The sequence below is a fragment of the Ceratotherium simum genome, chromosome 11 (genome assembly GCF_057802395.1).
Source record: "Ceratotherium simum simum isolate JZ-2026a chromosome 11, ASM5780239v1, whole genome shotgun sequence".
In the NCBI taxonomy this organism is placed as follows: Eukaryota; Metazoa; Chordata; class Mammalia; order Perissodactyla; family Rhinocerotidae; genus Ceratotherium; species Ceratotherium simum.
Genome location: NC_141910.1, coordinates 12,955,646 through 13,027,092, shown reverse-complemented (window position 1 = coordinate 13,027,092; position 71,447 = coordinate 12,955,646). Strand labels below are relative to the sequence as shown.

General features: G+C 43.4%; 3 protein-coding genes and 1 pseudogene across 9 annotated transcripts; 1 reads left to right on the top strand and 3 right to left on the bottom strand.

Moving 5' to 3' along the window:
- Positions 1 to 12,772: 12,772 nt before the first annotated feature.
- Positions 12,773 to 20,797, bottom strand: LOC101402376 (N-acetyltransferase 8B-like). Its single transcript, XM_087436565.1, is given in 3 exon segments — positions 12,773 to 14,246; positions 14,249 to 14,779; positions 15,220 to 20,797. Coding segments are annotated over 2 exon segments (702 nt in total). The 5' UTR covers positions 14,706 to 14,779; positions 15,220 to 20,797; the 3' UTR covers positions 12,773 to 14,001.
- A 142-nt stretch (positions 20,798 to 20,939) lies between these two features.
- TPRKB (TP53RK binding protein) lies at positions 20,940 to 27,216 on the bottom strand. 6 transcript variants are annotated; one of them, XM_087436567.1, is made up of 6 exons: positions 27,088 to 27,141; positions 26,798 to 26,883; positions 24,597 to 24,756; positions 23,547 to 23,669; positions 21,978 to 22,154; positions 20,940 to 21,161 (listed from the first exon to the last, which is right to left on the bottom strand). In XM_087436567.1, the coding sequence occupies exons 3-6, from the start codon at positions 24,735 to 24,737 to the stop codon at positions 21,075 to 21,077; spliced, it is 528 nt and encodes a 175-aa protein (XP_087292693.1). In that variant the 5' UTR covers positions 24,738 to 24,756; positions 26,798 to 26,883; positions 27,088 to 27,141; the 3' UTR covers positions 20,940 to 21,074. The 6 variants fall into 6 exon arrangements, with proteins under 6 accessions (XP_087292693.1, XP_087292696.1, XP_014646905.2 ...); XM_087436570.1 differs by having other exon boundaries at positions 24,597 to 24,696; positions 27,088 to 27,138; XM_014791419.2 differs by lacking the exon at positions 26,798 to 26,883 and having other exon boundaries at positions 27,088 to 27,216.
- Positions 27,217 to 37,380: 10,164 nt separating this feature from the next.
- DUSP11 (dual specificity phosphatase 11) lies at positions 37,381 to 54,424 on the bottom strand. 2 transcript variants are annotated; one of them, XM_004435524.3, is made up of 9 exons: positions 54,210 to 54,424; positions 52,622 to 52,697; positions 49,653 to 49,784; positions 45,868 to 45,991; positions 42,491 to 42,551; positions 40,658 to 40,704; positions 40,300 to 40,375; positions 39,873 to 40,058; positions 37,381 to 38,049 (listed from the first exon to the last, which is right to left on the bottom strand). In XM_004435524.3, exons 1-9 carry the CDS (start codon positions 54,308 to 54,310, stop codon positions 37,854 to 37,856), a joined length of 999 nt encoding a protein of 332 aa, XP_004435581.1. In that variant the 5' UTR covers positions 54,311 to 54,424; the 3' UTR covers positions 37,381 to 37,853. The 2 variants fall into 2 exon arrangements, with proteins under 2 accessions (XP_004435581.1, XP_087292690.1); XM_087436564.1 differs by lacking the exon at positions 39,873 to 40,058.
- A 4,637-nt stretch (positions 54,425 to 59,061) lies between these two features.
- On the top strand, positions 59,062 to 65,481 carry LOC147915927 (uncharacterized protein C2orf78 pseudogene; annotated as a pseudogene).
- The last annotated feature ends 5,966 nt before the right edge of the window (positions 65,482 to 71,447 follow it).

Genomic DNA, 71,447 nt, shown 5'->3' with positions numbered 1-71,447 from the left:
TAGTTTGAGAAGGATGGGTATTAAATCTTCTTTGAATGTTTGGTAAAATTCACTGGAGAAGCCATCTGGTCCCGGACTTTTATTTTTTGGGAGGTTTTTGATTACTGTTTCAATCTCTTTACTTGTTATTGGTCTATTCAGATTCTCCATTTCTTCTTGGTTCAATTTTGGGAGGTTGTATAAGTCTCAGAATTTATCCATTTCTTCTAGATTGTCCAATTTGTTGGCATATAATTTCTCATAGTATTCTCTTGTAATCCTCTGTATTTCCATGGTATCCGTTGTAATTTCTCCTCTTTCATTTCTAATTTTATTTACTTGAGCCTTTTCTCTTTTTTTCTTAGTAAGCCTGGCTAAGAGTTTGTCGATTTTGTTTATCTTCTCAAAGAACCAACTTTTTGTTTCATTAATCCTTTCTACTGTTTTTTTGGTCTCAATTTCATTTATTTCTGCTCTGATTTTTATTATTTCTCTCCTTCTTCTGGCTTTGGGCTTTGTTTGTTCTTCTTTTTCTAGTTCTGTTAGGTGTAATTTAAGGTTGCCTATTAGGGCTTTCTCTTGTTTGTTAAGGTGGGCTTGTATCGCTATGAGTTTCCCTCTCAGGACCGCTTTTGCTGCATCCCATATGGTGTGATATGGCATGTTATCATTTTCGTTTGTTTCCAGATAGTTTTTGATTTCTCCTTTAATTTCATCAATGATCCATTGGTTGTTCAGTAGCATGTTGTTTAATCTCCACCTTTTTGTCACTTTCCCAGTTTTTTTTCATGGTTCATTTCCAGTTTCATAGCATTATGGTCTGAAAAGATGCTTGTTATGATTTCAATCTTCTTAAATTTATTGAGGCTTGCTTTGTTTCCCAACATATGGTCTATCCTAGAGAATGTTCCATGCGCGCTTGAGAAGAATGTGTAGTCAGCTGTTTTTGGATGGAGTGCTCTGTATATGTCTACTAGGTCCATCTCGTCCAGTTTTTCATTTAAGTCTAATATTTCTTTATTAACTTTTTGTCTGGATGATCTATCCATTGCTGTAAGTGGGGTGTTAAGATCCCCTACTATTATTGTGTTGTTGTTGATTTCTCCTTTTAGGTTTGTTAATAGTTGCTTTATGTACATTGGTGCTCCTATGTTGGGTGCATATATATTTATAAGTGATACGTCTTCTTGATGTAGTGTCCCTTTTATCATTATATATTTCCCTTCTTTGTCTTTCTTAACCTGTTTTATCTTGAAGTCTACTTTGTCTGATATGAGTATGGCAACACCTGCTATCTTTTGTTTGCCATTAGCTTGGAGTATTGTCTTCCATGCTTTCACTCTGAGCCTGTGCTTGTCTTTAGTGCTGAGATGTGTTTCCTGAAGGCAGCATATTGTTGGGTCTTGCTTTTTAATCCATCCTGCCACTCTGTATCTTTTGATTGGAGAGTTCAATCCATTTACATTTAGGGTAATTATTGATATATAAGGGCTTAATGTTGCTGTTTTGTCACTTATTTTCTGGTTCTTTTGCATTTCCTTTGTTTCTTGTCCCATTTGTTTTGGACTGCCAATTCAGTTTGGTTGTTCTGTCTTATGATTCTTCTAGTTTTCTCTTTGTTTATCATATGCGGTTTTGCTTTGATTATTTGCTTAGTGGTTACCTTGAGGTTTGGGCAAAAAATCTTGTGTATGAGATAGTCCATTATCTGATAGCCTCCTATTTCCTTATACTAAGTCAATTCAGTCACTTTCCTCTTCCCCTTCTAAGTTGTTCTTGTTATACCTTGTTCTATCTTGTGTTGTGGCTGTGTGTTTACAGTGATGAGGTTAAATTTATTCTTGGTGAATTTCTTCCTTTGATCTTTGAGTTTAGTATTTAAGTGGTTGCTAACCTATTCCAGTAAAGATCTACTATTTCTCTGATTTTGTCTATCTACTTTTCTCCTTCCTCCAAGCTTTGTGTTCCCTTTCTCTTCTTTTTTTCAGGCCTGAGGGCCTTCTTGAGTATTTCTTGTAGTGGGGGTCTCGTGGCCATGAACTCCCTTAGCTTTTGTTTATCTGGGAGAGTTACTATTTCTCCATCATATTTGAAGGATATTTTTGCTGGATAGAGTATTCTTGGCTGAAAGTTTTTGTCTTTCAGTATTTTGAATATATCATTCCAGTCTCTTCTAGCCTGAAAAGTTTCTGTTGAGAAATCCGCTGAGAGCCTGATGGGAGTTCCTTTGTACGTTATTTTTTGTTTTTGTCTAGCTGCCCTTAATATTGTTTCTTTGTCGTTGACCCTGGCTAGCCTTACCACTAGGTGTCGTGGTGAAGGCCTTTGTCTGTTAATATATATAGGTGTCCTGTTGGCTTCGCTTACTGGTATTTCCTGCTCCTTCCCCAGATTTGGGAAATTCTCAGCTATTATTTCCTTGAATAGGCTCTCTGTTCCTCTTTCCCTCTCCTCTCCCTCAGGAATACCTATAATTCTTATGTTACATTTTCTAATAGAGTCAGATATTTCTCGGAGTCTTTCTTCATTTCTTTTTAGTCTTAGTTCTCTCTCCTCTTCCATCTGGAGTATATCTGTATTCCTATCCTCTAAAGTACTAATTCTTTCCTCCATATTGTCAGCTCTGTTCTTTAAAGATTCCAGATTCTCCTTTATCTCCTCTATTGTGTTCTTCATCTCCATCAGCACTGATTGGTTTTTCTTTACGATTTCAATCTCTTTTGTGAAGAAACTCCTAATCTCATTGAATTGTTTGTCTGTGTTGTCTCGTATTTCGTTCAGTGTTTTTATGATAGCTATTTTGAAATCTCTGTCATTTAGTTTATGGATTTCTGTGTCTTCCGGGTTGATTTCTGGGTGCTTGTCATTTTGTTTCTGGTCTGGTGATTTCATATATTTTTGCATTGTGGTTCCTGTGTTGGTTTTGTTTTTCCTCATCCTGGGAGTCTCTGGTTGCAATTTCCACCTGCCGCCACTGTCTGGTGGTAAAGGGCTGTGTAGTCTAAGCCCCCTGTGCTCTGCCCCGGTTTTTCTGCTGCGATCCGCAGTTTTGTTTTTTTTCCCGCTGCGATCCACGGGTCTAGTCGTTTGATCAGGTCTGCCTCGGATCACTAGGTCTGGTCTGGTCGGTTGAGCTGCAGAGTCCGGGTTGCGGGGAGGGGGGAGCTCTCTCTTTTGCCCTCTGGGTCCCTGATGTGGGAGGCTTCTCGTTTGCCCCTCTTTATCCGCTCTCTGGGGTGCTCAGATGTTGATGGTAGCCCTGTGGCTCCTCTGAGTCCTCTGTGCGGGAGTTTCCCACTGGCTGAGAGAGTCCGAAGAGCCGGGGTTTCCCCGCCGAGGGCCGCCCCTCCCCCCTCTCTGGGAGCCGCGCGGACCGGGATCGCTGATCTGATGGGGAGGGAGAGGAGTTCTCCTTACCTCTCCCCACTTCCTCCAGGGGCCCAGCACGTTCTGCTCTCAGATGTGTGGCAGTGTGGATCCCTCTGCTCTAGGTTTTCACTGTCTGGGATTCCGTTGTTGGTCTGTGACTGTTGCTTTTGTTGTATCTTGTTGGGGGGAAGAGTTCACGGGAAAGCTCACTCCGCCATGATGCTGACGTCACTCTCTAAAGTTTTCTTTTTTTTTTTATTGTGAAATTTTTGTTGTACATTGTTTGTCAGTCACCATATAAATGCATCCCTCCACCCCTTGTGTCCACCCCCCACTCTCCTTGCCCTTGGTAACCACCAAAGAGTTCTATCTGTCATGTGTTGGTATATCTCCCACATATGAGTGAGATCATGCGGTGTTTGTCTTTCTCTTTCTGGCTTATTTCACTTAACATAATACCCTCCAGGTCCATCCATGTTGTTGCAAATGGCATGATTTTGTCTTTTTTTATGGCTGAGTAGTATTCCATGGTGTATATATACACCTCTTCTTTATCCAGTCATCAGTCAAGGGACACTTGGGTTACTTCCATGTCTTGGCTATAGTGAATAATGCTGCGATGAACATAGGGGTGCATAAGCCTCTTTGGATTGTTGATTTCAGGTTCATTGGGTAGATGCCCAGTAGTGGGATAGCTGGATCATAAGATATTCCTATTTTTAATTTTTTGAGAACTCTCCATATTGTTTTCCATAGAGGCTGCACCAGTTTGCACTCCCACCAGCAGTGGATTGGGGTTTCCATTTCTCCACAGCCTCTCCAGCATTTGTTGTTTTTTGTCTTGGTGATTATAGCCATTCTAATGGGTGTAAGATGATATCTTAGTGTGGTTTTGATTTGCATTTCTCTGATGATTAGTGATGTTGAGCATCTTTTCATGTGCCTGTTGGCCATCTGTATATCTTCTTTGGACAAGTGTCTGTTCATTTCCTCTGCCCATTTTTGGGTTGTTTGTTCTTTATATATTATGGAGATTAATCCCTTGTTGGATATATGGTTTGCAAATACTTTTTCCCAGCTGGCAGGTTGCCTGTTCATTTTTTTTTTTTTTGTGAGGAAGATCAGCCCTGAGCTAAAATCTATTGCCAATCCTCCTCCTTTTTTTTTCCCCAAAGCCCCAGTAGATAGTTGTATGTCACAGTTGCACATCCTTCTAGTTGCTGCATGTGGGACGCGGCCTCAGCATGGCCGGAGAAGCAGTGTGTCGGTGCACACCCGGATCCGAACCCAGGCCGCCAGCAGCGGAGCTCGCACACTTAACCGCTAAGCCACGGGGCCAGCCCCTGCCTGTTCATTTTGACCCTGGTTTCATTTGCCTTATAGAAGCTCTTTAATCTGATGAAGTCCCACTTGTTTGCTGTGCTTTCTGTTAATCTCTCATAGCTGTCTCCTCCCCCACCCCCAACATCCTCCTTTGTCTTTTTCTAAATCTATGTAAGGTGAAAACCTCTGCCATTTGTTGATAAACTCAGTTTCCCTGGTATGTCCCATGTACACGTTATTAAACTTTGTTTGATTTTCTCCTGCTATTCAGTCTCATGTCAATTTAATTTATAGCCCAGCCAGAAAGGACCCAGATTGTGTAGAGGATACTCTTCCTCCCCCTTCAGGGGATATATCCCAGGTTTGTAACTGCTTCCTAATCTAGGTGTACTATCTGGAAGAGGAGGGTGAAGGGTCTTTGGTTGTTGGAGAGTCCAATTCCCTGTACAGGAAGACAGTAAAGGATTTGGTCCTGTTACAGCCTCTGGAGGTCTCCCACCAGCTGGTCTAATGGTGGGGCCCAAGCTGGAGTATGTGTGTGAGATGGACTCTGAGGTGGGCTTTCCTTAGTCCCATGTTTCCTGATTTGGAGGAGCAGGTCCTCTTCATCAGAAAGATCTTGTAATATGGGAAGTATTTTTGAAGTCTTAGATTCAACCTTTAATCCTTCATTTAGACATAGTACCATGAAGCACTGGACACAAGGGATTTCTTCCATTTCTTGGTTCTTTTGCAAAATAGATCCAATTGTAGTATGGTGTTAACACTTAGGGTCCCATTTTCTGGCCAATCTTCCCCATCTTCCAGTGAATATCACAGCCAGGCTGTGTTACATAAAAAGATCATCTGCTCTCGGGTCAATGGGGAATACCTGAAGGCCTTCCAATTCTGGAGAATGCAGCCCATTGGGCTCTCCTCCATCTTGCTCCCCCCATATTCTAAGGTCTTTTCTTATGGCCTGTTTCCAACCTCCCAAGAGCAACTTGCATTGATTAGTGGTGACACAGATGCCACAAGGTTTTGCCCAGAGGTTTAGCACCTAGGCTAGTAGGTGCTAAACCTCTGGGCAAAACTAGGCTCAGGCCAAACTAAATCCTTAAAGGGAAAATAAAACTGGTGGACACTGGGTTTCACCCAGGGACCACTGATAGGGAGGGCAAGGAAATAAAAAGGAGACCTAGGAGTGCAAAAAGCCAGACTGTGGAAAAACAAGATTAATGTCAAGCATCCTCGACAAAAAGAAACAAACAAAAACAGACTCAGCAACTCCAGAGGGGGTTTAACTCCATCTAAGGGGATGGCTCCTCTGATCACAGGCACAACACAAAGACAGACTCAGTGACTTCACGGGGGGCCTTGAACCCCCACCTCATCACTCCAGAGGAGACTCAATCTCCAGATGGGACTCGAACCCTGTTAATGACTAGTCAACAGGGATTGCTCCCGTTTACCAGAACCGAGCATCGGTCCTTCTGGAGTGGCCGGGTCATGCAATCCTTCAAACAGAGGGGACTCTCACTCCCCTGAGCCAGGCTACCTCCAAACGGGGACTCGAACCCCAAAGCCAGGCTCCAACAGGCAAACTTCGTGAGAAACTTAAAGAAATAACTTTTTTTTTATTTTTTAAAGATTTTATTTATTTATTTATTTTTCCCCCAAAGCCCCAGTAGATAGTTGCATGTCATAGCTGCACATCCTTCTAGTTGCTGTATGTGGGATGCCGCCTCAGCATGGCCGGAGAAGCGGTGCGTCGGTGCGGGGCATCTGAACCCGGGCGGCCAGCAGCGGAGCGCGCGCACTTAACCGCCAAGCCACGGGGCCGGCCCAAGAAATAACTCTTATAGCCGTGCCATGGGGTTGTCACCACTCTCCTCCATTGAAAGATCCTCCGAGCAAAGCACTCAGTGCGGCCACTGGATCTCCAAATAGCGCAGCAACATCAAGCCAGCAGCACAAGCACCACCAAGGGGTAGGTCACTTTGTGGTCACCAGATTTGTTACCAAAACCAAAGTGGGTTCGTCTCCTGGTGAGTTAAATCAGACTCTCCACCAGAAATAGCTGTCACACAAAGTAAGATATATTTGCAGCAAATAGGAGACCACGCAGAATCATTTCCAAAGTCATGGCTTTCCTTGAACAAAGGGAAGCAGACACCTTTTATTTTGGATGGAGAAGGAATATTCAAAAGGGAGAGGTGCAGGCTCAGTTAGAAAACATGTTTCCACATAACACTGCAGGTTATGGTAATAAGGCCTAAATTCCTCCTGGAGAGATCTTAGCATTCAAAATAAGGCAAAGGTCATGGATGTAGCTCTTGTGTTGAGGCTTGGTCTGGTTCAAGGCGTTTGGTTATTGCATCTCCTTTACATAACAAAAGGAAAAAAAACAATTTGGAAAAACAGTAAAATCCTTCCAAAACATGCTGGAGTTCTGGGAATTAGTTGGTGACATCCTCACAGGCTGATGTGGCTTTCTCAAAACCCAGTGGCCTCACTTAACATTCAGGCTTTTTATCTTTCCTCATAGCCATGAACAATGATGTTGAGGATTTATTGTAATGAAAAAAAAAGGTCAAAATACAGCACCAAGCAATAAAAGATTATAAAATGGTATATTTTAATTCACTTTTGCAAAAATGTACCTTACAAATAATGTATATGTACAGCAGGCAGAGAGAAACGTCTGAGTGATTTCACCAAATGTTGGCAGCAGTCGTCTCTGGAGAGGGGACTTACGCGTGATTCTCCGTGTGAGAGAGGAAGGCTCGACGTCCCGGCACACTTTTAGAGGATGAACCTGAGTCCTGAGAATCTACCTGTCTCTGCCTCAGCCAATTCTGAGAGGTGAAGGGACCCCACTGAGACTGTGGACGCCTAAAGGGAAGGTGGGGTATTAGTTCATCCTACGAGTTTATTTTTTAATTAACCATATTATTTTATTTATTTATTTATTTGGTGAGAAGATTGGCGCTGAGCTAACATCTGTGCCCATATTCATCTGTTTTGTATATGGGATGCCACCACAGCATGGCTTGATGAGCGGTGTGTCAGTCCGCACCTGGGATTCAAACAAGCGAACCCCAGGCCTTTGTAGCAGAGCACGAAACTTAACCCCTAGATCACCAGGCCGGCCCCTAATTAACCATCTTAATGTGTACAATTCAGTGGCATTTAGTGCCTGAACAATGTGATGTAACCCCCACCTCTATCAGGTTGCAAACCCCTTCCCCATTAAGCAGTCCCTCCTTTTTTCCTCCTCTCCCAGCCCCTGGCCATCAGTAATCTGCTTTCTGTCTCTGTGGACTTACCTATTCTGGATATTTCATTGAAATGGAATCATGCAATCTGTGAAGTTTTATGTTCAGCTTCTTTTACTTTATGTTTCAAAGGTTCACTCATGTTGAAAAAGCGACAGTACTTCATTGTTTTTGATTCATTATTTTCAGTGCTGCTCAGTCGATTCAGACCCCTAGTGGCCCTGTGACAGCAGAGAGGAACCCTCCCCTGTCTTTTTGCACCATCCTCTCAACTTCCAGTGCCACATCAGGCATGGCTCTGCTGCTAATCACAGGATTTTCATGGCCAATTATTTGGGAAGTGAGTGGCCAGGTCCTTCTTCCTAGTCTGTCTAAGTCTGGAAGCTCCGCTGAAACCTGTCCACTATGGGTGACCTTGCTGGGATTGGGAATACTATGGCAGGCATAGGCTTCAGCATCACAGCATCACGCAGCCACCACAGTAGGAAACCGACAGACCGGTAGGGTGGTTGCCTGACTGGGAAACAAACCTGGGCTGTGGTGGGGAGAGCACCAGATTGTACCCATTAGACTACCAGGGCTGGCATTCTATGGCTGAATAATATTCCGTTGTATGGAGAGACTGCAATTGTTTATTCATTCATCCACTGGTGGACATTTGGTTTGTTTCCACCTTCTGGCTGTTGTGACAAGGGCTGCTGGGAACACTCCTCCACAAGTAGTTGTGTGAACACCTGTTTTCAATTCTTTGCCCATAAACCCAGGAGAGAAATTGCTGGGTCATGCTGTAATTCTGTGTTTGACATTATCAGAAACTGCCCAACTGTCGTCAAAGTGGCTGCACTGTTTTACTATCTACCTCAGCACATCTGCCTGGCACGTAAAGGGAGAGAGACAGCTGCTATTCACTGAGGAATTAGCAGCCTGGCACCGTGAGAAAGCTGTTTTCCTGCGCTGTACTATTTGATATTCACGACAGCCTAAGACTAAGGTTGATATTAAGGTTTCCATTGTACAGCTGGGAAACCGAGGCCAGAAAGCTGAGCTGTCTGGCCCGAGCCTCCACAGAAGGTGGCAGGGTGGAACTCAAGCCTGGGCAGCTCTGACCCCAGGCCTGCTCGCTGTGCTGTTTCAGAAGCACATGCTGACCCCACAGGCAGGTTCTGACAAGTGTGTGGTGGATTATGAATCAGTGTCAAGTACCGTAGGTGAGGAGAACCAGCTCTGTCTGGTGGGTGTGAGATTCTCCCCCGAACCCCATCATGTCCATCTATCACCAGTGGTTGGGCTGTACTTGACCCAATTCCAGTACGTCACTAAGGCTCTGTTCTTTCTTCAAGATCCAGTTTAGTGCTGCCTTCTCCATCAAGACTTCTGACCTCTCGCAGCCAGACAGACTTGTATCTGCTCCTCCTTTGATATCTCTGCACTTCTCATTAAGTCTTTATATTGCTGTTAATTTGTTACTTGCTTAACAAGTAACTGTAAACCTATGACAGTTCATTAGATGCAACATCAACAGTTATAAGTCCCCTGATAAATTATTTTATTCATTTTCTATTACCCATAGGGGCTTGATTATAATAGGTGATTTTATTTTTGGAACCACTGTTATTCCACGAGCTGTGGGGTTTGAGAGGAGCATGTCAATGGAATCCCACACTTGCATCTATGAAGAACATTCCCCTCCTGGACCAGCCCAGCCCAGAAATGGAGCAGTGAGAAGGCAGGTAGACAATCAAGCGGCAGTCCTTTTTGGAAGTCTCAGGAAGAAGAAAAAAGCCAACCCAGGTTCATTTAACTGAAGCTCCTGTAAAGAACACTGTCTCCTCTGACCTCTCACCAGGGCTCTCATACCCCAGCCTCAGGTCAGTGCCCCGGACTTCCACTGAGAACTCATGATGGACAGGAGATGAGTGAGAGAAAAGAACAGCAAATCACTTCAAGGGGAAAGAGGGTAGAGAGACAGGAAGATGTTCAGAAATCCTAGGACAAGGATTCCAGCACTGTAGAAATATTCTCTAACCTAACATATTAACTAATTCTTTGAGAAAGGGAGATGGTATCTGGGCCCTACACTCATACTAGGATAACTCAAGCAGATTTAATAGATATGGATTATCAAAGGGATTAATTAAGAAGGTGTGGGTGGACAGAGGCGACAAGGGATGCTACAAGAACCAGGCGTATTACTGCCCAGAGGCCTGAACTGAGGCGGAAGCGAAAGGCACCAGGAACCCGACACTCCTGAGGAGGAGCTGAGGAGAGCAGGCTACTGTGAGAGGTCTGGGACAGAGCCAGCCCAGGGGACCTCGCGGGGAGGGGGCCTCACTCTCTTCCTCCCTCCAGTCTCCTGCCAGCCTCCTCCCTCCACACACGCTGGTGAAACCCAAGCAGAAGCCAGGGGGAAGGAGGGACCTCTTGCTGGTACATAAAACCTCAGCCTCAGATTGAACAAATTGCTTATTAGCTGAAGAAAACTGAAGGCAAGTTTAGAGTCAGTCTTCTAGGTTTTCTTATGTGGGTCTAACTCTCTGACCTCTAAAATTATCTTGACCTCATCCTCCTTTCTTCCTACATTCTAGAAACTATCAGTTCAGACACCTGCCCAAGAGGTCCCTGTACAAATCACAAATCTGCATTTTGCTGTTCCCTGAAGCCACTGCCTCCCCTCTGCCTGCATTCCCACAGGCCTGCAGGACCCACTGCCCACAGCCCCAGGCAGCAAAACCACTTTCTCCCCTGCCCTCCCCTCCCATTCTCTCTCTCTAACACACACACACACACACACACACAGATACACACAGACACAGCAACACCCTATGTCTGCCAAGGTTCCAGGACCACAGGCACTGACTATGACTTTTCGATCCCTCAGGAGTCAGTTTGTCTCTTGCTCCGCAGCAGAAGGGGACAAAGGTGTCCTCAAGGCGTCTCCTATCAGGGGCTTGGGGTTAAAGGTGGCACCTCCCTCCCCCAGTCTGTGTGGTGACAGCTGACTCATGGCCTGGCAGCAACTCTCCCAATAATATCCGCTCATCATCTTTGCTCTCTCCAACATTTTCTAAGCTCCGTTAGGAATTAGAGCCATCTCAACTCTTCCTTTTTTTTTACTAATTTTTGTAAACATGAATTTCACATAACACAAAATTAGTGCAAAGTGTACAATTCAGTGGCATTTAGTACTTTCACAACGTTGTACAACTACCACCTATATCAAGTCTCAACACATTTTCTTCACCCCAAAAGAAAACCTGCACTCATGAAGCCATCGCTCCCCATTTCACCTCCCTGAAACCCCGGCAACCCCCTAAACTGTCTTGATAACCTCCTTTGGAATTTCAACATCTAGGCCTCAGGTCTCATGGTAACATTCCATAATGATCAAATCTGTTGCCTGGGTCTGAAGCACCAGTTTAACTTCCTGTTCCCTGTAGCCCACTCTCTTCACCCAATACCCTCCTCCAATTCACAAACACAGGCACATTCACTTCTCCAGCTGGGGGCCCCTTACTTGAATCCTTCTGGAAAGACCTGCTTAAAACTCCTTTGGCAGTGAGTGTGGATTTGGTCTGGGAAGATGAGCCGAGGAGTCACCAGCCAGGGCACAACTGGCCTCTGTCCCCAACTGTTAGAGCTCATCAACACCTTGTAAGGGACGACCAGACAAGAGGGAGCACCGACCAGCAGAGGGGACCCCTGACTTCCTCTGCCTGAGGAAAAGCGAGAGGCGCATGGGAGGCTGGCTGCCATGTTACATTTAGAACAAACTGTCCAGGATTAATATTAATGTGATATAATTAATCGTGTGGTGTAAAAGCTTCATATTCACACTTCTTAATATTCTTCCAGGCAATGTCCTGCTGCTGGTCTGGGGACCACCCTTGAGTAGCAAGGGAGTAAATAGGAATAACGGCCAGAATAAAAGTAGCATGAACTGCTTCCTCCCTGTCCAACCACTTATCTCTGCCACTCAGCTGAAAAGGGAGGGAGCTGTACAAGGAAAGATGGGTCAGGGAGATGGAGGAAGCACATTCCAGGTAGAGGGAACTGCATGCAAAAGGCATCAAGCAGAAAGAGAGCTTCCGTTTTGAAAGAACCAGAAGCAGCTCAGCGTGGTTGGGCAGTGAGTGCAGGGATCTGAGCAGCGGATGGACAAGTTCCATTCCTCGTCGTGAAATTTCAGGAGCAGAAGCCCTGTCCCCTCTGGGGAGCCGTCTACCAACGAGCAGGTTGGGTGCCCTTTAGATGTCTTACTTCGGTGCCCGCAACTTTCCAATCTCCACACTTATGACAATGTATTTACATTTGACCTTCCGTGGTCTCTCAGCCCCCTCTGCCCTGTAAAACCCTGGAGGACATGCTCCAGGTCTGATGGGATTAGTAAAATCATTTCATTGTTATTTAAGAAACCTATCCAACCATCAGGACCTCTGTAGGCCTCTGATCTACAGCATCAGCTTGTACTCACTTCGAAACTCCTCCAGAGCGGCCGCCTCCCTGGGCCGGGAGAGCTGGTGGGAGCAGCAGAGGCTGCTGCCTGTGTCTTCCTGGTCCCCTCAGAGATCCCGGGCCTGAGGCCCCACCATTCAATACACGCTGGGACCACAACTAGGGAGGCAACAGAAGCTTGATTGAAACAGAAGCAGGGGCGCACCTGAACAGGTCATTTGGATGGAGGAGTTTTCTGAGAAGCCTGAGGGGAAGGTGCAGAGGCAGCAGGCCTGGAGGACGTATATGGCCTGGCAGAGGGGACTGTGGGGGACCCCCAAGGCCAAGGAGAAAGAAAGCAAAATGGAGAGGACAGAGTTGAGGCCCGTGGTCTTGGGCAACAAAACACGAATGTTTGGAGCCACCTCATGACTTGGTGACAGGTCCCCATTCAGGTGAAATGTGCCCAGAACAGTGCCAGTTGGCAGGATTGGGCTGGCTTGTGGCCTGGCTGACCCTTCAGAGGATATAAGCTATGAGCAGGGGACACTGCCAGGAGAGAGAGGGCCCCAAATACTGCTGTGTGTCACACAAAACCACACTGAAAGGGCACCTGGACTTCCTGGGTCATCAGGGGACTCACCAGATCCTGGGACTCAGCCTCTGGGTTGGAGGACCTGGTGAGAGGCTCTAGACCACATTGGGGCTCACCAGGTGCTGGTGACACCCCAGCTGGGAAGGGTGCACGGTGCTGCTTAATCAGCACACTTGGCCACTGTGTCAGAGGCTTCTGGGCCCAGAGGTCAGGCCTGAGGCACCTGGGGCAATCTGGAGTCTCTGAGCATTTGGGGACAGAGGTGGGGTCCCACGTGTGGCAAATCTGAGAAACTTGCCAATCCCATTTACTCTCCCTGGACACGCACCTTCCCGGCCTCCCTTCAAGCATGTTGGGGCCGCGAGACTGGGGTCTGGCCAGTGGGATATGGGTTGTGCCTCTTCTCGGTCTAGCCCCTGTCAACATCCCACACTCTGTCCCCAGACGCCTTCTTCCCCTTCAGCAGCAGAGACCTTGGGGTCATAGCAGATTGATGGCATCCTTCTCCTCCACACCCCTCTGCCACGTGGCTTTCAGCTTCTCTCATAAAGCGGTGGGTCCATTTCTGTCCCCTGACTCTGGGATGTCAGCAGAGGTGACACCTGCAGAAGGTGCAAACAGCACTGGTTTGTTTCTGGTTTGCTTTTTCCCCTCTGCCCTTGCCTTAAGACCACATCTAGGTGCGCCTGCTGGAAAGCAGAGTCCAGTCACCCTGTCACATCAGCCAACCCAGGACACATGAACAAGGCTATCTGAGACCAAAAGAGCTGCCCAGCCAAAATGCTGACCCACAGACTCATGAGCTAAAGACATGTTTATTATTATACCATGCGTTTTTTTTTTTTTTGACAACATTTTCATGGCAGTAGATAAATGAAACACTAGACCCCAAAAAGACTGAATGGAGCAGAGCCACCTGACCCCCAACCACACTGGGTTCCAACGTGAATGAGCAATAAGTGATTCTGTGCTGTCACAGTGAGATTTCAGATTTGGCCTGTTCCTGCAGCAGAGCTGATCTTCCCGACTAGTCCACCAGAAGACAGATCAGAGGCCCCGTCTCTGCCCCAGTGCCTGAGAGACCTGAGCAGAGGGTAGGTGGTAGAGGAAATGAATTAAAGGGACAGCCATTAGCCTGCAGCACATGGAGAAGAACGTCTGGTGGGTCTTCTGGAAGCCCATGCTCTGGTAGAGGGCCAGGGCAGAAGACTGCATGATGGTGGTGTTGAGGATGACTTCACTGTAGCCCTGCTCCCTCGCAAACTGGAGGACAGTCCTGACCAGGGCTTTGCTATCCCCTGACCACGGTGCTCCAAGGCCACACTGAGGTGAAGCAGCTCCAACTGCCCCTTCCCCAGGGTGGGCTCCTTAATGCGCAGAGCTCCCACCATGCCCACCACCTGCCCTTTGGCCTCAACCATCCAGAAGCAGGAGCCACGCTCACTGAAGTAGGATTTGGTGATGTCAGACAAGTCTGTCTGCAAAGACTTGACTAGAAACTGGGTCCAGGAGTATTTGGCCAGAAGCCACAGGGCAGCGAGGAGGGTGACGCTGGCCATGAGGGCCAGGAACCAGGAGCCAGAGACCAGGAAAAGCGCGACGGGCCCTCCAAGCAAGAGCACCAGGGTTCGGGGCAGCTTGAGGGTGTGGAGGAAGGTGGTGGGGACGTGCTCGGCCAGCCCCTGGGAGAACAAGGCCAGGACTGGTTTGCGGTCGCTCTCCTGGTATTTGCGGATGTGATAAGGAGCCATGGGAGCCTTCTTGTCGGAGTCTCCAAAGCGACCAGAGAGAGAGCTTGGTGTCCCTGCACGCCCTCCCGGCAGCCCTGGGGAGACACAGGAAGCCATGTAAGTACTGCCATATGAGTGCCGCCATCTTTCCACCTCCCTGGTACAGGGGAGACCCTTCTCTATGGCGTGTCTTTCCACTTTTGCCTGAGAGGAAGTAGGCCAGAGCCACTGGGAGAAGATGTAGGGTCAGAAAGACCTGCAATTCAGCCTGGCTGCATCCCTTTCAAGCAGTGTGACCTTGGGCATGTCACTTAACCTATCCTAGCTCTGTGTCTTCATCTGTAGAACAGGGTAAAATAAAAACCTGCATTCTGGAATTCTTTTGAGATTTTAATGAAATAACATATACAGAACCCCCCATCCACCCTCCTTCCCCTTTTACTAGCTCTCAGCTTCTTGGTACACTGGGGTGGACATCCTTGCAGCAGTGAAACCACATGACCCCACCCTTTGGTCCCTCTCCCAGGGATCACACCTTGAAGGAATCTCCTGTGTCCAAGCACATGTTTCAGCAAAGGTTCCTTCCCCTTTGATTGCAAATCTTTAGCCTGCTGTGGTAGCAAAGAGCATAACACCAAAAATGGTCCAGCCCTGAGAGCCAGTGGAGGGTCTGTGGCTCCAGGCCACAGTCAGAGCACTGTCCTTCCACCCATGTCCTCTCACCTGCTCCCACAAGAGTCTTGAGTGACCAAGGTGTCCTCAGCTCGGCCACTGCCCTCAGCCTCCTACCAGCGTCCAGGAGAGACTGTCCAGGGCCTGCTCCACCTCTGGGGAAGAGGTCCTACCTAGATGGCTGCCTCATTGGCTGGCTCCTGGATGTTTGTTAATCATCAACCCAGGATCAAGGAGCTGGGCTTTGTAGGGCAGAGAGCCCATCCTCCATTCACCTGTGTGTCCATCAGGGAATTAGCCTGAGGGGAGAAGCAAAGTCTGGAACTGCTCACGGGTCCTCACTGTAGTGGACAACCTAGATCCTTCCTCCCATGGTGGTTCAGGCCTTGAGCTGCACCCACCTGGCCCCTCGGTGCTCTCTGATGTGCACCCTCAGCCCCTCCACTCAGCTGCGAGGAGCCTGGGGAATGCACCCCACTCCCTGTGCTCTGAGGCCAGAGTCCAGGTTCCTTGGCTGGGCACACTGGGTCCTTCACAGGTGGACTTCTCCCTGCCTGGTCTTCACCTGCTCCAAAAACATTGATCCTTGGCAGTTCCCGGCACTTACCTCACCAGGCTCCACCTCCCTTCATTTGCTCATTCATTCGTTCAACGTATTATTCTATATGCTTTATCTGCCATGTGCCAGGTGTCCTTTTCAGCTCCGACAATGGTGACACAGAGCTGACGGGCACCGGTATAATGTGCAGGTGGTGTGTGTTCTGCTTGTTGCTCAGAGCCTGTAAGATAACTGTTGTTAGTTTGCACTGAGATGTAGCAGTAACTGAGACAGGCAAAAATAAAACAAAACAGGAAAATCCCTTCTCCATGCAACTTTGATGTTCTCATGGGGGGGGGGATGCTTTCCTTCCACAAATTAGCTTGCATCTCTCTCCACATGCCCTCACCTCACAGACCAATTGAGTCCCTAGCTTTATATTCTCATGGCTTCCTGAAGCCACAGTCACCATTACAATCAGGCATTTGTTCTATATCCCATGCTTATTTGAGGCCATGGACCCTGTGGGCAGTTGGATTAAGCAGAGAGCTTGGCAGGTGCACGTCCCTCCCTCCAAGAAGCTCCTCAGAAGCTTTGGGTGATTGGGTGACATGTGGCCCCCTCTCCCACTTGGGGCAAGGGGTGGGCAGGAGATGTACCAGTTGCCCTGAGAGAGTACAATGGGGGCTTCCAGGGAGGACACTGAGCAGAGATGGGAAGGAGGGGTAGGCCTCAGCAGGCCGAGTGAATGGGAGCATTGCAGGCTGAGGGAACAGAGGCATGAAAACCATGAGGTAGGACAAAGTCAAGCATTTCAGGGAAAGGTGGCGACATGGCCACAGACAGAGGGTGAGGGTAAGAGCAGCAGGGGCCTGGCCATGAGGGCCTATGGTCCAGATAAAGGAATTTGACTCTATTCCAAGAGCACTTGGAGGCCATTATATGCTATTAGCTTGGGAGTGACACATCCACGGATGTGTGTGTATGTGTGTGTGACTCTGTCTACATATGGAGAAGGGATGGGAAGAGGCCAGAACAGGAGGAGATATCCCTCCACACTCCCCCGACGCTAGTGCAGCTGTCCAGACAAGAGGGCCCCAGGTACAGATATGCAGGTTACTTACCGTACAGGAGCTTCTGGCCAAGGAGGGCAAGTGGGAACTGAAATCAAGCCTTACTACTCGCACTAAGCTGTGAGCCTGGACACAGAGCTGAATCTGGCTAAAGGAAAAGGAACCTTTTTCTTATTTGCTCAAAGGCATCGCTGCCCACTGAACTGTGCATCCAATGGGCTGTGTCTCTGTGAAGGCGATGACGGTTCTATGTTCACAATTGAGCCATCTGGGCTAGCTGGAGCCCTCAAAAGAAAGTGGTGGCTTGGACCACAGTGGGGTGATGGGGATGGTGAGAACTGGCCCAACTGGAGGTGCGTTCTGGAGGCAGAAATGGCAGAAGTTAGTAATGATCTGAAATGGAATGAGGAGGAAGGGGTCAGAGGTGACAGCCAGGTTTCTGGCAATAGCATCTATGAGGATGTTGGGGAAAGACTACACTTGGAGAGAAAGATTATGATGGCCCTAAAGGTGTCGTCCTGCAGCTTTCCTAATGGGAAATCAGAAGCTGGCAGCTGGAATCCTGGCCTGTGGATGGAAACCGCTGAGTTTCTGGATCGTGGGCCCCAAAAAGGCCAGAGTAGAGTTGAACTAACATGAAGTCTGGGTGGTGAGTCAGGGGCATGTCTTACCTAGTTTTCAGTATATTTCAATATTACTGAAACATTTCAATGTTAAGCAAAATTTGAACTAGGAGTCAAAAGGGGAGAACAGAGGGTTCCAAAGTACAGCTGAATATTCCTAATGAGTCTGTGGAATATTAACCAGTCAGAAACCTCACAGTGCAGCCAAGGGGCCAGAGGTCTGTGATCTGTCCCCCCTCGCTCTCCCTGTGTCCTCAGGGGCTTCTGTGGCTTCCTCAAAACCCAGTGGCCTCAGTTAACATCAGGCTTTTCATCCTTCCTCACAGCCATGAACAATGATGTTGAGGATTTACTGCCTTGAAAAACAACTCTCAAAGTACAGCAACAAGCAATAAAAGGGTATAAAACAATGTTTTAAATCATTTTTGGTAAAATGTACCTTAAAAATAACATATACGCACAAGCAGGCAGAGAGAAAGTCTGAGTGATTTCACCAAATGTTGGCAGCCGTCGTCCCTGGAGAGGGGACTCACGAGTGACTCTCCGTGTGAGAAACGGAGGCTGGATGTCCTGGCACATTTTCAGATAAACTGAGGGTTGGGAATCTACCTGTCTCTCCCTCAGCCAACTCTGAGAGGTGAAGGGGCCCCGCTGAGACTGTGGACGCCTAAAGGGAAGGCAGCGGGTTAGTTCATCCTGAGTTTAACCACATTAATGTGAACAATTCAGTGGCTTTAGTACCTTCACCATGTGATGCAACCCCCACCTCTATCAGGTTGCAAAGCATTTTCATCACCCAAAGGAAACCCCTTCCCCATTAAGCAGGCCCTCCCTTTTCCCTCTTCTCCCAGTCCTTGGCCACCACTAATCTGCTTTCTGTCTCTGTGGACTTATGTATTCTGGATGTTTCCTGAAATGGAATCACGCAATCTGTGAACTTTTATGTTCAACCTCTTTCTCTTTACGTTTCAGGGTTCACTCATGTTCTAGCACATGTCAATACTCCATTATTTTTAGTGCTGCCAAGTCATTTCCAACTCCTGGTGACCCTGAGTACAGCAGAGCAGAACCCTGCCCTGTCCGTTTGCACCATCCTCTCACCTCCTGGTGCTTTATCAGACAACGCTTCAGTGCTATTCATAGGGTTTTCATGGCTAACTTTTTCGCAAGTGGGTGGCCAGGTCCTTTTTCCTAGTTTGTCTTAGTCTGGAAGCTTCACTGAAACCTGTCCACCATAGGTGACCCTGCTGGGATACCAGTGGCATAGCTTTCAGCATCACAGCAGCACGCAGCAGGCACAGCAAGACAGAAGGGTGGTGTGGTTTCCTGACTGAGAAATCAACCTGGGCTGCAGTGGTGAGACTATGAAATCTTAACCACTAGAGATTTTCTGCTTGAATAGATTCCCCTGTACAGAGAGACTGCATCTGTTCATCCAGTCGTCCATTTTGGACATTTGGGTTATTTCCACTTTCTGGCTCTTGTGAATAACACTGCTAGGAACATTCCTGTAGAAGTTGTCTGTGAACACGTTTTCAATTCTCTCACTATATACCTAGTGGTGGAATTGCTGAGTCATGTGGGAATTCTACATTCCATGTTTTGAGGACCTGGAACCAAGACTGAGTTACCACAGTGTAAGGGTCTTTAATCCCCCATGTGCTCCCCACCACACTCAAAGCTACTAGAATTGCTCATAAGCTTGGGGCCTATTTTTCAGGTTAATGGCTTGCAGGCTGTTTCAGGTCTCCTGCTGCCATCCTCATTCTGCTTTTCCCCTTGATGACCTAATTCCACAAGACCTTGTCTGCAAACCCCAGGAGTCAGATCCTTTGCTCTGGGATCTGTTCTGGGATGGCATGCACTCCTCTACTCCTGGCTGTTTTGCTGACTGCAGCGCCATCTGCACTAACGTCAGAAATCCAGTAAAGCATAACTTTCTAGTTTAGTTGGATTCAGAATAAGCAAAGTTGGTATTCATCAAATTTGCTTCTTCTTCATATTTTCATAATCCTTTGTGCCAGTTATCTCCCACTTTTTCCTCCAGATCACGCTTCACCCATCCCCACTTTTATCTCTGTCCTGGGAGGCCAATCTATATATACAGCAAGAGGCCACCCCATCCTCTTGGCTTCTGCTTGGGTTTCACCAGTGTATGTGGAACAGGGAGGCCCAGGTATTTCCTCTTCTGGCCCTCTCCCTCCCAGGTCCCCTTGGCTGGCTCTGTCCCTAGACATCTGAGGGCAGCTTGCTCTCCTCAGCTCCTGGTACCTCTCCCTCCCACCTCACTTCAGGCACCATGGGCAGTAACACTCCTGGTTCCTATAGTATCCCTTGTCCCCTCTGCCCACCCACACCTTCTTAATGAGTCCCTTTGATGAGCCCTATCTATAAAATCTGCTTGAGTTATCCTAATCTGAGTGTTGGGACCTGATACTGTCTCTTTCTCAGAGAATTAGTTAAGAGACTATTTCTATGGTGCTGGAACCCTTGTCCTAGGATTTCTGAACATCTTACCTGTTTACCTTCTTTCCCCTTTAAGTGATTTGCTGTTATTTTCCCTCACTCATCTCCTGTCAGTCTTGAGTTCTCAGCGGAAGTCCAGGGCGCTGACCTGAGGCTGGGTTATGGGAGCCCTGATAAGAGGTCAGGGGAGATGGTGTTCCTTCCAGGAGCTTAAGTTAAATGAATCTGAGTTGGCTTGGTTTACACTAGCTGTATGATTTTGGGCAAGTTATTTATTATTTCTATGATCTTTTAGTTGCCGTGTGTATAAGATGGGGGAAATAACAGTATCTACCTCATAAGGTGTTGTGAGAATTAATTAATTACATGAATTTTTGCATATAAAACACTTTTAGAACCAGGAGGCTTGGAAGGGGAACGTTGGAGTAGCCAGAAGTCAAGGCAGGAATATGAGCTGATGGATATAAAAACTACTAAGGCAAGCACCTAGTACACTGTAGGCGTCTAATAAATGTTTGCAATTATTATCCCTATTATATAAAAATAAAATATATTTGAATAGAAAACTAGAATAACAAATAATAGTAACAGCGTTTATCTTTTAAAATATTAAGAGGTAGGACTAGGAATTTCTTTTTTTCAAGGAAGATTGGCCCTGAGCTAACATCTGCTGCCAATCTTCCTCATTTTTTTTCTTTTTTCTCCCTAAAGCCTCCAGCACATAGCTGTATATCCTAATTATAAGTCTTCCACTTCTTCTATGTGGGATGCCGCCTCAGCATGGCTTGATGAGCTGAGTAGGTCCGCGCCCAGGATCCGAATCGGCGAACCCCAGGCCGCCGAAGTGGAACATGCGAACTTAACCACTGCACCACTAGGCCAGCCCCGGAATGTTTTTTTTAATACCATTCTGTGTTTTAAAATTTTCTACAATGAACATATATTAATTTTATAATCAGGAAAGGAAAATCAATGTTTTGTATAAATGGTGAAAATTTTTGTTAGTATTTCTGTCATTTCACAAAACATCTTTTGTTGACATTCTACAAATGATACCATCCAATAATGTCCTGATACTTTCTTCTTGTGAAGGCAGTTTATATATCTGTAAAAATAAAAGACAAATTATGACATACTGGTATATTCATGCACTACTTATTTTCATCATTCAAACATGTATAAGTAAAATTATTTACCATTCAATTATTGGGTTAATGGTATGAAATCACAAATCACAAATGCAATTAAAATATGCAAAGTAGATGACAATTCATCACTTATGTCAAAAGTTCCCTTTAAACTGCAATTATTGTGATAACTCTCTGAACCTACAAACCAAATGTATACCAATGTTAAAAGCATACATCTAGACGTTAACTTCACACTTCATTTATTTTACATTTGAAATGTACTATGTGAGCCTGATATTTCAAGTTATCTATTCTTTCTTAAAGTGGAGAATGCTTTTGTCAACTAAGTCTCTAATTATATTTTACATAAATCTGCATCTTTCAACTCTTTGCATCTATAACCATTTTTCAAGTAATTTTTAATTATATTAACCTTTCTTTTTTTTAAAATTTTTTGTTTACTGCAGTGACATTGGTTTATAACACTGTATAAATTTCAGGTGTACATCATTATACTTCTATTTTTGCATAGTTTACATCATGTTCACCACCCAAATACTAATTACAACCCATCACCACACACATGTGCCGAATTATCCCTTTCACCCTCCTCCCTCCCCCCTTCCCCTCTGGTAACCACCAATCCAATCTCTGTCTCTATGTGTTTGTTTGTTGTTGTTATTATATTAACCTTTCTTAAAAGCTCAAAAAACATAAGTATCGGTGATCAATAAGCAAACAGCATTATAATCCTCATTTATTACACTTTCTAAAAATATGGATTTACAAACCTTTTTGACTTCTGTAATATTTGTTATTTCAGGAAGGTTTTTCAGAGAAACCTGATGACCTTCTACCTGAGATATTAGGTATTCTTGATTTATTTGTTTTTCTCCCTCTTCAATGTAAACAATTAGAATTGAAGTGTCATTTGCTGAGACACCAAATTTTTTCAAAGCCTCTGAAATCTAAGAGGGAAAAAAACGACAATAAAACCAACAGTTTCTAAATCTGAAACATTTCCCCATCTGCCCTCTTCCCTGGTCAGATTCTTATTTTTCATACCCTAATGATCCTCTCTGCCTACAGTTTTCCTCTTCAACAGTCCCTTTCTAACATCTACCAGTTATGCCTTTAGAGTACTCCCTGCTCAAAGCTGCACCCTATTCCTATGGAATCAAGCCCAGACTTCTTGGCAGGGCACACGAACACTCCCTCTCTCTGGCCCTAATTGACCCTCTTGCCATGCCCTCCTGGCCTTCTAGCCAGTCTGGACTGTTTGGGGATCCTGTCATATTTCATATTTTTTTTGCCTGTGCTCACACTCTGTCCTCCACCTGGAGTGCCCTCATCCTTCAAGGTCCAGTTCAAATGTCACTTCCCACTGTACCCTCCTCCCTACACAATGAGTAGCTTCTTTGGTGTTCCCACAGACATGAATTATCATTCTCATTATACCATTTATCTTAGAGCACTTGAATTTCTGTCTTATCTGCCTTCCTCAGGCATATTTGCTGAGAAAGAAGAAACAAATATGTAACTGTAGAACTGTTACTGGAACAAAGACAAGCTCAAAAGATGTTTACTGAATTGAATAGTCTCTTGAATTACTTCAAATGATCTCAAAGAAACAATAATTATCTGGTAAATTTTCTTCCACATACTAAGGAGTTCTATTACCATGCTAACTGCAGTTTATAAACTTTTCAAAATCTTTATTTTAAATCATGCCACAGGTTTCCTAATTTTTCTCTTGATGACAATATTTGGTTGTGTTATAGTAGTAATGTAAAACTTCATCAGCAAAATTGCAGTTGTTTTTTTTTTTATGTGCCACAGATTGGATGTCTTTAGCTCAGTAACTGATTACTATCAGCATCTCAAACCACACACTCTTCCTGTGCACTGGGTGTGTGAGTGAGCATGTATAAAGGCTGTTCTAGGTACCAGGCAGTACCTTCTGGTATATAGAAAAGACATGGATTCTATCCTCAAGTTTACAGGGAAAGTGAAAGATGTACATGATATCACACAAATATCCATGTCTAATGTTTTACCATTTAGATTTAGATATCATTTAGTGAGATCTTCCTGACCCTATATGGTAAGGACAGATAAAACTATCCTCATTTAATTTAGCTGAACTTTTGTTTATGCCTATGTGAAGTGAGTCAAAAGCTTATCTGTCTAGCAACAGGCAGTGCTAACCCCCAACTCTCTGTCCAGAGCTCTCTTCACCATTACTTTGGTTTGTAACTAACAAAAGGCTTACAGGAATTTAGCCTCCAACCCAGCATTGGGAAACACACATGCTATCATGACAAGCTCAACAGAAATAAAGTAAGTTCCATACTAATTACATTGTTATTTGGGGAAAGGTTGAAAATAATTTCAGTAGAAAGAGTTCTTGTCTTCATTTTCCCCAATTTGTAGAGGTGAACTGCTTTGTTTGCTGCCACAAGTATCTGAAACGGATCGACAATCTACCAAAGAGAATAGAAAAAATTACACACAGAGAACCCAGAGCACTCTGAAGATGCGTGCCCTATCTCATGGTAACTCCAGTGTCAGGCTATTTTACTTCATCACAATTCCTACGGACTATATTTTTAAAATTACTATCTCGAGAGCCTGGGTGTTCAGAAACTCACAGAATGTTAAAGGGGCAAGTAACTTAGACAAATAGCAAAAATTTTTAAAATAACACTTACTGAAGGCTAATATTATGGGGAAGACCATATTCTAAATATTTTTACCAGTATTACTTTAATTCTCAAAACTACCCTATGAAATCCATATTACTGTTCATGTGCAATAGATGAGGAAACTGAGGCAAAGAATGTCTAGATTTGAATCCCAGCTCTGTCACTTACCACCAGGGGAACTTCAGCAAACTCCTTAGCGTTTTATCTGTTAGATGCAGATAATCATATACTTACCTCATAGGGTTGTTGTGAAGATTAAGTGAGTTAGTATATGTAAAGCACTCAGAACAATGCCAGGAACAGAGTAAGCACTATATAGAGGTTGGCTACCACTTGCTCAAAGTCATAATAAATGGCAGAGCTGGGATTAAGTCCTGGTAACGTGATTCCACAGTGTGTGCTCTTAACCACTATGCGATGCCTCCTTTGCAGAGATTTTCTAGTTCAGATGAGAAGATGGAGATCCAGGCATCTGCCATTACATCAGAGCCAGGACACAACCTTCCACATTTCCTAGGGCAGGGCCTGGCACTTTGGCTTCTATTCATTGTTAAATTCAAAGTTGGCTAAATATGACTCCATTCCACAGGTTGGACAAGAATTTTTTAACTGAAGATGACAATTCTAGGCTAACCTATAACATCATGAAAAATGAACATATTCTTAAACACCCCATAGAACTTACTCATTCTCACTTGTACTTACCACTGCAGGGTTTATTAATGAACCATCAATAGCACCTTCCATGGCCTTTTTTCTCAAGTCTCCAGCATTTTTTACATCTTTAAATAACAGAAGGGTCACCCTGCATTCGGGAAATAGGTCCAGCTGATGTGTTAACTGCATTTCATAGATAAGCAGGATTCTATTAACCAAAAAACCAAAAGACTTCTTTTGTTTAAAAGTTAACATTATGATTCATTAACAAATAAATATCCTTGCTAACAATTAAATAAATTAAAATAACTTTAATAATAAGATGATAGAACTGTTAAACTAGAAAAATCCATCCCCAAAGCACATCCGGCATCCTCATGAGATGTCTTCCTAACCATGCTAAGCTGTTTCTAGCTTCCGTTATCATTCCCAGCAAAGGATCAAGGTTGCTGCCTGGTCCCCTGGTTGTACAGATGAGGCAGGCTCTGATGCATGGCTGAGGGGCAGCTTCCCCAACAGACAACTAGGAGCAGAATACCAGGAATGTTTAGACCACAGGTTACTTACGGTATTAATGAACCTCACTCCGACTCAGCCTTTTTAGCTTTCTGATCTCACAATTTTATTTACATTTTAGCAGAACATAAACACAAATATTAAGAAAATAATTTTATAGAAGTATGACATGACTCAAAGATATTCATTTCACACATGGAATTTAAGCAGAGAGGATAAAATTATTAAATAATCAATAATATTGACCCTTTCTTAGACATAAGTTTAACAAGGAAAGGACAGGACATATACAGACATAAAAAAAGCATAAAGGACAAACTGAATAACTAGAAAGACATAACCATATCCTTGAATGGAAAAACGAAGTATTGCAAAAATTTGATCTTTAAAACAATTTCAATCAAAATCTTAATGAGATATTTAGGTGAGGCAATTTGATAGGTTCATTTTATCCTTTTACCTGGTAGGCTACCTTTCTAGGACTCTTTCTCCAGGATAAATTGGAAATCTGAGGATTTATGTACTAACATGGCCCTCTCATCATCCTAACAGTAATGAGTTGAAAACAACCTATCTAGCTAATAACAGGAGATTGGCTGTGACTAGAAAACCATTAAAAACTGCTGTCTTTGAGAGTAGTTAAGGATGTGTGAAAACAGCAATAAATAACATTAAGTAAAAACATCCGATTGGAAAACAAAACATAAAACGTCGCATAAATTGTGGGGTTTTTAAAAAGGTGCACAAAAAGAAAAAACATTGGAAGGAAAATACACCAGAAGTTATCTCTGACTTGGTGGAATTACATATGACTTTTTCTGTTACAACAAGGAAAAAAAAATTTTGTAATGCCCTGGCATACAGCAGTTCAATCTTTATTGTCATGATAATGTCCACTGGAAAAAAAAAAAGACACATAAAAATATAACAAATATATTCCCAATTATAAAAAAAGATACAGAAAACAAAAACATGAAGGAAACGCACCAAAATATGGGCATCTTGGGTAGTAGGACTACAGGCAATTCCTACTGCCCCCTATAAAAGGTATTTTTGTGTGTATGTTCTGAATTTCCTACAGTGAACACACAAAATAGAATAAGTACACATAATCAGGGAAGAAAAAAAATTTTTGTGTTTTTTGTTTTTACACTAGGGGAAAAAGGACCCCTAGCAAACGTCAAAATAGTTTTTACACGTAATTCACTCACTTAGGCCAGAAACTTGCAATCATCGTTGGACACCTACCTCTCACTCAAGTCCCATATATAATCCATAAAGGCTTGTCAATTTTACCTTTTAAATATTATTTTGACCCGTCCACTTCTTTCCCACACCCAATTGCCACCACCCCAGGCCACCACCTCTCATCCACAGCTGTGGCCTCCTAGGAGAGATCGCCTCACAATTCCGGCCCTTCTACCACCCAGTCTCCACCAGGCAGAGTGATCCTTTCAAAATGTAAGCGGGCTCTCGTCCTTCCGCTGCTCTTTGGATAAAGCCCCAACTTGACGGCACGGCGCTGCAGACGCTAAGCTCCGGGCCTTTCCGCCCTCTCCTGCGCCCGAGCGCGCTCTCCGCCCCGCCGCCCACGGCCCTCAGCTTCCGGTGGCCTAGCTCGCCCGCACGCTGCCGCCTCGCACAGGCAGTTCCCTGACCCGTTCCTCCCCCCTCCAACTCGCCGTGAAGAGTCCCTTCACCAGGGCGCCCAGAGCCCGGGACCAGGTCCCTACCACACGCGCTTCTTCTTAGGCCTGGGCACAACTTCAGGGACTCCGGCGCTCGTCAGTTGTCTGTCTCCCCACGAGACTGTGCACCCCTAGAAGGGAGACCGAGCCTACCATTGCCGCGCTGCATAACCAGGGCCCGGCCTCCGGAGACGCTTGATAAAGGGCGGTGGGAACCACAGGCGTCGTCTCGAAAATACACGGTCACAGCCGCCCGCGGCCGACCTTCCCGCTCCCCCACCTCCAGCCCACTCCTCCCACTAGGACCGGCCCCCTGGCGCGCCGGGAGCACTCACCGCCGCGGCACCCGTCCGTCTCGGAAGACCCACCCCTCGGAAACAAAGCCCTCAACTTCCGGAAGCTCGGCCGCAGCAGCGTCCTGTCGCCGCCCTCCCCGAGCCCATAGCTTCCTTCCGGACGCCTGCCGGAGGAAGGTTCCGGGTCGCCGTCCCGCCCGCCCTTCTGCAGGCCGTTTCCCCAGCGTGAGTCCGGTAGCGGACGCGAAAAGAAGCCAGAGCTCCGTCCGTCACTTCCGGCGAGAAGGGCGGAAAGGATCCTTGCGCCGGGGGCCGGAAGCTGGGGTCTGGGCGCGGGTCTCAGCCTTGTCCCTAAGCAGTGTTGGGCCTTAGACGAGACGTTCTCATTTTCTTCCTGTGCAAAGAAAAGTATTGGTCCAGATGACCTCTACATAGTCTCTGCTGCTCGAGATCGAACCGTTCTTTTTCGGGGAAGGCGGAACTCAGTTTCTTTTTTGCCTTCCATTCCATCATTTAGAGACAATCTCCTGAAGCGGGATCCGCGATTTGCCTCGGGTACTCACGCGATAGGTGACAATATCTTAAAGAAATCAACCTCCTCCCTCATCTAGCAGGATCATAAATGTGGTTTGTCGTCCTTAAATGTATCAGCCTCCAAGAGAGGAGGTAATCTCCTAAACAGGCTGTAGAGAATTATTTTCCATGTTCTTTACGGTTGGGGCTCATCTTGGTCTATACTTTTCTTTACACAGTAAAACGAGTAACAAATACAGCGGTCAGGTGGATATGATAAAAAGTAGAGAAAATGGGGAATGCCAGGCTGTGGGTATTACTGTTTTAAATAGGATAGTTAAGAAAGATCTCACCTAAAAGGGCCATTTGAACAGTCACTGGAGGAGGTCTGGAAGCAAGCTCCGTGTATCTAGGAGAGCAGCATTCCAGGCAACCAAGAGAGTTCAAAGGCTCTGAGACATACGGCCTTAGTCTATTTAAGGAGCAGCAAAGAGAACCGTGTGGCTTGAATACAGTGGGAATATATATGGAAAAAAAAATTATTCTGACAAATTGGTATCCAGATTATATAAAGGACTCCTACAACTAAAAAATAATAAGAGAAACAACCTAATTAAGAATATTTGAACAGGGGGCCGGCCAGGTGGTGCAAGCAGGTAGGTGCACGCGCTCTGCTGCAGCGGCCCGGGGTTTGCCGGTTCTGATCCCAGGTGCGCACCGACGCACTGCTTGTCGAGCCATGCTGTGGTGGGGTCCCATATAAAGTGGAGGAAGATGGGCATGGATGTTAGCCCAGGGCCAGTCTTCCTCAGCAAAAAGAGGAGGATTGGCAGATGTTAGCTCAGGGCTGATCTTCCTCACAAAAAAAAAAAAAATATTTGAACAGACACTTCACAAAAGATACATGAAAGGCCAATAAATACATGGAATGATAACATCATTAGTCATCAGGGAAATGCAAATTAAAAATACTGAGATACTACTACACACCCATATGATGACTAAAATTTAAAAGACTGGTAATATCAAGAGTTGTCAAACATGCAGAACAACTGGAATCCTCATATACTGCTGGTCTGAATATAAAATAGTATAACCACTTTAGAAAAGAGTTTGGCAGTTTCTTAAAAAATTAAATGTATACTTACCGTACCCAGCAATTTGACTCCTTGGTATTTACCCAGGAGAAATGAAAATGTGTCCACACAAAGCCTTGTACATAAATGTTCACAGCAACTTTACTCATAATGGCAAAAACTGGAAACAACCCAATGCCTAACAACATACCAATGCATAAACAAATTGTGGTAAATTTCATACAATGAAATACTACTCAGTAATAAAAAGGAATGAACTACTGCTACTTATAACAACAATACTTGCAACATCTAAAAATCTAAAAACATGCTCAGCAAAAAAAGCAAGAAACTAAAATTATGTAACTGTATAATTCTATTTCTATAAAACTCTAGGAATTACAAATTTATTCTAGAGTGACTGGAAGCAAATTAGTGGTCGCTAAGAATGGGGGAGTGGAAAACAGTGCCTCGAAAGACCCCAGAGGAACCTTTGGTGAAGCTGGTGTTCTGTACCTTGATGTGGTTTTAGTTACAAGGGAGTATGAATTTGTTAAAATTCATCAAATTATGCACTTTAAAAGAGTACACTTTATAGACTATAAACTATGCCTCAATAAAGTTGATTAAATAATAGAAAAAATAATTTTAAAAAGTTGTCTTAGTTCATAGCAGCTTGTTTGTAACCACCAAAAGCTGGAAACAACCCAAATGTTCATCAAGTGAATGAAGAAACAAATTGTATATCCATACAATGGACTACAAGGTGGCAATAAAAAGGAATCAACTATTACATACAATAACATGGATGAATCTCAAAATTACGCTGAATGAAAAAAGCCAGACATAAAAATAGTACATACTCTATGATTCCATTTAAATAAAACTAACCTACAGTGACAGAAAGCAGATCAGTGGTTGCTTGGGTAGCGGGCCTGGGGTGGAAAAGGGGAATTACAAAGGGGTACCAGGAAACTTTAGGGTAATAGATATGTTCTATCTTAATTGTGGTAATGGTTTCATGGATGTACACATGTCAAATGTTTCGAATTGTACACTTTAAAAATGTACAGTGTAGGGCCGGCCCCGTGGCTTAGCGGTTAAGTGCGCGCTCTCCGATGCTGGCGGCCCGGGTTCGGATCCCAGGCACGCACCGACGCAGCACTTCTCCGGCCATGCTGAGGCCGCGTCCCACGTGCAGCAACTAGAAGGATGTGCAGCTATGACATACAACTATCTACTGGGGCTTTGGGGGGAAAATAAATAAATAAATCTTAAAAAAAAAAAAAAATGTACAGTGTATTGTACGACAATTATCTCTCTAAAGCTGTTTTAAAAATCACAATGACGGCCAGCCCCGTGGCTTAGCGGTTAAGTGCGCTCGCTTCGCTGCTGGCGGCCTGGGTTCGGATCCCGGGCGCGCACCGACGCACTGCTTCTCTGGCCATGCTGGGGCCATGTCCCACGTACAGCAACTAGAAGAATGTGCATCTATGACATACCACTATGTACTGGGGCTTTGGGGGAAAAAAATAAATAAATAAAATTAAAAATCACAATGAGATAATACTACATCTGTATTAGAATAGCTAAAATAAAAGGAAAAAACTAAAATACTAAGTGCTGGTGAGGATGTGAGCAACTGGAACTCTTATACCTTGTTGATGGGGATGTAAAATAGTATAGCCATTTTTTAGAAGTTTGGCAGTTTCTTATAAAATTAAACATATACTTACCCCATACCAGCAATCCCACTCCAAGAGAAATAAACACATATGTTCACACAAAAACCTGTACACAAATGTTTATAGCACTTTGTTCAAAAGTCAAAAACTGGAAACAACTCAAATACCCTTCAATTGGTAGATGGATAAACAAATTGTGGTATACTCATACAACAGAATACTAACTCAGCAACAAAAGGGAATGAAATATTGATCCACTCAGTGACATGGATGACTCTCAAAAGTATTATGCTAAATGAAAGAAGTCACATTCAAAAGGCTATATACTGTATGATTCCACTTATATAACATTCTATAAAAGGCAAAACTATAGAGACAGAAAACAGATCAGCAGTTGCCAGGGTCTGGGGTTGGAGGGAGTGGCTGGTTAGAAAGTGATGTAAGCGAATTTTCAGGGGTGATGGAACCGTTCTCAATTGTGGTGGTAGTTACAAAATTGAATGCATTTGTCAAAACTCAGAACTGTACACTAAAAAAGGATGAATTTTACTGTTTTTTAAAATTCATCTCAGAGGTAAAGATGATCCCTTTACCTACAGCTGCAGTGGGAGAGAGATCATTATGCATCATAAAAATTAGTTCAAAAGATCTGATTTGATAAAGTGTTAAATGAGAACTTTTTCATAAGACTATCAAACTTGTTCTCCTCTGCAGTATACAGACTTGCACAAATGTGCATAACTGTTACCATCTGTGAAAGCAAATCTAACCTTGGAAGTGTGATCTGAACAAACCGGTCATGGAAGACAACCAGACTCCAAAAACTATTCCCATGTCATATGAAAATAACCCCCAAAATGAAACTTGTACTTCTTGATAAATTGTTACATTGCAATTGACTTTTCTATATTCCTAAAAGGTATAAATATTTGTAGGATCTCAAGGTCAAATCAGTGGAAGAGCTCTGGTACTTCCAGCTCTCATGTGCATGGCTGAACAATTAAACACTATGAGTCTGCCAGATTTATTAACAAATACTTGAGTGTCCTACCTAGGTCCTCTAGGAAGCTGAGCCTGAGGCAAGGATTAAAGTGCTCGTGTTTTATTTGGGATCTGTACGAAGAGAGGGTTGAGAGTGAGGAAAAAAGGGAAGGAAAGATGCAAAGCAATGTGAGGTAATGGATTATGAGCCAGAAAGACACATGGGTTGCTTGGCATGTGAGTTCACTCAGCAGGCTGGACTTTTTCTGGAAGGCTTAAAAGGAAAAATCATTCCTAAGAATAGTCCACGGAAGGGAGAAAAGAAGGGGAATTTACCTGCCAGGCTCCCTCCTGTCTTCTGTGTTCCATTAATCAAGGCTCCCCACTGTGGGAGCTGACTCCTCCACGCTTCTGATCATTTCACCCTTTAGTAGCAGCTCAGAAAGCCAGATCCTGTGGCCTGTAGTGGAGCATTTCCTCCAACTCTCAAGTATAGCAATGACTGAGAAGAGAGGGGGCTTGGTGTGGGGGCCATGAGGGCCATGTGGGCCCAGAGTTTAACCTGAGCTCTAGTCAGCTTGGGGAGTGCAATAAGGTTTGCTGGCAAGGCCAAAAAGGGGAGTGCGGTCCTGATGGCAGATGGTGCCTTCAGGAAGAAGGAGGGGGTTGAGGAAATCTGAGACCATGCTTAGAACCTGTGATTCACATAACAGGAGATACAAATGCTAAATAGTGACATAAGGAACCTTGTAGAAAAACGAGTAATTCAGTAGGGGCGTAGAGCTGGGAGAGAAGGCTTTACTGAGGAGATGGGGCTTCAAGAATGAGAATGATTTGCTCACAGAGACCGCAAGAGAGCCATTACAGCCAAGGGAACAACCTGAAAGACAAAGACACGGAGGCATAAATGTGTACAACACAGTGTACTCAGGAAACGGCTGTCACACTGAAGAATGAAGTGGAATACAGCAGAGGCTTTGAGAAGTCAGCTGGGAGTCAGATCACAGAAGGCCTGGACAAGGAGTTGGAAGTGGATTCTTTTTTTTTTTTTAAAGATTTTATTTATTTTACTTTTTCCCCCCAAAGCCCCAGTAGATAGTTGTATGTCATAGCTGCACATCCTTCTAGTTGCTGTATGCGGGACTCGGCCTCAGGATGGACGGAGAAGTGGTGCCTCGATGCGCACCCGGGATCCGAACCCGGGCCACCAGCATTGCAGCGCGCGCACTTAACCACCAAGCCACAGGGCCGGCCCGGGAAGTGGATTCTGAAGACCATAAGCCATTCAAGATTTCCAAGAGGGGAATAACCCAAATGATCTTGTTTTCAGGACATAATTCCTGGGTAGTTGTTAGAATTACATTAAAAGGTGGTTCAGACTGGATCCTAGATGGGGTCTCTCTCTACAACAGGGTGTCTGTGGTTGAGACTGTAGGACCAAATTACGACTTAGGACACTCAATGGCCCACCCAATGCATAAAAATCAAGCGTACCAGACTGAGGATAAACCCAAAACCCAATCAAAACCCAATTTTATTGGTAATTAGAGTCTCATAACACTGGCTGGATTGAACTGATTCCTATATCTCTCCTCCCTACCCAAAATGACAGTAAGGGAATTTTTACAGATTAAAAACTCACAAGAGAATGAGAGAGATGACAAATGGTAGATGAGAGAAAGCAATATAATTATCAAAGATGGCAACTGTCAAAATGGAGAAAAATAAAACCTAAATGTGTGCAGCAAGGGGAAAGTAAACAAAAAGCAAGCTGACTGACCACCTTATCACAAATCCACCACCACACAACCAGAGGTTCCATCAGCTTTGAGTGCCTCAATCTTAAGTACGGAAAGACAGGCTAAGGTCACCAGATATTTCAAGAACACCTTCAACATGAGAGACAGGCATTAATAAACAGGAAAAAAAAAAAAAAAAGAAGGAAAATAGTTGATGCAGGAATCAGAAGAAACCTAAAAATAACTGATAACTTTAGAGACAGAAAAGAAAATGCATTCATTAAAAAAAAAAAAAAAAAAAAGAATGGAGTGCCTGAAAAAAAAAAAATGCCACTGAGAAAATAAGAGCTAGCTCTTGGAAATTAAAAATACATAGCAGGAAAAGAAATATACACATACATAGCAGAAAATATAAACAATCAATAGAAGGGTAGAAAAAGAGGTAATTCTCCTGATTAACAAAGCAAAAATGTTAAAAATGGAAAATAAGAGAAAAAATATAATTAACTTAGAGGTACATTTCAGAAAATCCAATATTCAACTAATAGAAGTTCCTGATAAAGAAAATAGGATAAAATAAAAAGAAAATTCCCCAGAACTGATGCACATAACTTGGTCAGACTGAAAGAGCTCCCTAAGTATCTAGCATTAAAATTGAAAAAATACCCACACTTAGGCCTATGAAATTTCAGGACATTTGATACAGAAGATCCTACAGCTTTCATAGAAAAATTACAGGTCACAAATAAAAGCTCTCCAATCAGAACAGCACAGGGTTTCAACAGCAACAACGAAATGTGGAAAACAAGGAATAAATGCATTTAAAAGTCCCTACCTACAATTCTATAGCCTATCAAATTATCGGTGTAAAGAATAAAACCCATTTCAGACATGCTAAAGTCTCAAAAAATTTACATCCTGTTAACCCTCCTTGGGAAGCTACGGAAGGATATACTGTACCAAACAGGGCAGTAAACCATGAAGCAGCAGCCATGGGATCCAGGAAACAGAAGAGGGGCCTAAAAAATGACCAGAGTGGTAGAGGAGACTCCAAGATGGCAGCACAGGAAAACCCTGAACTCACTTCCTCCTACAGACACATCAAATCAACACCTACACATACAGCAATTCCTCCTGAAGAGGCACTGAGGGCTCATTGAACAGCTTCTGCACAAAAAAGGATAGAGGGACCACACGGAGACACAGGCACGGTATGGACACTGAGACCTGCAGCAGGGAGGGATATCATGGAGGGGACCTGTGCATGTGCAGGCTTGCCTGGGGCACAGCAAAACAACAGCGGTTTAAATGGCACCTAGATTATATGGGAAGGAAATTCATTTACCAACTCTAGGGTGTCTGCCAAACAGGGAACTGCTGAAACTCTCTCTGGGGTGGGAGGCACCCACGAGCCCCATTTTTGCATTTCCCCTCCACCTTGACAGCGACACCTCCAGACACCCTAGCTGGCCTGCTAAGGCTGCCCCAGTGCGCCCTGGGCCCCTGGCCCACACTAGCTCCAGTCGTCCCTCCAGGCAGCCACCCCAGCCCCAGCCGTCCTGCCAAACCCACCTGAGGCACACGCAGTCTACAAAGGGGATGCTCCTACACAAGGCCACTCCTTGGAAACGAGGGGAGGTAGCTGTATCCCTTAATTCATAGAAACAAACACAGAAAGTCAAACAAAATAAGGAGACACAGGAGCATGTTCCAAAAGAAAGAACAAGGCAAAACTTTGCGGGGGGGAACCCTAATGAAACAGAGGTAAGTAATTTACTTGATAAAGAGTTCCAAGTAATAATGGTCATAAAGATGCTCACTGAACTCAGAGGAAGAATGGAGGAATACAATGAGAACTTCAAGAGAGTTAGAAAATACACGAAAAAAACTATCAGAGCTAAAGAATACAATAACTGAAATGAAAAATACACTAGAAAGAATCAACAGCAGATTAGAAGATAAAGAAATGGCCAGGGTGAAGATGAAGAGAGCTCTCAGGAATAGAGAACAGCCAATGTGCCTGTCATGGGCTGAGTTGTGTCCACCCTGCCTCCATTCATATGTTGAAGTTGTCCTAACCCCCAGGACCTCAGAATGTGACTACATTGGAGACAGGGTCTTTAAAGATTTAAGTTTAAATTAGGTCATAACGGTGGGCACTAATCCAATATGACTAGTGTCCTCATAAGAAGAGGAAATCTGAACAAAGACAGACACAGAGGGAAGACCATGGAGGACAAAGGAAGAAGATGGGCCATTATAAACAAAGAAGAGAGGCCTCAGAAGAAACCAACCCTGCTGACACCTTGATCTCAGACTTCCAGCCTCCAGAACTGTGAGAAAATAAATTCCTGTTGTTTAAACCACTCAGTCTGTGATACTTTGTTAAAACAGCCCAAGCAGACTAATACAGCATACAACCTGGAACAGGTCAAGAGGGTTCCAGGAAAGATTTCAAACAAAAAAGAATCTGATATATTTAGCCTATCCATATTAAGAGAAATGTTACAGTGGTGTTAGAGATGTGGGGGGATGAATAATAGGTCCATAGGAAGAGGCAAACAAATGAGGCAAAAGTGAGGGGACAAAAGTGGTATAAGATGTATAGGATGGCTCAGAGGTGAATGTATTTACCCAGGAAATAACATAAACTCAGAATACTGATCTAGCCAAAAGTTGGGAAATAACTAGAGTGAAAAGATGAGGGGAACAGAAGTATGTGTTTGGGTAGATGATGTGAAAGAGCTAAATCTTCTTCCACAGTAGGAATAGGTAATATCACAAATTGAAAAATCAAGAAGTGGCAATATAAGCATAGTATGTGACTATGGAGGAAAATACTAGAAGATAATGCAAAAATACTTAGTGATTGCCTTTGGGGAGTGATAATCAGAGGTAGGGCAGGAGCAGGGGTGGGGCAAATATTCTATTTCATGGTAATCTCGGTAGAACTGTTTGAATTTTAAACTACTCGTATGTGTCTTTTAAATAAAAATAATAATTTAAAAAGCTTAAACAGACCACCGAAGAGCTTCGAAAAAAGGGAGTTGCTGGTCCCATTAACCAGAGGACTTTCAATGGTGCTGTGTGAGCAGAAGCCAGAACTATAGTGTGTCGAAGAATAAATGAGACACAAGATAGCAAAAGGAGACTAGATTTTTAACAGGCCACGTTGTTAACTGAAATGGGAAGGAGATAGAGGGACAACATGGTCAAGAAATGTTTTTTGAAGGCGGCAGCGCTTATATGACACACTTCTGCTGGCAATGTCCTCCTTAGAAACTGCTTGCCAAGGAACTCCTTAAAACTATTAGACTAGCTGGATTCCTATACCTGCCCCTGCTTGGTTTTTTTTGCCTCACCTGTTGTCTTGCTCCAATTTCTTTCCAAGTAAGCCTTCGTGATGTATCTTGGGGAACAATTCCACAACTGCAGCCCTTTAGCAAGAAGAACACTTGTATCTCTGGTAAATATGGTGGGCAGACAAAAACTTTATGAGCCATCACTTAGGTGAAGGGCAGCAACTTGACTGAGCTACTCAGACACAGACCAGGGGAAGTAGTTGAGTTAGAGCACTTCCTTAGGGTCAGGTTCCACATGTTCATATATGAAAGAGAACAGAGAAGATAACTATCACATGTAGTATCATACATTCTACGATACAAATCTTCAAAATTAGAGGCTTTAAAAAATGAAGCCAAGTTGTGCATGTATTCATCAAGTATCTACTGAGGCTTATGATGTCTTGATGGTAAGACACTTTCTTGAGCAAACAAAGGTTTCTGGCTTCCTCTGCAAATAAAAATAATTACCACTTCCCAAGCGATTCATCTGTGTGTTCCAGAGGGATACCAGCAGAAGAGACAACTTGGAAAAAGTCAAGGTCAGGGCACCACTCCACTGTGAGAGACAAGTGGAGAAAGATCCCAGCAGGTTAGGTTCAACAGAGAAGCAATAACACAAGGAGCCATGCAAGTCTTCCCAGATATCCCAGGCTTTAAATGTCGTATCCTATTCTGTTCATTAAGCAACCCCTATAGTCTATAAAAGTGTTCAAGTTTTTTGAATAGTTCTACCCAGTCGATAACAATTACTCTGTCAGGTAAATTACCCAGTTGATAACAATTACTCTGTCAGGTAAATTACCCAGCCAGCATTTTGGTTTATCAATCAGTCTCTCTTGCCCAATTGACAATCAATACCTAAAAGTTTATCCATTGCTGTGTTAGATGGCATATCTGACAATTCAGTGAAAGGAAGTTGGTCAAATCCCACAAGAGACTGCCAAAGAAAGAAATGTCTAACCACAAAAATACCACAACTAATTACAAATAGTGATCAGGTTTTAAAGGGATTGTCTCCTAGGTAGATTTTAATAGAAATCTTGAACAGTTAGGGGGAAAAAAAAAGATACCGTTAATGATTGGGTCAATAACAGAATGTGACAAAAACACTAAAAATTTCTGCACGTACACACACTCATATCACAAATCTAGTCAGAAGGAAATACAAAGAAAAGGAAGACAGAATTTTTAAAAATAATTTACAAGGGAAGTTCTCTATCAGTTCTAAAATATCATCTTCCTTTAAAAAACTTTAAGACTGGAATGACAGATCATTTCCCTCACTGTGGCAAATACTACAGATTTATCAGCAAAGAGGTAAGTATCAATATAATTTTTCCTTAGTCTTGAACACATAGGGAGCAATTAAATAGATTATAAACCGCATTTGACCTGATCTTATAAAAAGTCACTCCAGCTGTCTTCAGGTCTGCTCTGACTCCAGATAGATTCCAGGATAGGTCTGTGTCACTCAGTCCATCCACAATAGGTTGGATAGGGTTGTCTGTAGTAACTGCCAGGATACCACCTTTCATTCTGGGCTGCTTCTCTGGCACTTGGCTTTACATTCCAAGAGTACCTCCTCTGTGAATAGTCCTCTCCAGAGGGACCAGGAGGAGGGATATGGCCTCTCTGGTAAATGTACTGATGCTGTGAAAATTTCCTTAAACAAAACAAAAAGTAATAAACTATTATTAGTTTTAATAAAATATATAATAAGCTTTATAAAATAATAGATACTCTGGTTCTGCTGTTTTCTACCTGTGTGATCTTAGTAGATAAACTGCTTAATCTTTGGATTTCTTAGTTCTTTATAAAATGCAGCTAATAATACCTTCCATCTTCATGGGTTGTTTTGAAGGTAAATTAAGACAATATATTTAAATTACCTACCGCAATGCCTTGGCACACAGTAGGTTCCCAGGAGCCTTTCTACTTTTCCCTATAGAGATAAATATGCATGCCTCTACTATTCTAATCAGATACTTTCTCTCCAAGTCTGGCGGGGTTGACATGACACAATAAGCTATCTAGTTTTGAAAACAGAAAACTGCTTTCACTTTATAAATACATATATAAATTAATTATAAAGTGTAGAAATTTGATACATGCAACAAATTTGGAAAATTAGGATTTAAATATAATTGTTTCAAAAGCAATATAATATATTATAAATAACATAAATATAAAGTAAATCTAATATAATCATACAAAAGAAAATTTGGAAATCTGAGGGAAAAAAAAAAGTCCTTCACACTCTCAATCCCACTTAATCTAATTCAACTGCTTAATATTTCCTTTGGTCTTTTTCCCCTGCATGTTTTTTTGACTGTTGAATCATAACCTATTATTTTCACTTATAAGTGAGCTATCACTTTCGATGGCTTTAGAAAATGTCATAGTATGGATATAATAATTTACTTAGCTATTCTTCATTGTTAGAAATGCAAGCCACTACCAATTTTTCCACTGCTATAAATAATGCTGGGATTAACATCTCAGAACATATACTACTACATGCTGAGCACCTAGTCCAGTGTCTGATACATAGCAGGGAGTTTGACAAATGCAGTGAATGACGGAATGAATATACCCTTTTCCATATTTTGAAGTATTTCCTCAGTCTCAACTTGGAATTACCAGGTATGAGCATTTTTTTGGCTATTAAAGTTATGTTTCAAAAGGGCTGTACCGATTTTCAGTGCCACTGGCAACACAAGCAACATCTTTCTGAAATGTTTACATCTTGTAAAAATGCCAACATCTTTCTGAAAGTGTTTATAATGTGCTAAAGTACTTTATTAACTCATGTCATAGTCAACAACAATCCCTATGAGGTACGTAATATGAAAATTTCCATGTGACTGAGGAGAAAACAGAAATTTAGAGATCTTACCCAAGATCACACAGAGGGTGAATGGCAGAGCCAGGATGCAAATCCAGGTCTAGCCTGACAACCACTACACTGGACTGCCTTGTCAAAAACTGTTGCTAAATTAATAGGCAAAAAATAGTACCTTACTATTTTAACTGTACTGATGTTTTCCCCATTTCCCAAGTAAGAGACTTTTGTGATTTATCTTTAAATCTTTTGTAAATTTCTCTACTGGAATTTTACTATTCTTCCTATAATTTGTATTTACCCTTTAAATAACAACCTTCCTTATTCTGAAAACTATACCACTATTAATGTAGCCTAAGAATGAAAGATCCTTTTTGGTAGTCACATCAAATTGTTGCCTTAAACTAAGTGTAGAATCAATGAAAATTCTAAGTCCTTTTCCCAATTGCCTCTGAAAACTCACATATTCCCCATCCTGTACTTGATTTTCCAGCCCTAATTGTAAAATATGGAGCAAACAACACCTCCTGGTTGACAGTGATCAGCAAGAAAACATCTATTCCTCATCACTATTATAATGTGTTTGCACAAATTTATAATATTAATTTCTATTTCAATTCTAGAAAAAGGGAAAGCAGAGATACCTTACTGACTGCTGCAAATCTCGACTCTGGGTGTGGAAATGCCGAGAAGGTATTGGGTAACCTTGGGTCTGATGCAGGTTATACCTAGGTCCTTGGTTAACAGACTTATTAGTGGTGTGGACTGGTTCCATCATATGTGTTACGTCTTCAAAACCACTTGATCTGGATACACCGGAATCCCGATTCCTCAAAGTGAATATTTCCACACAATATTACAGTAATAATTAAAATTATTCCAAATTTAGTAGCCAATTTAGTGACTATATTTTGGCCCATGAAAATAGCAATCCCATCCTCCCCTCATTCCTATTTGTTTAGGTTTCCCTGAGCAAGTAAACAAGCTACAAGAAGAATGGATATGTGCAACTTTAATGATATAAAAAGTTATCTCCCTAACCACAAATCTCACATATAAAATGCAACTTACTTTCTGATGGGACCATTCTGAAGGTCTTCAATGTAGTTTTGTCTTTCTAAGCAATGTCCCCGGCACCTATTGAATACTGAGGAGTGGATGAACTGTTAGAAGTAACTGTACAAAAAGCAAATCTTTCCCAGAGAAAGCAGATCAAAGCTGAAATCCAGTGACTAATTAGTCAGGCTGGTATATCTCACTATTTCCAGATACATCCCTTCATAAATAAATAAATCTTTGGGCAAAGATTATCTTATGTCAGAACAAATGAATTACAAACTTTTCTTTTTTTCCAAAATTTGAGAAATCCATCTACGTTTCCACCTCTAACTTTTATAAAAAGGGAAAAAGTGACAACCCTCATACTTACATTCAATCGCATCATCTGGCCTCATGCCTTCTACATCAATCAAATATCTAACAAAACAACATAATTTGAGTCATTTATATATAAAAAGAAAAAATCAGGGTTTTTCAAAAAAGGTCCAATTTCACTTACAAATATAAAAATCCTAAGCAACTATCAGCACACTAATCCAATAATTATTAAAAAATGATGTACCATGACCACAAAAAGGCTTTATTTCAAGGATGCAAGGATGACCCAAGTTTAGAAAATCTATTAATATAATTATTTACATTAATATAACAATTTAATTAATAAAGGAAAGAGAAGAAAAGTACAGGATCAAATTGGCAGACATTAAAAAAGTACCTGATAAAATACAATAGTCATTTTTGATCAAAATGCTTTGTACACTAAAGACAGGAGACTTACTTAACACAACAGAGTATTTACCAGGAACTAACAAATAGCAGAAGACAAATTGTGAAAAATATTAACATCATACCTAAAAAATACTATCTAACCAACCGTATGGGCCAGAAACTTAGGAGTCACCATCACTGTCAGCCATTTCTTCCTTACCCTCATCTTCAGCCCAGCACCAAGTCCCAACAATGATATTATCTTAATATGTCTAGAATATGTCCACATCTTTTCACCAAAATGACCACCACACCCTGGTCCAAGCCATCATTATGCCTTGATTTCTACAAAAGCCTCCTAACTTGTCTCCTTGATTCCACTCTTTCCTCCTGAAGTGTATTCTCCGCTCAGTAGCAAAATGATAGGTTGAAAATGCAAATTTGATTATGTTCCACACACTCGTCCTCAACTAAAAAAAGTTCAATGGTTTTCTGTTACTCTTAAGATACAGTCTAAAAGCTTAAACACAGGCCTGCATGATTTAGCTCCTACCCATAGTTTCCCCATGGCCCAGCCTCCCTGGCCAGTTCCTCCATCACAGCATATGCTCCCTTGTTACAGTGTCTTTGCTGTTCCTTATGCCCAGAATTCTCTCCCCAGTGTCCCTATCTGGTTAACACCTACTCATTCTTCAGATATCAGCTCAAACATCCCCACGGAACCTTTCTCTAATCTCCAAGATGAGGTTAAATCCTCCCTATTAATACACTCTCATAGTACTATGTCCCTCTCCTTCATGGCACTTGTCAGAGTTGTAATTCTATATGTATTTGTGTGATTCCTGAGTATCTATTCCCTCTCTAGACTGTTAGGATTCACAAAGGTCAAGTGTCTTTGTTCACAAAGTCTCATGAGTCTTTTTGCTAGCACCCAGCACAGTGCTTACAAACAGCAGATGCTCAATAAGTATTTTCCAAATGAAACAAACATAAATTGGTACAGTGTAGCAACATCCACAAAAAAGCATAAGGGCGTCAACTCTTTGATTCAGAAATTCCATTCTGAGGAGTATTATCTCTGAGATAATAGCACGTATATTCAAAGATGTTCATATAGGAATGTTCACTACTTCAACGTTTTAGGATATCAAAAACTCCTGACTTCTATGTTCATCAGTAAGCAAAGGTACAATGCAGCCTTTAAAAAAGAATGAGGTCTCCAAATACTTTCATAGGAAGATATCCACCATATACAAAATTATAAGAGAATGTCTAAACATTACACCATTCAATTACATGTACATGCTTATATCTGCATTTTTAAAGTCTGAAAAAACATGTAGTAAATTGTTACAGGTGGTAATCTCTGGTTGGGAGCAAGATTGCTTTCTACTTTATACATTCTGTACAGATTTCATTTTTTGCAACTAGCTTATGTTACTATTCTAAACAAAACAACTAAACATGGCCTTGTCTCTTGGGGATGGCAACTCACCTGCAGATGAGGTAGCCAGTCCTATTTAAACCATGGGTACAGTGGACACCAATAAGTTTGTCTATAAAACAGGAAATATAGAGTTAAATAAGTGAAGTAGTTATACAAGTTATACAGTTTTCTGAAGAATACATTTATTACTTACCACAATACTACCACTACCCCAAAAAGGAATAACTCTGAAGAGGAATGTGTTTTTATAGGAACATATGATAAAGAAATTATCTAATGTAAAGTCAAAATTCATTGTTTCTGGGAAATTTTGCATAGCCCCCAATTAGACACAATAGTGTAAACTGGAGAAGGTCTGGTCAGGTACTAACAGCTAAAACTCCATTGAGGCTAACCCATTTGTCTTAATACAGAATGCCCATCAGTAATTGATTTAATTATAGAGAAAGGAAGTGGGAAAAAACAGGCTATAAGAAGAATGAAATTTGTTTTTGAGGGAAACAAATGAAATGCCTTCACTTTTAATACTGAATATTATAAAGAACAGAGTTTCTGCAGTACTCTAGGGTTCCCAAAACACTTCCATTCCATCTCCCATTTGCTGCCCCTCCCAGGCCACAGGTCTACATGCCCTGTGAAATACTCGGGTAAACAACACTGTTTGCATCTTACAATGAAAAAGCAAGACTTGGAGATAAATCCAAGCTACACAGCAGGAAAATAGAATAAAGACTAGAATCGAGTCTAACAGTTTTCCAGCTATGCCATAGTATTTCAAAAATTATATGATAAATTAGATAAAAAACAACATGTAGTTGACCTTTGCAAAATTTATGTCTGTGACTAGGTGGTGTCTGGTAGGAAGGCACTGTCATCTCCTGCCTGGATTACTACCTTCCTGCTTCTAACCTCTTCTATTTCAATTGATCCTCCACATGGAAGACGTTATCTTCCTAAAATACAAACTTGGCTGGGTTGCTCCTTTGCTTAAAAATCTTCATTTAGCATAGAATAAAGCCCACAGCACTTATAACTCTTTATAGATATCAATCTGTCTCTCCCACTGAACTGTAAGTCCACAATGATCCGAACTACGACTCACAAGGACCTACACGATCCACCTTCCTCCTGCCCCCTGCCAACCTCTCTGCTCCCATTTTCTACTGCTCTCAGCTCACCTGCTCTCCCCACTCCAGCCACACTGGCCTCCTTACTATTCCTCAAACATACCGAGCATAGGCATGCCTCAGGGACTGTGTACCTACTATCTCCTCTGCTTTAGAACACTCCCTCTCCCCGCACCCCCTGGCCCCTGAGATATCTAATGGCTTGGTTCCTCACTTCTTTTAAGGCTCTGCTCAAATGACATCTTAATAGAGAGGCCTTCCCTGATCACCCAGCACATTCACCCACCTCTTTATCCTGTTTTGTTATTGTCTAAAGCACTTATCACCATCTGACATTCCATATTTACTTATTTATCACTCTCCCCCACTCGAATGTAAAGTATATAAGGACAAGAACTTTCTTCTGTTTCTACTTCCTACAACGCCTTCAACTTAGAAGGTGTTGTATAAATATTTGTTGAAAATGAATACATGAATTCTATGCCCTTTCACACTACCCTCTAGTCACACCAGAGGCTGCCTCTCCATGGCCCAAGTTCAAGCCCTGTGCCTTTTGTACCTGTTCCCAATACCTGGGCTGTCCTTTCCTCATTCTGGCAAAATCCTCTTCCCCCATCCAGCTCAAATGCTGTCTCCTCAGTCAGGCTTCCCTCAGTCTCTCTTCTGTATTCCTGCTATACTTAATTCTTTTATTATACTTAACCCACTGTCTTACAGTTACTACATGTTTATCTTCCTAGGTAACTGTAAGTTTCTAATGAACAAAGACTGTTGTTCACCTCTGTATCCCTGTGCCCTAACAACAAATCTAAAAGGCTTCCGAGTTTACTGAATCAACTTATTTTCTGAGTCTCCCAGTTCTAGGGAGTGGACAGTGTAGCGTCCTCCTCTTCATCAGTGAGCGTGCTATCTGTGCTAGGGGCTTATAGCAGAGGCAGCCAAAATGGATCATAAGCAAGGTCCCGCGACTGCTATAGCAGAGAGCACAGTGACGGCAGTACAACATGGGCAGAAGACCAACGTGGAGGGTCAGCCTATGCAACAGACTATACTCAGTGTAACACGTGAACAAGTGAGATTTACAAACGTGTTCTCATGCACTCATAAGGATCTTCTGGCCCTCACAGAACAGATGGAATACTGTATAACAGTTCCACACAAAGGAGCCTGGAAGTAGAGAGGAGGCTCACAGCTGCACCCTAATATCTTAAGAGGCAAAGTTTCCATGAGTACAGTTTGTACAAATCAGATAATTTACAGCATCTATAGATGCTGTGGTTATCACAGGCAAGGCCAAATCGCTCAAGTTTTAAAGTACAAGGAAGATCTGTGAACAGGGCTTAAGATATTTAAGAGCTAGTGCCTACATTAAGTGACCAAGCTATAGTTTGAAAATTTATCTTAAAATTCCTGTCTCTCTCTCTCACCTCCCATTTCCTATCTTCTCACCCTCATCTCCATTCTTTTTCCCCTACTCCTTGTTTTATATATATATGGAATATTCAGTATCTGTCAAATTTATTTAATAAAGTGTACACTCCTCAAGCTAACCTTAGAAAGATGGCACTTTGTCCTGTGGGTCAGTGGCTTTCCAAAGACAAAAGATTCTTTAGTCTTAAAATATGGCAAATACCCTTTTCTGATAGTTAGAGACCAGAAAAAGACAACTGGATCCTTAAAATTCAATTTTATTAAGACCTATTTTCAACAGAGTAAGGTAGATCTTTAAGCAGGAACCAGAAAGCACCAGCCTTTTAAGTTCATTCTGTCTGAAGAATAAGAGTAAGAGGTGGTAGTGTCCTTCCTCACTTGTACCCAAAGTGGAAAAACAACAGAAGTATCTTAAAGACTTATGATGAGGATGCCACTCCACTGGTCCACTCCATTCTGTTTTGCTTCTAGGGGTCTGTCTCACTCCAAACCTTTGCCTTCTGTTGTCTCTTTTACATACTCTAAGACCTTGAGATTCTTAATCTTTTCTTCCACCTCTCATCTCTTAACCAATAAATAAGACAAAAGAACATTCTTATTTTATTACATATTTCCCATTCAAATTTTAAAAAAAGAGACAAGTGAGCTAATTCCACTCATATTTCTCACTAAAATCACTTTCCAAATAAAATTTTTTATTTGTGACCATAAAAAGGAAAAACATCTTACTCTATTAGCACCATCTGACATTTCCACCTTAACATTATCAAAAACAAGAGGCCTAATGTCAAAACTATTAAAAATATTAAAAATCCTCAACCCCATTCAAAATGCATACCCAAGTTCAAGTAAGAAAAAAAAACTCACCATTGTCTTTATTTTCTTTCAAAAACTCATTAACAGCACATTTGAATTTAAAAACAGTGTCATCATCAGGCACCTGATGCCCAATCGTATAAATCTTTAAGTAAGGAATAGTTTCTGGTAAGTCCTATGAGGCAAAATCAGGAAAATGTATATTATTTCATTTGTACGGAAAAAATGAAAAATTAATTAAAGGAGCCAGAATAAAAACCAAGAGATTATAATAAACTCAGTACATTAGCAATTCTGATAAAAGAGCCATTTTTTCCAAAGCTGCTTCAACCAGGAAGATAACTTGATTTTCACTAAAACTACAGAATGGATAATCAATTGGCATACCAAATTGAAAGCAAAGTCCATGTCAATGAATGCACGTATAACTAAAAATTGTATAAACAGCTCTACCTAATATTTTACATTTCAAGGGCCATGAAGCAGCTGTAATTTAAGTAGAACAGTAAAACAGAGTCAGAAAAACTTAAATTTGAATTGTGAAGATAGAGCAAATTACAGGCACTGATGAGAACTGGTATACTTGAGGTGGGAGACAGTAGATACCAATAAAAGACAGAAGAAGCGAACTGAAAATCCTGTACTGAATTTAAATGGAGAGTATCAGTATGAACCTATGATGTATTTTATATTAAAAACAAACATACAAACACACTTCCTAGCTCTGAGCATTGAAAAAGCCTAGAAAAAACTGATGTCATCTCATGTCAAAAGGACTCAGGAGCCAAATTAAGAAGCTCCAACTGGCCAAAGATAGGGCCTCAATTTGTGCATCAATAAAAATAATAACTGCAATGGACTCCACAATGATACAAAAACTAAAAAAATGAAATAAATTCTAACCGGTCACCACTGGAGGATATTGGTGAATCAACTCATTATTCTGAAAACTGTTAAATAAAAGAAAAGAATCACGCCTCTACAATCGGGCAACCAAATAGCTGCTGAGAGGAAGCTACTCTTGACAGAAAAATACCCAGCTAATAAATGAAAAAACAACAACAGGGGGCCGGCCCGGTGGCATAGTGGCTAAGTTTGCACGCTCTGCTTCGGCGGCCTGGGGTTCACAGGTTCGGATCCCGGGCGTGGGGCAACGCACTGCTTGTCAAGCCATGCTGTGGCAGCGTCCCACATGAAGTAGAGGAAGATGGGCACGAACGCTAGCCCAGGGCCAATCTTCCTCAGCAGAAACAGGGGGATTGGTAAGGGATGTTAGCCCAGGGCGAATCTTCCTCAGTAAAAAGAGGGGGATTGGCAGCGGATGTTAGCTCAGGGATGCTCTTCCTCACACACACACAAAAAAAACACGACAACAGAATTCACCATTTTTTGAAGCTCCAAATGAATTAACAGATGTAGGTATCAATCATCAGGGACTGCTAATATCAGAGAAAGAGACATCACTCACGTGTCTCCAGGGAAAAAACATCATCACCTATGAAACTGTCTTGCAAAAAAAAAAAAAAACCCAACCAAGCCTGAATCCAATCAAGCATCTAGGTCCAACTACCAATTTACAGGAAATAAAAGGACTGAAGAATATGTGAGGAACACATGGGGACACAATTATCAAAATGAAGAAGGGACAAAATACCTGGTTTCTTCAAAAAATAAAATTCAAAGGGGAAAAAAAGAAAGTGAGAAGACATGAAAGGAGAACCTAAAGATTAAATAAGACTTCAGAGACCTAACAAATGAAAACTGTGGACCTTATCTGGATCTAAATCAAACTCTTAAAAACAATTTTTATGACATTTAGAAGACAATTGCAAATTTGACCACTGACTGGATATTTAATAGTAAAAAATGATATTAAGGAATAAAAGTCCTATATTTTAGCATACACACCAAAAATGTACAGGTGAAATAATATGATATCTGGGATCTACTTCAAAATACTATGGAATGAGGGAAACAGGTAGAGGTATCGATGAAAGATGACAGACACCAGCTGATAAATATTAAAGCTGGGATGAGTTCATGGGTGGACAATGACACCGCAGCATTATGTCTCCTTCTGTATATGTTTAAAATTTATGATTACTATTTAAAAACAAGAAGACACTGTGGAAAAGAGTTTGGCAGTTCCTCAAAAGTTAAACATACAATTATCACATGAACCAGCATCTTCACTCCTACCTATACACCTAAAAGAATTGCAAGTAGGGATTTGAAAAAATATTTGTACACAATGCTCATAGCAGCATGATTCACAATAGGCAAAAGGTGGAAGCAACCCACATATCCATCAATAGATGAGTAGATAAATAAAACATGGAATATTACTGAACCATAAAAAGGAGTGACATTTTGCTGTATGCTATAACATGGACGAATCTTGAAAACATTATGTTTACAGAAAAAGGCCAAAGAAGGACACATATTATATGATTCCACTTATATGAGGTACCTAGAATAGGCAAATTCATAGAGACAGAAAGTAGAATAAAGGTTACTCGGGGTGGGGGGAGGGGAAATGGGGTTGCTATTGTTTAAGGGTTACAGAACTTTTGTTGAAGATGATGACAAAGTTTTGCTCATAGACAGTGGTGATGGTTACCCAACACTGTGAATGCACTTAAAGCCAATGAATTGTAAACTTAAGAATAACTAAAATGATAAATATTTAGTGTCAAATATTTACAACAATAAATGTTAAGTATCTTACTACAATAAAAAAAAAAGGAGGGATAACTGAGTTCAAATTTTAATTCTTCCTTCTCTGCACCTCAGTTTTATCATCTGTAAAATTATTAATTGTAATCATCTATCCTCTGAGCTTAGTGCAGAGTAAGCACCCAGGAGGAAATACGAGTACCAGGAGGAAATACGAGTACCACTACTACTTCATCAGCAAAGGACTGTTGTGAGGATCAACTGAGTTCATGTACGTGAAAGCATGTCTTAACTGGAAGCTGCTGTGCAGGCATACCTCCTTTTACTGTGCTTCACAGATATCGCATTTTTTACAAAACCCTCCATCAGCAAAAAAATTACATGCTGCAGGCTCAGATGATGGTCACCATTTTTTTAGCAATAAAGTATTTTTTAATTAAGGTACGTACATTGTTTTTGTAGACATAATGCTACCGCACACTTACCAGACTACAGTCTAGTGGAAACGTAACTTTTATATGCACCGGGAAACCCAAAACATCCTGTGACTCGCTTTATCGCGGTGGTCTGGAACAGAACCCGCAATATCTCCGAGGTCTGCCTGTACAGATCTTAACAAACATTAGGTCTTATGGTTTCCCAGGGCCGTGGAACTGGTCAGAAGAAGGACAATTCTTTCCAACTGATATGCCACATGGGCCAACAGACTATATTGCTTCCTTTATTGTATCAAGAGATATTAGGAAAAGAAAGCATCAAACTTAAAGAACTTTTACCGAGACGCTTACACATGCTCAGACAACTGCTCAAAATAAGTGCTAAAGACATAAAGGATATTTCTTTTGTTCCTTTTAGGCTACTATTCTTCTTACTAAACGTTACTTCATTTTCAAAATACAGACCATGGAAGCTTACAGAATTTCTTCAGTACCTATAGAGGCTATTGCCAAATATTACAGTTCAATTCACGTCTTTAATCTCATTTTGAGATACCAAGTGGAAATGTGTAATTAAGGAAAACACTTGGTTCCCTTCTTGGACTATTATCCATGAAAGATGGCCAGGATTCACCTTAGCATAAGATGATAACTAGTGAATTACTATCAGTTATTACAGTATCAGAAAAAAGAAGGTTTTTTTCAATTAAGGGTTCCATTTACCTCTGGTTTATAATAGCGGTGGGTATACGTTAAATCAATAATCAGTCCAAGTTCTTCATTCTGCTCTTGGATTTTCCTAAAAAGATCTATGGGTGAAAAACGTTCTTCTGGAGCAAGCTTCTCTTCAAAATTCTGTCAGAGAGAAGGAAATAAGAAAAAACAAACGTGTGCTTGAAATCCTTTGATATTATCCATTGATTCAAGCCCTGTGATGCTAACATCAATGAGATTCAAAGGAAGTTTCCACTCTTCTGGAAATTACAAGCTATATTACAATCCTTTCTTCCAGAGATGAGAGGAAAGAAAGTCAGCTCACTTCTACATATTTATTTCTGCGTTTGTCTGTTTCACATGGGTGTCCTAACCAGACTGTAAACTCCCAGAAGGCAGGGACCACACATCAACGTTGTCCACCACTGTACCTCCACTCCACGTAGAGTGCCTATCAACAGGCACATATAAATACTTCTCGAATATCCACATAAATGAAGGATGGCTTTTATTGCTAAGTATTCTTTTAGGTATTTGGCTTATTTATGTACTCTGATCCGTTGATCAACAGATTATTCAAGTGTCAGCAACCAACGTTTTTTAATTGACAGACTAGTTTTTAGAGCAGTTTTCAGTTCATAGCAAAACTGGGCAGAAAATACAGAGTTCCCATTTATCCCCTCTCTCCCTTACCCTACACAGCCTTCCCCACCATCAACACTCCATCCCAGTGAGCTCCACTTGTTAGAATCAATGAACCAACACTGACACATCATTATCAATCAAAGTCCATAGCTCACGTTATGAGTCACTCTTTGTGTTGTACATTCTATGGGTTTTGGCCAATGTATAGTGACATGTATTTACCCTCATAGTATCATACTGAATAGTTTCACTGCCCTAAAAATCTCCTGTGCCCCAGCAACACTTTTAATACAGCTTAATATCTGGTAGGGCTAGATGACCCCCTTTCACCATTATTCTTGTTTTGCAGAATTTTGCAGGCTCTTAAGTTTCTTTTTCTGTATGAGTTTTAGAATTGGCTTTTCTGATATGATGTTAAATTTATAAATTAACTTAGGAAGACTTATGATGTTGAGTCTTCCACAGAATACTGTAAAATGTTTGAAGACTATATTAATTACAACAAGATGTACAATCTCTCCAGTCAGTTTCTTCCAGACTTGGAGCTCAAGGATCATTACCATCTCCAGCTATCTGAACAATAACCAACCTTATATAACTAATTTAGTCACAAACCCTTTAGGAAGACTTCCTTGCTTAACCCTGTCTGTTATCATTTCCCCCTCCTTTGAATTCCCAGGTATTTCTTACCATGGCATTTATTTGACACTTAGCATTTTCTATTTTATATTTCAGTGTGCTTGAGACCTGACTATCAAGCATTGAGGCAGCTTTTCTTTGGGTGATTTCCACCAAACATATAGGAAACCAGTGTCACATTTCACTGCCACGTGGGGGTAATGCATCTCCCTAACTCTACCGCATGACAGAGACTGCACTGGGAGTGGCTGTACAGCTTTGTAATCCCCTAATGGTGCCTAAAACAGTCCCAACACTGAATAGAATAACTTGTGTACAGAGAGCTAGAAGGGGCCTTTTATCATGACATCACATAGGAAAGATGTGTGGCCGTGTGGAGGAAAGGAAACTAAAGAGTCTTCCTGTTTTCTCTCTGCTGATGTCCTTTCAGAAAAGGGGCTAAGCAGGGACCCCTGTGGAACCTCAGGATCCCCTCGTAGAGGCTGTGGAGCAGGGAGTGAGGAGTTAGGAAAATCGCGGCAGAGGAGAGAGGAATATAGGGGGAAATTCACAGTAACTGCCAATGCGGCTGGGGAGTCAGTCGACTCATTCAACAAAGACTGCGAAGTATTTATCATGTGTCAAACACTATGCGTGGTGTTGCTGGATGTCAATAAGAACCATTTGTTTATCTTTATGAAATGACTAATGTTTAAGTCCAGAGATGCAGAAGAATTGACATAGTGGTGAAAAAGGAACCCTGACCTATGGGGCACAAATTAAATTCCCAATACATTCAAAGTGGGCTTTTCCTGATACTAATTCACACTATGCTGGGCAGGTTAATGAGACATGGAATCTCTTCTCACCTTTTTCTTAATCAGTCAAATGCTTTCCCTACCTATTCGTTTCTTAGTTCAAACAAAAACACAATTTTCAGAGTTTTCATGCTGAAATCCTGACCTTGCTGATCCTGGGCAGTTTTTTGGTTGTGACGATGGGATGGAAGGGGTCTTAATGGCATGTAAAGGGTGAGGGTCATGGATGCCACACACCTTGCCAAATTCAGAATAGTCCCATGAATGTGTCTCACACCAGAATGACTTTTGAATGCCCTATTCAACATTCACATAGGTGAGAAAACTGTTCATAATCATCTAACCCTCAGAACCTAACTCCATTTCACAAATAAACCGAAAGGTTGTTTTTTGCAGTTTTTATGTATATTGAATTCTCCAGGACAGCAATCACCTTATCAACCAAGTGAAGACTGTACTTTGCTCTCTTTGGAAATCTACTAAGCACTGTTCACTACCACGGAAACTCTACCACTAAGGCAATATAACCCACCTAGATGAGTCTGCACATACCTCTTTTGCATTCATGGCACACAAGTAACTGCCGATTTCTTTATCTTTAGTAAAGTCATGCCCAAATACTGACATATGGAAATGTAAATACATATTACTTTATTATAAACTACTTTATTTTATTTATTCTTTATATTATAGTTAAAACATTACATTGATTTTTTTCTCTAAAATTAAGTATGAAAACAAGTTGTATATATCTATGAATTTCATTCAAGGAGAGTAAAGGGGTTATTACAAAGTATTTGCTGTAAAAAGGGAAAATAGAGTGAGACAGGGTGAGAACCAGAGTTCTACATGGTGTATTCAGATTTCTGAAAGAATACCAAATTAACTTTTGCTTACCTTTTTCAAAGGAACTTTGAAAGCAATGAAACGAGTCCCAGGCATCCGTTGTCCAAGTGGGAGATAGTCTTTCCACCTATTAATACATTTTTTGTGAGCCAAATTTTATGTTAGCCTCTCTCCCTGCACAGAATGAAGGCCCACTGAAAATGGAAATCACAGCAGACACAGTAGGTCCCCTGTTCTCTCTACTCTGCATTTTGCTGTTCCCCTTCTTCAACCCCATCTAGTGACCACCTATACCCCCTTCTTCCTGTTTGCCCATCTTGAAAAGATACAAGCCAACAAAACAGAGCAAAGGTCTCCACAAATAAGGACTAACTAAAACCAGAGATGGCCAGAACTTCTGCATCCTTGACAAGCCAGCGCAGTCCTATGGTGGGTGTTATCACTACATACTAAGAATGCTAAGGTGTCATCAACACATACACGTTGACTGAAATAGTTTACACTGAATTCTCTCACTTCACAGTTTATTTTTAGTCCTAATACAACTGATGCCATCAAATTCAATCAATGTGGGACTTCAAGTTCAAATTTTAGAAGAAAATGATAAAAAAAGGAAGTGTGAACTCCACTTAATGCTAGGAGTCACAGCGAAAAGGAATATTAGAGCTGACTTCTGTAGGGTGAGGTAGGATTAACTGAGGTTAACTCAGTGTATCTGAACCATAGAAAGTGAGGGCACAAGGGGCACAAGATGGGGCTGGAGAAGCAGAGAGGATTCTAGACCACGCAGACTTTTCAAGGACAGGGTCAAGAGATTGTTTTTCTTCTTAGAACAATATTTTTGAGTGATGTTTCTGAGCAATGCTCCAACTTGCCTATTTCTTGTGTGAAGATTTCTTGTGTGAAGAATGGATTGGAAGGAAACGAGACTCCATACATGGACACTAGTTAGGACTAAACGCAGAAGATAGTCAAGTTCTGTATTAGGACGCTGAGGGAAAGAAGGTGACAGATTCCAAGACATTCAGGAGATAAAATGAAGGGGACTTCATGAGGTATGAGATGGAGGAAAGAAAGGTCTCAAGGAATAAAAAAATTCACTGCACATATAAGTAAAGTCTCACAATTAATCATTGGAACGTGTTAGAGGAAGATCTCTCAAACGAGACCAGTGACAAAGCAACAGATGCCCTCTGTGATTGCTGGAAAAAATAGAACCAACATTTCCGGCGGCAAGTTCTGCGATACTGGAGCTGGAGCGTTTTCCCATTCAGACTTAGCGCTGATTACTCACACGCTCCGTGCCAAAACAACACAGCTGGAGGGACTGAGCGGGACTCCACTGGGGCAATCAAGGGGAGTCCTCAACACTGACAGTCGGCAGTCCCTCTGCACTTTACCCGAGCAGCGATGGCCAGAGCCTCGCTTTTTAAAGGATGGGGAGAAATCAGAACATCACACACCGGCCCACTCTGCTACAGCGGGCGGAGCAGCCGGAGGGTCAATGCCTCCTAGCCAAGGGCCGACGGGCCAAGCGCGCAGCGGCGGCAAAAGTGACCAGCAGAGCCCACAGGAGACGAGGCCCAGGCCCAGGAGCCAAGAGCCGGCAGGGCCAGGCCCAGGGGACAAGACGTATTACCTTTCCGGGATGTGGTTTCTGCCCTTCCTCTTAGATGAAGAGCGTCGGGAAAAGACGTGTCCCTGAACCCGGCCGCCGCGAGCATGTTGCCATTGGTTCATGTGGGCCCCAAGAAACCGACCACCAAATAACAAGCCCGCCAAAGCCGCCAGTCCAGCGCCCTCGCTGTCGCAACAAGACCCCAGAACCCAAGCGCCAAGGCAGCAATCCACCAAGCTCCCTCGCCCCTTCCTATTGCGCATGCGCCACCGCCCATCCAGATGACGTCAACACGCCGGCTGCCTGAGAAGCTCCATGAGGAAAACCTACTCTGGTGACTACAGCGCCCTCCGTGGCCGGAGGCTGGTAGCACAGCTCATGTAGCCGAGGGCATGTACGTCATCGCCTTGAGATTTCAAACATTACAGCACGTGGAATGAACAGTGAAGTCCCACTCCCCCAGTTCCTTGTGTGGTTCTTCCAGATATTTTCCAAGTATTTACATTCACACTTATTAGATATGAATATTTCTTTGTACCTGTATGCATATTCTCTATTTTATATAAAAGGAGTATAATATACATGTTGTACAATATGTCTGGGATACCGAATTTCCCAGTCACTTTATGCATTCCATTCCATTCTTTTTAATGCTTGCAAAGTATACCAGTGATTATAAGTACCATAATTTATATAACCGGGACAATATTGATGGGCTTTTAGTTGTTTTCAGTTTCTTTGTCCTCTGTTACAGACAGGCTGCCATGTGAACATCCTCTTGCATGTAGACAACTATATCGCAAGTCCCAGAAGTAGAACTGCTGGAAGGAAGGATACGCAAACTTAAAATTGGGAAAAGTACTGTCGAATCACCCTCCAAACACACTGTAGCAACCTACACTCCCCACTTACAGTGAAACTTTGATTGGCTTCCTATCCTGTGACAGGTATCATGCTAGAGCTTGACAGTATCTATTTACCTTTTAGAAAATACCAAAAAATAACTGAGAGAGAGAAGAGTGCAGATCAAGGCTAAGATTTCCACACAGTATCAGGCACAGGGAGCTGTAACTGTTAGAAAAACTCTGAATTCAGCTACAGGTGGAAGAACAAAGAAGAGCGTATCCTTCAGCAGGTCTGAAGGAACAATAGGGTACTAAAGTCCAGATTAAACTGTAGATACTCAGTGAATGTTTTCCCTTATTTTTATTTTTTAGTTTCTACTTTTTGAAAGTACCTTACATATACTTTCAGTAAACTTCACGACCAATTGACAACTTGGTAAACTGAAGGTCAGGAAGATCTGAGGTCTGCAATAAATGAACAAACGAATGAATGAACAAATCGGTAAAAAGATCACTAGCTTTAATGTTTCTGGGATAGTCATAGTCTACCGAAGTTCAAAATCCACAAACATTTACTATTCGGAAAATATCCACAGAATTAAAAATGGGTCAATATTAGTGAATTGCTGTTTGGGAAAAGTAGGGACATAAGTTAGCACAGCACAGTTTGCAAACTTCCAATGAGGCACATTCAAATGTGGTGCTAAGTCAGGAAATATTCCTTTGGAATCTATGAAAAAAAAATCCAAGAGGAGTGTAGTGGTCAAAAAGTACGAAGAGTCCAAACGTCTATAGACATGACAATATACAAAATGTGACATAAATCTATCAGAAACTCAAAAAGCTCTATTGGTCCTGCACTTCCGACTTGCTGAAAGACTCAAGCTTGGGGTGGAAACAGACTCAGAGGGAGTTGCCACAAGAAAATCCAGACCCAGGCATAACAGGGTGTCCAGAAAGTAGGCGGAACCAGCAAAGAGTAGGCCCTTGGAGTGGAGTCAGTCCACCGTGAGGTAAAAGAATGCCTTGATAGGCATGCAGGACACTGGAATGCAAGATACAGGAGCAAGAGATATTTGGAGCACCAAAGAGCTACATAGTTGACACTAACAAAACCTACCAGTGTCCGGGAGGGCCCCAGACTGAGGGATTCCAGTCCTTAATTAAATCCAAAAGTGACAACGGGGAGAGAAAGGAAGAGCCTTAGGGCTAGGTGGACGGGGTATGTGCCAGCAAGACAAGTCTCAGTTATCCCCACGGGTACAAAATGCAGGAAGTGGGTCTCTGGGAGAAGACAATTCCCTATCTATAAACAAAAGGCGTTAGGTCAGGGTAGGGCTTGATGCTAAGTTCCAGAGCCTTGGACTAAAGCTCTTGAGCTTCTTCCTCCTACAGTTAAGATTCTTGTAGAGCTTAGGATCATGCTGAGCCTGCAAGCTCAAGTTCAATGGCTATACCTATGGAGAGAACGTGCTTATAGAGGCTGGGAACCAGGAAAGGAATAACTAAGACTTTGCCTAAATAGAATTGAACGTTGGAACTGAATATTTTCACATGTCAATTATTTTACTGCTACCAGAATTTGTCTTCCAACACTTCCACCCCATCTTACACCACCCACCCTAACCTGTAATAGCTCTGGATTCCCTTGATTTCCACGGGAACGTAGAGAATAGAGAGACAGGTCTGGCTTGCAGATATCTAGTCTATGTTCTTAGCCTCGTGTTATACACTAATATCATGGAAGTAGGCTATCTGAGGTATGACGCTTAGGGAAAAAGACCTTCAGAAAACATTCAGTGAGCTCAAGCCATACCTCTACACTGCAACAGCCTTCACAATTTCTTCTCAGATAAGCATCCCTCGCTATCACTCAAAAAACTCAGATCACATAATAGGAAAAACAGGCCTATAAATGAAGTATGTGTCTTTGGAGGTCCCATCGAGGAGCTAGCTTCTCGTGGGCTCTTGGCGCCTTGTAGCACACACCTCCCACTCACCGACACTAGAAAAGGCCCCAGATAGGTCCATTAAGACACACTAAACACTTACCTGCAAGGAAAATGACTAGATCCAAAGATTTCCTCCCCAAACAAATCATTAACAACTCAGCCCTCACTCACTGTCTCGCAGTCACAAGACTGGCTAGTGAGAACAGCACTGACCAGGCAAATGAAGACAGAGGCACCCAAGCCAGGTTAGGGGGACTGCAGACATCTGCTCCTCAGGTGTGGGCCCACAGTATAACTCACCACAGTGCCTTTTCACCGACCGCTTTGTAAGTTTCTCCAGAAAACCCAACAGGTCAAGTTAGTTCATCATGTTAGCTCATGAAAACAAACAATCATCAGGAGACCAACATGCAATATGTTTTTCAATCTTGGATTCCTAAAAACAGGACAAGGAAAAACACATGGACACAGAATCACAGTATCTGAAAACAATCTAAGTTCAACAAACATACCGATGCACGACGTAAATGACGTCACATGACATCAAGCAAAGGGAGAAAAAGATATTGAGGGTTATTCTCTTTCGTGTACAGAATTCACGGCAGTTGCAGGATCCTCTAGCTGTGTTAATAAATATGTATTGAACTGTCTGTTCTGTTAATACAAAAGGAGGCCCACGTATGGCAAGGTAGTTCTCAAGAAACTGAAAACTCTACAGGCACCTCTCTTTTCCTGTACCTTTCACCTTGCCTCTTCCCTATTCTCCACGAATCTCCTCTTCCTTCTCGAACTATTTTCCTCTTCACTTTCCCTGGCCTTGCGCCCGAGCACGGCCGACAGAGAATCCCAGAGGCCCAACACTGTACAGTGCCTGTTCCTGAGAGGGAGAAGGCTACAGTAATTGCCACACTGGATACGCTTCGCTGAGAAGGAAAGGCGAAAGTACCCCGCATGCTCTCCCGTATACGAGAGCGAGATGGCAGGAGGCCTGTGTGGCCCAAGGAGCCAGAGATGGCAAATGATGGGAAAAAGAATTGCAACCAAAGGCTGCAAGAGGAAAGGCCTGCAATCAGCTGTGTCATCTAGCTCTCTGGTATTTGCTTCTAATGGGCAGAGTCCATTTTGAGAAGCATCAGGCACTGAAAAGAAGACCCCTGCTGCTGGAGGTGGACAGGAAGTAACGTCCAGGAGGGTAAGATGCAAGATCAAGGCTGGTGCCAGAAACAACGCCTACAACGAAGAACAAAAAAAGGAGAGGAGAACAGAGATGCAAGTCGAACCTGGCCCGGCACGGCCCGGCACAGCCCAGCCCAGCCCAGCCCACCCCAAGGAAGGCAGGATTCAAGGAGAAGGAACTAAAAGAGAAGAGCCTTCAACCACGTCACTCAACAAACCTCACAAGGGGCACTCAACAAACCTCACCCTACTCTTGAACCAAGTTACACAAAGAGCTCCTGAATTCACCCTTTCTTTGCTCCTTAAAAGCAGCAGTAAGTTCACTAATTAGAGCCACTCATAAGATTTCAGAACAACTGGAATAGGTCCACCCAGATGTCCCTTGCCTTCCTCTCTAAGGATATTAATTAACTGTACATATAATAACAAATGGACAATATACATGAAAAAGTAGAAAGTGTAGAAGACAAATAACTATGAATTCATTCTATCAATGAACATCTGTAAGAAACGTTGAGATATTTCCTGCCGGAAGAGCCCGGGGCAGCCAGACGATCGTATCTGTCTCGTGGGATGGCACCTCCCCAGAGCTCAGCCATGGAGGTGCTGTTGGAGCTCTCCCACCACTCCCTCCACCCAATCCCGTCTTCTCGGGGGGAATCTGACCTCCCTATTGGCTATCTCCTACCTGCTTTGTGACATCATTCTCCCCCTAAACCTACCACCACCTGGTAGAATCTTGGGGTTTCCATGGAGTTGTCTGTAAATAAATTTGAATCCTCGCAAGTGACCAGTGTGACCAGTGGCCTTCGTACTGGACACATCGCTCTTTGGCTGCAGCCACTCAGACGTCTTCTAGTAGCATCTCTCTCATCCCCTGGATCTGCAGTTGATGCTTCCTCTTCTTCTCTGACCATGTCAGGTAAGGAAAGAAACTAGGAAATGGTTTTCATTATGTATTTTTGCCCCGATAATGACTAGCAGATTCAAAAATGGCAGAGAATAATAGGGGGAAAGTAGTGAACTAGGAACCTGGGGACGTAATTCCCGTCTTGACTTGGACATTTGCGAGCTGTGTGACTTTGGGCAAGTCCTTGGCTCTCTCACAAACGCTGTTTTCTCCTCATCTGTCACATCAGGATATCACAGCGCTTGTCCCCTCTGCTCCCTTTCTTCTCTGATGTTGAGTCTTAAAGGGCACCCACCTAGACATGCAATCAGAGACCTCTGGAGAGTGTTTCCACAGCAACAGAGAGAAATCCTAGGTGATGCAGAAAACTAGCAAGGTATACCGAGAGGTTTCACCTCTAATGGTCTCCCTCCACTACCATTTGGACTGTACGATGTTACATTTAGGGCTGTTCAAAAAGTAATGTTCACATGTTTTGGAGTTTTCTACCTGAAAGAGCTGGAAAGAGAAAATGGGGAGAGAGGATGGAGAGTACTGGGCTATAGGGAGGCAAGTATTCAAAGGTCAGGAGGCTGAGGACTGTTGTCATCAGCACAGGCCAACAGGAACCCAGAGGGGGAGAAACCAGAAGAATGAGGAGGCAGAGGGATGATGAGCTCGCAGGGAGAAAGAGGGAGTTGGGCGTGGAATGTTGAAGGGAACCCACGATTTTAAATCAAAGCAGAAAGAGCACACAGTTGAAGTCTGCTCAGAGCAGGGTAAAGCCCAGTTGAGCAGAGCAGACGCTTACATTCATAGACTAGGACGGAGAGTAGGGGCAGAACAGGGAATCGCTAGGAAAAGCAGCTTCTCAGAAGAGTCCCCCTCACTTGTTCGTTTGTTTCTGCTGCCTCTCTGAACACCGATGGCACTTGTCAGTTTGGAACACGAACATTTTAGAGATGTTTTTAGACATGACGCTCCCTATCATCGAGACACTAATAAAAGTGGCTGTCCAGAGGCCGGGGCTAGGAGAATTTGCAGTTTTGATTCCATTCTCATTTTTAAACGATGTAGATGTTTTGCCTATTCAAAAGAAAATTTAAGCTTTGCTAAAAACTGATATCCCCTAACTTGAATCAGAAGCATTAATTCCTTTGTGTGACAAGCAGGTTCCAAGTCAAGGCTGCTTTTCATCTGGACGGCTGTTTTCTTCCTCACACAGAAAGCACACTGAGAAACAGCCGTCATCTGTTTCTAGACCTTAGCTACCGAAGAAGAAAAAGAAAAAGTCAACTCCCACATCTATCTAAAACAGTTTTGTGGAGTCCTTTGGGTTTTCCTACATTCAGTAATTTTTTAATTGGATTCTAGGGATGACGCTGTTTTTAGGCTTTGGGGATGACACCTTCCTGGATGTTGAAGGTGATTCTTATCGAGGTTTGTAGGGGCAATATGAAAACCTTCATGACACCTTTTAACTACTCTCTTCTGCTTCTAGGCGGTTGGAGCACAAGAAACATACGTTTAATTGAAACGTCTATTTCTGCTAGGCTTGGTAGCTGGTACTTGCTGGGTCACAGTCAGAGAAATAAGAATGAGCACAATAATGGAATTCCTTTACACTTAGGATGTTGCTCTCTGCTTTGTACCAGCTCTTACCGAAACAGCTCTCTACATATATTGTGGCTACCTACACGTTCTCATTTATAGCACTTTGCTGCCTTTTTAAACCATTTTTTACTGTTATATCTTCTCTGTCTCTATGTGCTGCCTAGGAATTCATTCGAAATCACCTTCTACCGTGGGCTGTTGTTTTGGCAAGTAGTATTCACTACAATAGAGCTGGCAATATTCACTTTCACAGTACTGCATGGATGGTACAGAACTTCATTTATTAGTAAACTTCTTAGACTCTGATGCCTGCTACATGCCTCGGTTTTCAACCATACCTGTATATGTCTTTTTAGTCCTGTGATATACGTTTTTCATGATTTTTCTCTTTGGTTTTACAGAACTTACCATATCTTCCTCCATATTACACTTACGCAATATATCACTTTTATTCATGTATTTCATTACCCTCATGATTATCGTTTTTCTTATTATAACTGCTCTACAGAAGAGTAAGCTGAAGTTCAGAGAGTTTAAATCACTTTTTTCTTTCAAAAAGCACTTTTTGAGACACTCACTCACAGGCAGTCATTTGGAGGTAGGAACAGAAACCAGGCTTGAAGAGGGTAAGAATGACCCGTGACATCTACCACCTGGACTCAGTAAGCTGTGAACTCCAGGTAACGTGTGAACTGCACAGGCAAAATGAGACCCTCAAGGTCAAAGTGTTACGTGACAGCTGCTCTGTCTTCCAAAGGACAAAGAAAATGCCTCTAGTAGAAGTTCGACTTCTCCCGGTTTCCGGTAGTGGAATGGTCAGAGCAGAGTCCTGGCAAGGAAGTCAGGATACTCAGGCTCTGTAACCTGGTAACGATGCTAAACAAAACGGGAGAACTTGAACGATTCGATCTGACCTCTCTGAGCCTCGGTTTCCTCACTCGTACAATGAGAATCTTAGAACAGAAGCCCCAAGATGCTTCCATTGGAGCAAAGAGTACACGAGTCGGGACTAGCGCAGGCTCAAGGGAAAGATGGGCAGGGAGAAGGTGCCTTCCAGCCTAGAGAACAATGTGTGAACCGCGCCACGTGGGGCTTCTGCACATCTCTGCCCAACCCGGGAGCACAGGCAGTTACACAGAAGAGAACCAAACTGCTCCAGCACGTGCGACCGCCATAAATGGTTGGATTTGGGGTATCGCAGTGAGTATTGGTATATGAGAGGCTGTCTCATAGCAAGAACCTTAAGATAATGCTGTTCCTCTAGCATAGTGAGAGGTCATCAACCCCACTGATGTTTTCATCACCCTCTTGTTCCCTACAGAAAATTTCCAAAATCCACCTTTCCTTGGAACTCCCAACTCGCTGCAGCTCTCTCTTCCTGTGGTGAGCAATGCAGCTTCCCTAACGGAAGTGCCTGCAGTTTCTCCAGAGTCTCTGCTCCAGCCGTCAGTTCGGCATGGCTGCTGCCATCAGCCTCGGCCACCTCTTTCCAGCCACTCATGGGGAGTGCCTACCTTTACCAACATTCTAGCACAACCATGTTGTCTGGAGTGACTGGCCAGAGCCACATCTCCACGTCAGCTGCTTCCTATCCAGGTCTCTGGCAGTGGGATATCACAGGAGGCACTGAGAAGGAGTCTTCTTCACTCGGAGACCTCACTGTGGCTCTCACGGACCAGGACACAGCTGTTTCTTCCAGGTCCATGGCAGCCCGGTATGACAGAACATCTGATGCCAATAACGTGGTCCCTCTGTATCCATCACTTTCTGCCAGGCTTGTTCAGAGACCACCACCTCAGATTCCAAATCAGGCACACAGCCTGGCGCTTCCCTACCGGGAAGGAAGCCAGGTGTATTACTATACTCCCGGCACCCTGGGGCCTCTACTGTCTGGCCAGCTCGGCCCCTGCCTGCCATCCTGTGGCTCCGTGTCCTACACAGGAGCTGGGGCCTCCGCCCCTCAACCAGAAATGGTGATGGTACTAAAGCAGGTTCAGCCCACAAATGTCCTACCACCAGCCTCCACCTCTGGCATCTACTACGCTGTGTCTGCTCAACCCGTCACAGAAACAAGATTTCAAGGTGAGTACAGACAGCAAGAAGGGAGAGGAATGAGGTCCACATTCCAAAACAGGGTCAACTCGGCAGCTGGGAAGTGCTGAGTCCACAGACAGGGAGAATTGAAGTCCGGAGGCTTTCATAAGCACTACCCGCGCTCAGTACTACTCCCTATTTCAGACTCTACATAAGAACGCCCATTACTGGTGGGAAGGGGGGACACTGTAACGGCCATCTACGCTACATGCATGAGAACACCAAGAGCACACCAAGCGACACCAGAAGCCTCACTGCCCTAGCTGCTCAGTCCCCTGCACTATACCACGCTCAAATGGCCTCCCTTCCCCGACCTACGGCTGTAGTCTCCTGGGAAGGCACTGGTGATAGCGCCAGGGTACCTTTCGCTCACCGCCTTCGTTTACACCAGGAGTTGAGACCTCGTCTTCCCAGATCCTGTCCAAAGCAAACAGGCTAAGAATGCGCCCTTGCTGATGTATTTCAGCAGGAAGAGCTCCATTCCCTCTCCTAGTCCATGATGTGAAGGGAAGTGTTCTTAGTCTCTCAGGAAAGAGGAGAGAATTCTCTATAGGAGAATGCTAGCATTTGTAAAATGCTTCACGGTTTGAAAATCTCTTCTACTTTTTATTTGTCCGATAACAACCCTATGCAATACAAAGAAAACCAAGGAACAATGACATCAAATGATCACCAGTAAGAAACGGGACACTCGCCTCTTAATTCCCAGCACAGGACGCTGTCCATGACCCTTAAGAAGAGCGAGTAAAAATGTGCCCTGTCTGTTGTGGGAAGGTGCATGATTGCTGCCTTGGTGTCTAGGGGGAGCATCTCCCTTACCAGGGACTGACTTCTTCCCTCCTTCCTTTGCAGCGATGGAAACCTCCCTGGGCCCGGAGACTTCCCTGGCATTGCAACCCGCAAGCCAGACATTTTGTCTACAACAAACCCCAGAATTCCCCAAATCCTGCAGTAGCAGAAAGACCCAGCTACCGGAGGGGAACCCACCACCTGAGCTTGGGGACATTTCAATGAGGGCTCCAGACCAGAGTTCCAACAGTAACCTCCTGGCACTGTCTCCAGCTCCCAAGAAGTTGGAGGAGCTTACACCTAAGCTCGCAAAGCCTCCGGATGCCTGCCAGATCCCAACGGAAAACCAAGATCCTCCACTACTCCCTTCAGAAATTCCTGATACGTACCAGCTCCTGGCCTGCACTGATCCCCTCGGCCAAGAGGACCAGCCTGCTTCTGAAAATGCTGATCTGGGAAAGAGCAGCCTGAGTCTCGAGGGCCAAGGGACACTGGAAGATGGCACTGAACCTGGCGGTGGCTTTGCAGACATCACTACACTGGTGGGGGATATTCACCTTCCCCAGCTCTTCAATTCCTTGGAAGACCTTGATCCATCCAAAAGCCCCCAGGTGATCCAAGCCAAAGACACCAGAGCCATCGAGTGGATCCGGGTGCTGGAAAAGTCAAGTGTCACAAAGGCTGCCTCCGATCAAGCCAGGAAGAACAAACGTAAGGCCTCTGAGCCTATCGACGGTGCTCCCAAGGCCAGAATCCAGCCCAAGGACCCAGAGTGCCTGTCAGGGGGAGAAGTGGCTATTTGCAATGCTGCAGACAGCGACAGGGCTCCCGTGGACACGGCCAGCCATTCTAACAGCAAGCTTCAGAAGGCTGCATCCGGCAGGAGCAGCAAAACTAAGAGCCGTGGGCAGGAAAGGACCAAGAGGACCAGAGGAAACAACTCCAAGCAAGCTGAAGAGAGTAAGCTGCCAGGGAACAAAGTCAAGGCAGAAGAGAAGCCAACCCTGCCCAAGAGGAAGCGGAATCAACCCGAGCTGAGCCGAGAGACCTTCCAAAGGCCTCGAACCTCCCTAGGCATGCACTTGCTGGAGTCGGTGCAGGTGTTCCATGCTCTGGGCAGGAAGACTGATAAGAAAACTGGACTCTCTTCCTCCCGGGCCCTGGCAAACTCCAGCCACCCCAAAGACCCCCAGCCCGCCCCAGCTATCAAACCACGCCTGCATACCCCACGTGAGGGCCAAGGTCCTGAGGAAACTCGAGCCAAAGCCCAGGAACCAGAGGGCAGTGTCGCACAAGAGCGCCCACCTCCATCCCAGTCCGAGCTGCCACCTCCTGGGAAGGTCAAGTTGGTACCTTTGCCTTTTCTGACCGTGGACAGGCCTCAAGCTCGACCTGTTCCTCGGAGGCCGCCGGCTCTGGTCTCACATCGGCCCGCTGTGGCTGACCCTGCCCGGCCTGGTTCTACCCACTCAGCTCAACCGACTGCACTCAATTCAGCCCAGCCAGCTCCTGCATCTGTGACGGGTCCTGCCAGACCAGCTCGGCCAATTTCCACCAACCCCACCCGGCCTAGCGTCCCTCAGTCTGCTGCTGCCACGCCCGCACCCCACAAAACAGCATCTTGCACTTCTCTCCAGCGGGAGCCCGTTCCCACTCCTGTGACCAAGCTCCAGGACCCGCCCAGGCCTCAACCCCACTATCTGCTCCAAGACTTTAGCACGCAACGAATTCCATGGAGAAAACCCGACATCCCAGGGCCAGTGATATCAGAGCCCATCACAGCCGAACAGAGGCCAGAGCGGGAGGCCATGAAGAGGCAGGCTCAACAAGAGCGTGAGCAGGCTGCCAAATACACCTCTTTGGGGAAAGTGCAGTATTTCATTGAGAGGGAAAGAGAAATGGAAATTGCTGACTACTACGGCTACGCAAGATAAGGCTGCGAGGACTGGTGGTGCGACTTTGGGTAGCAGTTTTTGCTCCATAGATAGATAGGTAGATATTTATTTTGATATGTTTTAAAACTTAAGACATCAATACGTTAAAGTACTAGAATTGATAGATGAGTAATAAAGAAGCCTTTTGAGTTTGGAGCTGCCGTCAACTGTGGTTCTTCTTTGGTGGTGGTGGGGATCCAAGGCTTCACGAGAAAAAAGAAGTGGACTTGGACGGGAGGATGAAGGAAAAGGGATACGAACTGAGGAAAGAGACAGCAACTGGGTCCAGGTCCGAAAGGACCAAAAGGGGAGAGATTTCAGGAGTTTGTAAAATGCAGCAGGCGTGGGGGAAATGGCAGAAGTCAGAAGCAGGGTCTGACGTGTGGGTTAAAAGAAGAAAACCGGCATAGAGTTGAAGATGGCAGAAGATGAGTCTAGGTTGACCAGGAGAAATGTGACAAGTCTCTCAGGGAGGCTGGCCTTATGTCTCACCACCACCACATAGGTCGTTTAGAAAACAAGAGATTCCGGAGATCTCTCCAAAAGGTTTGGCTCGCCTCAGCCACGTGGGATTATGGCTGGGGCCGGTGAGTACAAATCATAGGGCAATCCACCAGAGGAAGGGCCAGGGCTCAGAGTGACCCTGGGGCCAGCTGACAACAGGGGCCTCCCCAAGGGAAGTGCTGCAACAGGAGGCCCACCCAGAACAGGGCTGGGATAGAAATCACCATTTCCTCAACACCTGCGCACCAGGCCCGCGAACGCACCACCTCACGTAACCTTTGCCACCACATGCAAGGCCAGGGTCACTGAGCCACTTCACCACTGAGGGTCAGCAGTGGGCTGAGCTCACACTGCACGCGAAGGAGCAAGGCCTCAAGCCGAGGGGCCTCTACGCCAGGGCAGTCCTCAGTACTGGCTAGCGCCTGTTGGGGACCCACCTGGCTTTCAGAGCAGTGTCCAGAGCTTACTGCTGGACGGCATCCAACTTCTGGAGGGGCCTTAATCTTTTTTTCAGGTGTGCATCATTATGTTTTGCCTTCTGTATAGGCTACGTTGTGTTCCCCTGCAATAGTCTAATTGCCATCCTTCATCATACACATGTACCCCTTTACCGCTTTCTCTCTCCCTGCCTCTTCCCTCTCTGGTAACTACCAATCTGTTCTCTGTATCTGTGTTTTTGTTTGTTTATCTTCTGCATATGAGTGAAATCATATGGTATTTGTCTTTCTCTGTCTGACTTATTTTGCTTAGGTTCAACCCCTCAAGGTCCATCCATCTTGTCACAAATGGCAAGACTGCCCCTTTTTTATGACTGAGAAGTATTCCATTATATATATACCACGTCTTTTTCCATTCATCTGTTGATGGGCACTTATTATGTTTCCAAATCTGGGCTATTGTGAATAATGCCACAATGAACATGGGGTGTATATATCTTTTTGAATTAGTGTTTTTGTGTTCTTTGGATAAATAGCCTGAAGTGGAATAGCTGGGTCATAAGTCTATTATTACTTTTCTGAAGTATTTCCATACTGTTTTCTATAATAGCTACACCAATTTACATTCCCACTAGCAGTGTATGAGGGTTCCTTTTTTGCCACATCCTCTTCAACATTTGCTATTTCTTGTCTCTTTAATAATAGCCATTCTGACGTGCGTGAAGTGATACCTCATTGTGGTTTTGATTTGCATTTCCCCCAAAATTAGTGATGTTGAACATCTTTTCGTGTGCCTGTTTGCCATCTGTATATCTTCTTTGTTCATAACTATTAACTTGAGGGGCCTGCCACGTCCCCCTCCATCCACCTGGCTCCCTGCTGCCTTCTCTAAACATCACCCTTAACCACAGCACATGAGAAAATTCCACTGGAAGCGTCCATCACATGGGGAGAGAGCAGGGGGCAAGCATGCACAGTGGGTCACCACTCCAACAGTGCAGGACATTGGTGCCAGAAAGGTCCAGAGTTGCTCCTTGGGAGGCCTTGTGGGGCAGCCAGAGGGAGTTAGCGAAAAAGGCAGGGTGTGAAAGGAATGCAGAAGGAGGAGGGGACAGATGGGGACAGTATATGGTAGCCATGGGAAAATTGGTAATTTACATTTTCAAAATTATTTTTTGAGACATAATTTCATACCACAAAATTCACCCTTTGAAACTGTAAATTCAATGGCATTTAGTACATTCACAGGCTTTTGCAACTACCACCATTGTCTAACCCATCATATTTTCATCACCCAAAAGAGAAACCCCCTTAACCATTAGTAGTCACTGCTCATTCCCTCCTCTCCTCAGCCCCTGGCAACCACTCATCTGCTTTCTGTTTCTATGGACTTGCCTTTTCTGGACATTTGACGTATATGAAATACAACAATATGTGACCTTTGTGTCTGGCTGTTTTCGCTCAGCATCATGTTATCAAAGTTTACCCATGTTGTAGCCTATGTCAGTCCTTCATTCCTTTTTCTGACTGTATAATATTCTGTTGTATGGATCCACCACACTTTTTCATCCTTTCATCAGTGCATGGACATTTGGGTTGTTTCCACTAGTAATTTATATTTATTGAGAGTTTACTCTGTGTCGGGCAGCACCAGAAGTCACTTACCCCATTTCATAGCTGAGGAGATAGGCTTGGAGAGTGTCAAGAACTTGCGCAAGACGAAGAGCTCGCTATTGAGGGAGCTGGGGTTTGAACTCAGGCAGGCAGACGTCAGAGGCAATAGATTCTCAGGATAGAACATGAGAAAGGTACAAAAGGAGATTCAATGAAATTCACCCTTTCCCCCAAGATTTCCAGCCACCCATTTCCCTCCACCCTTAGAGACGTTTACTTTTGCCACACTGTGGATCCTTTCAGAGAAATTACTTAAACCCAAACATGGATGTATCACAATATATTGACTAATCTGTCCCACTGATTTGAAGTGTCACTTTTATGGTATACTAAATTCTTCTATGCATTTGAATTACTCTTTTCAGAATTGTCCTGGATTTTTTGCCTATCTTTATTATTTGCCATTTCTCTAAAATTCTTTCTATCTTCTTATTGATTTTTGTGTATGTGTGTGAGGATGATTAGCCCTGAGCTAACATCTGTTGCCAATCCTCCTCTTTTTGCTGGGGAAGATTGGCCCTGGGCTAACATCTGTGCCCATCCTCCTCTACTTTATATGTGGGACGCCTGCCATAGCATGGCTTGATAAGCTGTGCGTAGGTCTGTGCCCAGGATCCAAACCCACGAAGTCTGGGCCGCAGAAATGGAGTATGCAAACTTAACCCCTACACCACCGGGCCAGCCCCCTCTTATTGATTTTTTAAAATTTGCTCCTTTTCTTTTTTCTTTTAAGGAATTATCCATTATGTTCATTCACTCTTGTATTCTTTTATTTTATTTTTTATTTTTTTTCCCCAAAGCCCCAGTAGATAGTTGTATGTCATAGTTGCACATCCTTCGAGTTGCTGTGTGTGGGACGCGGCCTCAGCATGGCGGGAGAAGCGGTGCATCGTTGCGCGCCTGGGATCCGAACCCGGGCAGCCAGAAGCGGGGCGTGTGCACTTAACTGCTAAGCCCCGGGGCCGGCCCCACTCTGGTATTATTTGTATTCAATCTTCATTTCTGGAATTTTTTAAATTCTGTCCTGAGTTCTATCATCTTACCCAGTTCTGATTTATGTTGTTCCTTCATTTTTTTTTATTCTGGTAAAATATACACAACACAAAATTTACCATTTTAACCATTTTTAAGTGTACGATTCAGTGGCATTAACTGTACAACATACATTCATGATGTTGTACAACCATCACCACTATCCAAATTTTAAAAAATTATGTCAAAAGATTGAGCAGGACTTTGGAAAGATGGAGGCAGCAGGATAGATTTTGAATCTCCCCAAACCCTGTCAGGGAAATAGATCAACCAAAACCAAACACCCATGGGTAGCACTTACCAGCATTTACATTTCCAGAAGTTTTTCATCATGCCAAATAGAAACTCTGTACCCATTAAACAATAACCTCCTTCCCTCCTCCCCCCATGTTCTTTCATCTTTTGCATTGTTTTTCCTAAAACCTTTTAGCTCATTTTGAAATAGCAGGTGATGGTTTTGATCTGTTTTGTGGGCCTATCTTTTCTGACTTGCTTTTATTGTCTGATGGGATGCTATTCTGCTCTTTATTCTCTTTTTTTTATACTACCTTTGTATGGGACTTGCTCTCAATCCTTTTCTGTTATTCATTTTTAGGTAAAATCAGTCTCAATGCACTTTGAAAAGGCGGTGTGGTCGAGGATTGCTTTCCTAACTTTACAAAACTTCTGTGTGTGTGTGTTTAATGTATTATTCAAAAACATGGGACTTGCTTTCTGTGGTTTCCTGGCTCTGTTCCCCTCCCTAACTTTTATGAAGACATTTCTTTTTGTGTCTATTCATCCCAGAAATTTCTCCTCTGTGTGGGCCACTTCTTGGAAAGGAGCTCTGACAGCTCAGTTTCAAGATGTAGAGGGTAGACTGCTCCAGTTATTCAGACTGTATCCCAGGCATTTTATACTTACTCACTTTGGGGTTGGGCAAAACTCCTCCCACTCTCAGCTCCTGTTCTCAAATTGGCCCACAGCACTTTCCAGTGTATACCTGCTGGCATTCTGAAGGCCTCCTTCCCTCATGTCCATCAGATACTTCCTCCTGTCTCCCACTTCCTCTGGTGCAGATGCTGGGACCAGGCAGGTCTGTGCCTGTTGGTGGTGGTCTGCCTCACCCTCTTGTTTTTGGGTTTCTAGTTTCGTGGTAAATGCTACCCATGGGTGTTTGGTTTTGATTGATCTATTTCCATGAGAGGGTTTGGGGAGATTCAAAAACTTTGCTGCTGCCTCCATCTTTCTGAGATTCTTCTCCGTTTGTTCATATAATTATTTTAAATTTGGGGGCCCTGTAATTTTCAGTTCTAAAGCAGAGCCCCATTTGCCTCACGCGTGTTAGGACTCTGGGTCAGATGAGGCTTTCTGAGTCTCCTCTGTCTCACGTGGCACCTCAAGTCTGTATTTGCTCAGTCCATGTTTTGAATAAGAAGTCAAAACACAACAACCTAAAGGGCTCATGGGCGGAGGGACATTTGGCCGCCATGAGAGGTGGAACAAGCTCGTGGGCAGGTGGAGAGTCTGGAGGCAGGCCCTGGTCAGGAATGCGTAACTTTTCCTTTCCTCTTTTCCTTCTCTTTGTATATACTTTTCTGAATGTGTACAAAGCAGAGTTTCCAATCTGCCCTCCTCCCCAGCACATAAGCTGGTCCATGCACAGGTTTCTTCATCTCAGTTCATGGTAATGCCATTTTTCCAATTGCCTTCTCAGGCCAGAAATCTTTGAAGGCATTTGACTTCTCTCTTTCCCTCCCAACCACACATCCAGAACATAAGCAAATTCCATCTGCCTTACCTTCAAATTGTATCTAGAACTTGTCCACTTCTAACCATTTTCCTACATTCCCACTCTAGTCCAAGCCCACATCATTTCCTGACTGGATTATTGGGAAAACCTCCTAACTCAGAGGTTCCTAAACTTTCTAGATTCACAGAGCCCTTGGTGTCTTACCTGTAGGCTAAAAGAAATACTTAACAGTCGCATTTATTAAGCAGTTAGGTACCAACAACTTAATAAGTATTTATGCATGTTTTGGGATGGATAATGGCCACCCAAAGAGATCAGGTCCTACTCCCTGAAACCTGTAAACCTTACAACCTTATTTAGGAAAAAGGTCTTTGCATATGTGATTAAATTAAGGATCTTGAGATGGGGAGGTTATCCTGGATTATCAGAATGAGTCCTAAATGCAATCACATGTCCCCTTATAAAATGGAAGCAGAAGGAGATTTGATACAGACAGAAGAGGAGAAGGCAACGTTACCACGGAGGCAAAGATTGGAGTGTTGCAGCCACTAACCAAGCAATGCCCGCAGCCACTAGAAGCTGGAAGA

Bases quoted from the DNA above. Each gene is read 5' to 3' on its own strand.
- DUSP11 (XM_004435524.3), bottom strand. From the start codon at position 54,310: ATGAACCAATGGCAACATGCTCGCGGCGGCCGGGTTCAGGGACACGTC. The intron at 49,785-52,621 runs GTAAGCAAAAGT...TCTCTCTGACAG, and splicing joins TCAAAGTTCCTTTGAAAAAG to AATTTTGAAGAGAAGCTTGC. The intron at 40,376-40,657 runs GTAAGTATGAGG...TCCACTCCTCAG, and splicing joins GCCAGATGATGCGATTGAAT to TATTCAATAGGTGCCGGGGA.
- TPRKB (XM_014791419.2), bottom strand. From the start codon at position 24,737: ATGCAGTTAACACATCAGCTGGACCTATTTCCCGAATGCAGGGTGACC. The intron at 23,670-24,596 runs GTAAGTACAAGT...TCTCTTTGGTAG, and splicing joins CATTAATAAACCCTGCAGTG to ATTGTCGATCCGTTTCAGAT. The intron at 21,162-21,977 runs GTTTGTAAATCC...TTATTTTTACAG, and splicing joins ATATTACAGAAGTCAAAAAG to ATATATAAACTGCCTTCACA.